The 72089-nt window shown below is 27.5% G+C and overlaps 3 protein-coding genes across 6 annotated transcripts; 2 read left to right on the forward strand and 1 right to left on the reverse strand.

Moving 5' to 3' along the window:
* Window positions 1-1464: 1464 nt before the first annotated feature.
* LOC101238131 (IQ motif and ubiquitin-like domain-containing protein) lies at window positions 1465-20310 on the forward strand. Of its 4 annotated transcripts, none has more exons than XM_065811400.1 (13): window positions 1465-1735; window positions 5869-6014; window positions 10237-10320; window positions 10406-10504; window positions 10929-11027; window positions 11782-11893; window positions 16309-16484; window positions 16810-16980; window positions 17065-17158; window positions 17442-17524; window positions 17949-18049; window positions 19700-20033; window positions 20110-20310. In XM_065811400.1, the coding sequence occupies exons 1-13, from the start codon at window positions 1675-1677 to the stop codon at window positions 20248-20250; spliced, it is 1701 nt and encodes a 566-aa protein (XP_065667472.1). In that variant the 5' UTR covers window positions 1465-1674; the 3' UTR covers window positions 20251-20310. The 4 variants fall into 4 exon arrangements, with proteins under 4 accessions (XP_065667472.1, XP_065667474.1, XP_065667475.1 ...); XM_065811403.1 differs by having other exon boundaries at window positions 1466-1735; window positions 5869-6025; XM_065811401.1 differs by having other exon boundaries at window positions 1525-1735; window positions 5872-6014.
* A 10679-nt stretch (window positions 20311-30989) lies between these two features.
* Window positions 30990-43928, reverse strand: LOC136087828 (uncharacterized). The gene is made up of 2 exons (XM_065811404.1): window positions 42268-43928; window positions 30990-31188 (listed from the first exon to the last, which is right to left on the reverse strand). Exons 1-2 carry the CDS (start codon window positions 42592-42594, stop codon window positions 31159-31161), a joined length of 357 nt encoding a protein of 118 aa, XP_065667476.1. The 5' UTR covers window positions 42595-43928; the 3' UTR covers window positions 30990-31158.
* Window positions 43929-58527: 14599 nt separating this feature from the next.
* On the forward strand, window positions 58528-64460 carry LOC136087921 (uncharacterized). Its single transcript, XM_065811549.1, has 6 exons — window positions 58528-58549; window positions 62533-62618; window positions 62714-62804; window positions 62856-63788; window positions 63933-64213; window positions 64356-64460. Exons 1-6 carry the CDS (start codon window positions 58528-58530, stop codon window positions 64458-64460), a joined length of 1518 nt encoding a protein of 505 aa, XP_065667621.1.
* The last annotated feature ends 7629 nt before the right edge of the window (window positions 64461-72089 follow it).

Genomic DNA, 72089 nt, shown 5'->3' on the forward strand with positions numbered 1-72089 from the left:
ATGTTTTGCTTAATTTATATTTTCATGGGTAATATTTTTTATAATCATTATATTTATATGTTTATAAAATAAAATTATTCAAAAATTCTGTAATTTATACAATATTTCTCCTGTTTTAGTATGTTATTTTAGAAAAAGGTTTTTCTTTTTCTAAAATTACATACTAAAACAATTTAGTATTTCAGAAGCGAAAAGCAGCGGCATAGCTACAAATATGTCCAGCTTCTTTTTGGTAAACTTTTATCAGGGCCACTAACATATTTGCTCCCGACAAAAAAAAATACTAAAACAAGTAAATCAAAAAAAATGTCTTTTTTAAAGCTATTTTGTAAAAAAGTCTTTCTTTCTAAAAAGTCATAAACCCTTACTTTAAAAATTATATATATACATATATGTTTGAGAAAAAAGTTAGGATGCGGCCCTCATTGCTCAGGCCTGGGCAAAGAGGCCCATATCCTAACTTATATAGGGTTTATAATTTTTTAGAAAGAAAGAAAAAAACTTTTTTTTTCAAATACTTTATTTTTTTTTTAAATAAGTTAACTTTTTTTAAAATAAGTTAAAAAAAAGTTTTTCCTGTCAAAGTTTCAACAAGTCTGAAAGTAAAGTAAAATTAAACAAAAAAAAAAAAGATTCAAAAAAGTGGAGTTTATCAAATTTACACAAATGCGAAAGTTGCAGAGCTCTAGCTAGTGTAGAAAGCAACAAAATACTTTAAATCACTATTTTAATTGAATAAGATTTTATTTTGTTACTCTTCATTTTGCGGGTTGGACGCCAACGCAAAGAAAAACAACAAAAGAAGGTTATTAGGATGTCCACAACTTATAGCCGCAGATTGACCGGCTTTTCTTACCATCTTTTTTCAAATAGATTAAAACGCAATAAAAAGTTATATCTGATAAACGCTTTTTTTATTATATAGATTATATCAGATAGTTTAAATGACTTATAATTTTATGAAAACTATTTTAGCAGTCGATGTCCTTGCGGATACCAAAAATGTAATATTACCATAACAAAATATTTAATTGAAAAGGCAAATACAAAGAAAAAAAGCTTTAGAAAAACTGACTTACAATATTAGTCAATATTTGCATGCATAGATAGCATCCAGTAGCGTAGTAAAAATTATGCGCCCTCCTCTCCCGCCAAAGTTTCATTTCTAACCTATTTCTGCTCAACAAAAAAATGAAATAAAAAAACAATTATTATTTAGGAACCCCTAATAGCACTATGAAATGCGGCAGGGAGCCCGTCTCTACTCTACTGGTATACTATATTTGCCCCAAATTATAATAGAATCACCCTTCATGATATACCGTAAACCGGGGTTTACGGTACATCATGTAAAGTCAAGCACCCATGTTTTGTTATTGTTAATACCTAGTAACAATTTGCTTCGTTTAACTATTAAAGTACCTAATTTAATCTTAAGATAGGCGCAACAGTCGAGACAACTTCATAGTATTAAGGTCCACTACTCAAAAAGTTGATTGGTTTAAGAAACAAATAAAATATTCCATGTACATATAAATTATAATATGAAATGAATAAAAACAACTTGTACAAGTTTTATACCTAGTAGCAATCATCAGCCATCAAATATACTGCTATTATTTGTAATATTGAGCAAAATCTCTTGAACGTACAAGAATATTTGTATTATTCGAAATGATCAGTGAAGGCGAAAATGAATTTATAAAAGATGATGAAAATGAAAAAACTCAGGAAGGTATACATAATAAATATTTAAACAGTAGTTTTTTAAAATTTAAAATGTGATAAAATCTAAACAACACGCATATAAAAAGTGTAATCAATTTCACTTCATAGAATATGAATGTGTTAAAACTGTTAAAGCCAAAAAATGATTAATAATAACAATTTGTATTTCTTAGATGCAAAATAATATTTGTGATTATTTTTTAGTGATTTTCTTTAAATAATTGATCACTTTAGTAATATGTGGTAAGTGATCATTTCAATTAAGTCCATGAATTATTGATTTATAGGCTAGTACTTGTTTCTTTTGCAACATTCTGGATAAATTTATAATTAAATAAAATAACTCTAATTAGGAAACTAATTTGGACCACATTTGTTATTAAGTGATAGCTTGCCCAATTTATGAAATAAATGTGGACCATGTGTGGTATTTATACCAATTAGATGGTAGGCAACCTATAATTGTTATACCACTTAAATGTTATAAATGCCATAACCATACAAGACCTGCATCTATGTCATCCCATAAATTATGAGTTGCTTTCACATGTGGTATCAACATATGTAAAGTTTATATTTAGGAACTGAAGAGCTGTATAGTAAAATATTTAAAGAAAATCTAGATTTGCTAAATCTATTGTTTGTTTAAATATTTTTAAAGAAACACTAGATTTAGCAAATAATAATATATAAGTCAAATAACTGATTTATAAATTTATTGAACCTAAATTAAATCTAGAAATAGAGAAAAAATTATTTTAATACTATTATATACAGAAATTAAAAAATAATACTTATAAAAAGTTTAAAAAAAAAAAAAATTCAAAAAAAAAATTACAAATATCATTTCCTGCAATTAAAATCTTATAGGTGTAAACTTCTAACTTGAGAATACTTTTGATATTATAGATTAGGCATTTACAAGAGATGAACTAAGAATATTTCCTTTCAATGAATTACATGTGGATGGATAGTTCGTATCATTTTTGTTCAATGCAAGAAAGTTGCTTTTTAAATTTATTTTTTACATCAACTGATGAATAGGTAAAACTAGGAGCAATTTTACAGGGTGTGTGTACATATAGTTAAGAATATATATATATTTTTTTATTAAAGAAAGCAGGCATCAGTTTTTAAGGATTCGTCTCCTTATTTTTATCCTAAAAGTACTCCTGTGTAAAAAACTTCTGGTGGTCTAAAAACTACTTACCAACTGGTAGTGTCAATAATAAACCTTGTATTTAGCATTATATATATATATATATATATATATATATATATATATATATATATATATATATATATATATATATATATATATAAACAACTTTAAAATGTATTCTACAAAATAGAGTGTTTAATGTTCTTAAAAGAACAGAGCAAATATATATATATATATATATATATATATATATATATATATATATATATATATATATATATATATATATATATATATATATATATATATATATATATATATATATAAATTAAATTGGTATCAACACTTATCTAATTTTTTTTGTTCAACAACTTAATTCTTCATCAGTAGGTTCATCAGAAAGAATGACTAAACATCAAAAAATTTAATTTATAGAAAAAGTATTTTATAGGAAGTTGGGAATTGTTATAATTAATTATATAATAACTGTAGTTAATTTACAACCAAGAAGTTGTATCAATTACATTAAAATTAAAAATTTGATTATGAAAAAATACTTTAGAATTAGGATAATTTTAGTTTTGGTCATTTGTTTTTATAATTTTTTAAAAGGTACTTATTTTCGTGTCTTTATTTAGAAACTAATTCAGATTTTTTGTTTAGTAATTTTTTTTTTTATCCAAATGAGTAATAATTTCATATTTTTCTTGTTAACATAGTATACATATTTTGGAAATGTTATTATAGGCAGGCGCAGTTTTTATAATTGACCTGTTTAGTTTAAAAGTAATGTTTTTTTCTTTTAGTTGCCAAATATTTTTTGACAGCATAGTCTCTTTTGAGTATTTTTTATGTTTAAAGGATTTATGTGGTTGACACTGTTTTTTTCCATTTGCCCTTGATTAAGCCAATATTTTGTTTATCATGGTTATTTTGTGTGGGAACAATGCATTTGTAAATAATATTTTTTGATAAGCTTTTGCCATTCATAGGGCAGTCGATTTTTTGTTTTCAATTACAAGTTCAATATTTTTTTCTTTCAGAAATCAATCAATACAAAATTGTGGCTTTTTTAATTCTTTTAATATTTTTTGTACAGCTATAGCTTACTTTAATAGCATTTCTGTAAAAGATTAACAAAAATGCTTTCATGTAACAATGGAAAGTTACAACAGAGCAGAAATTTGCAAATTTGTATGCTTATATATTTTTAATTCTCTAGCTAAAATAGTTCCTTTTAATCAGTTAGGCTTGTATTGTAATGATGGTTTAAAAATAATGTAAAAAAAAAAATCAGGCCTCAACTTGACAAAATCAGAAAAAATTTATATTGCTTTAGTACTTCGTTGGGAAGCCCTTAGCATTGATTACTGCTTGAGAGTGACAAGGCATTGAGTCCACCAGTTTCATAATCACAATAATTTTGATTTTTCTCCATTCTTGTTTCAGAGTATTCAATAAATCATGTTTGCTTGTTGGTTTTCGACCTGAAATTTATCGATCAATGAGCTTACATAGACATTCAATAAAATTAAGGTCAGGACTTTGCTGAGGCTATTCGATTAATCAAATTTCTTTGGTTTTGAAAAAGTTTTTCACAAGGGTTGAAGTGTGCTTTGGGTCATTGTCCTGCTGAAAAATCCATCCTCGAGCCCTGAAAAATGTTTTATGCAAAATGCTGTCTTGGTAAATGCTGAAATTAAAGAACTTTATAATGTAAAATGTAGTGTTGACACAATCAAACGTCTTTTGAGGTCTGCAAATCTATTTGGAAGACGTCCTACAATGAAATTTTTTATTTATATAAAGAATTGAAAAGCACGCTTAAGATTTGCTAATGAACATTTGAATTGGGCAAGAAAACAGTGAGTGAAAGTACTTTTTAGTAATGACTGGGCTAACTTGAATAGAGGTTGTATTGGTCCTATCCATTTGATTGATGGCAAAATGGACAAAAGTATGTACTTTGTACATATTTTTGTATACTTAAGAATGTTATGCTACCACATGTTAAAGACAAAATGCCTCAAGAAAGGATGTTTTAGCAGGACAATGACCCAAAGCACACTTCAACCCTTGTGAAAAACTTTTTCAATACCAAAGAAATTCAATTAATCGAATAGCCTCAGCAAAGTCCTGACCTTAATTCTATTGAATGTCTATGTAAGCTCATTGATCGATAAATTTCAGGTCGAAAACCAACAAGGAAACATGATTTATTGAATACTCTGAAACAATAATGGGGAAAAATCAAAATTATTGTGATTATGAAAGTGGTGGACTTAATGCCTTGTCACTCTCAAGCAGTAATCAATGCTAAGGGCTTCCTGACAAAGTACTAAAGCAATATACTTTAAAATAAAGCATTTTCAATTTTAAAAATGTTTAGAAAAAAATCTAATTCAAGTTTTTTTTTCTGTCCAAATACTTTTGCATGGGCATATTTTAGTTAAATGAACTTTTAAGATTAGATTGCTTAGATTTGGTAAAAATTCATTTGTTTTTAGATTTGCAATCAATTTTTTGACATTTCAGTGAAAATTTGTAAGAAATTGGACTTTTCATTCAAAAGTTATGCTCTTGTCCGGTTACTTTTGCACGCTACTGTATATATATATATATATATATATATATATATATATATATATATATATATATATATATATATATATATATATATATATATATATATATATGTTTATAATATATATATATTATATATATATATATATATATATATATATATATATATATATATATATATATATATATATATATATATATGTTTATAATATATATATATATATATATATATATATACATATGTGTATATATATATATATACATATGTGTATATATATATATATATATATATATATATATATAAATATATATATATACATAAAAATTTATTTTAATTTTTGTATTTTTTTGAAAATCATTTTATTCTGGTATTTCATAAAAATAAAATTGTTTAGAAGAAAGTTGTGACAATAATGAAAAAAGAATAGTTGCTAATTTGTATAAGAAACCATTCCTTGGTGGATTTCGACACAAAGTTACGGGTTTAATGTATCTAAATGCTTCTTCACAAACTAATACAAAGAAATATATTCATTACGGAGTAAGTAGGTGGTATGTTTTACTTCTACTATTTTTTTAAAATTGATTCAGATTGAACATTGACACATTAGAACATATTGCATGATATTTATTGTTTGTTGTATTTTAAATGAGTAGGCTCTTTGACGCAGTCTTCAGAAAAGAATTATATCACTACTCTGTTTTAGTGCCTCCTATGTTTTAAATAAAAATAGAGTTAAATGAATATTTGGAATAATAAAAATGAATATTTTAATTGCAAAATTAACCATTTCTTATATTTCATGCTTGTGTGGTATAGTCAGGTTTCTGTAATCCATTATGAAAGAGTTGAAATAATATTTTACAATGGGAGGTGTTTTGTAATATTAACCTGTTTTGCAGATCAGGGCTGAGTATTTTTATTGTGGTTCTACCACTTGAAAGGTTTATTCATGGTTTATGAGCTCCTCTTATCCTTAACCACAATTAAATTGGAGGTTTTGTATCAGAGTTTTCTTTTTACTAGGTAAGTTCAACACCACCCCAAACACTAGACAACCAAAAGCATAAATGCGCAAGTTGTACTTTTATGTTTTACTTTTGTTAAGATTTCGCATAATTTTAATCTAGTAATTAGTTAACCAAACAACCACTTTTTAAATGTGCTAAAGAATATAACATAATACATGTGTATGTAATCTTACAAACTGCATTAAAAAAGTAAAAATATTATATATGTAAAATAACCAGAGCTGGATTAAAAGAATGAAAAGGCTAGGGTAGAAAAATTGTGTAGGCTCCAAATAATTGCAATATGTAAACAAAAAAACAATGTTTTTATTACATATTCTGAACAACAAATTTCAATCGTATGCTGATCAAAATGCTGATCAATGAGCTGTTCCACACGCGATTTCCACTTTGGAAATTGCGTGTGGAACAGCTCATTGATCAGCATTTTGACAAATAATTCAATTCCCTCTGATAGTTCTTGAGTCAGTTTTTTTTGACATGTGGATTGAAGGTCAAATAAAAGAGCCATTACCCTGTTGATTGTTGGGTAATGGTCAGCAGACAAGGCCTCAGATACTTCTGCTACACGAACCATAACATTCAGAAACTCTTCAAAGAGCTCAAAATCTTCTGTTGGAACAACCTCTGCCAGATTTCCATCATCACGTCCTAGGTTGTCCCAGATATTGGAAAGTGTTCTGTGCATCTTGAGGACACTTTATATCATCATGGTCACAGAATTCCACCTAGTGGCAACTGGGGTAATGATTTTGGAGTAGTTTTCATCTTTATCTGAAAAGATTTATGATGACTATTAGTTACTTAATTTTTTTTCTCTTTTTTCCTTTGAAAATGTTGTTGACATTTAAAACTGCATTTAAAACTCTTACAAATTTTTCTAATTTAGAACATAATAGAGTTCAACCTTTTACTTGTGAGTATTTGAAAATTGTTAATACAATAAACATATTTAAGAATTTTTACCTGAATCAATATCAAATTCATCTTTGTCAATGGCTTTTTCTTTTTGAATCCATTGCTTTGCAAGAGTTGACTTGTGTGATTTAGTAGCAAGTGCAGTACAGCGTTTCACTGCTTCATTCATAGTTGGGCAAGCTGTCACAGCTCCAGAGAATGCCAGTTGGAGCAAATGGTTGGTGCAGGGAAGAGATTGGTTGATGATGCTACTTCGAAGTACTGCATTCTTCATGTTAGCAGCTGAATCATGGACTGCAACAACTTGGAGATTTTCAATGTGGGGGGTGTCCTTCAACATCAGCTCAATTTTTTTGGAGATGGCCTTACCAGTGTAACGACCTACAACAAATAAAACAAATTCAAGATTATATATCGAATTTAATGTGCATTGCTTTGAAATAGACCAAAAGAGATTTTGAGTATTGAATAAAAAAAATTTGCTTTAAAACATGAGATTCCTACAAATTCATTAAAAAACTACTAGTAAATTATGCTGCATTGAGCGTAAAATGTTGAAGCTTCCACAACTTATTGATGTAGGGAAGTGTCAAGGATTGATATGGATCATTTGCCCTTGATTTCCAAATATCTGTTGACATTGCAATGCCACTGCAGAGAGGTAGCTCTTCCATCAGGACTTTGTCAACTGCCACCTTCAAGTTCTCATACAACAAGGGCAGCTTGAATCTGCTGAATGTAGTAGCTGACTTAACAGTGAGCATGGGGTCAGCATGCTTGAAGAGATCCTTGGTGCCAGGTGTGCTTACAAAATTAAAAGGCAAGTTGTTTCTGGCAAGGAATTTTATAATTTCTAGATCCCATCTCAGTTGTTTGCTGTCATTGCTTCGCAAAATTACTGAAAAAGCATATAAAAAGAAACATAATAATAATTATTTACATCCACTCAATTAGAAAAATTAAAATTTTTACATGGCACAAAAATAACTCAAGGAATAATTTAATTTACCAAAGATTCTGTTGAGTTTTAAGTTGAGATGAAGAATCCAAGGACTTCTGATAAGTTTCCAAGCTGGTCTTCATCATCAATATCTGATCCTGCAAGGGCTTCAGCTACACTTCTCTTTAATGAAGCTTTTGACTTCTGCACTTCTCTGAAAATTTGAGGGTGTGTGAGCTTCAGATGCTTCAACATTCCAGACATATTCGAATTTTTGATGGAAAATGTTTTGAAACACTTCTTACACTTTCCAACAGCAGCTCCATCAGATCCTTCAATTTGTTCAAAGTGCTCCCACAAGACTCCACAGTTACGAGACATGATCACCAACTTATAATTTTAATCAAAATTCAGACAAACGTTAACAATGTTCATATTTTGCTTTGGTTGCTAGTAGACGGGAAATTAATAACTCAATCAGCTGAAAAAACTTTAGTTCAAGGTTAACTTTTTGAAGCAATCTTAGAAATTGTAGTCATGCTGAAATTATAATTCCGAAAATTTGATGAAATTTATATTTTTCTTAGATGAGTTAAAAAGAAGGCTTCCCCTTCTGCAGATGTAAGAAACGTTTATTTAACCAGATGAGTTTTGTATTTAAAAAGAGTTCAAAGGAAGATTACAATTTTACAGTTAATGAAATTTTTAATACCGATAATTCAGAAAGTTTATACTGTTTCTGCAGTGTTTTGTTTTTGTTGCAGTGAATAAATTAACTTGTGTAGTGCTGTTTCATGTTATACATACTTGTTCGAAGTTTTTGTACTTTTTTTCTTAATTGAAGTTATTTAAATTTGCGTCTGTATTCAACCGTATCAAACAATAGCATAGCAAAACCGCATCAAATCCCAAGGGATAAATTAAATAATGACAAATATTCGAAAAGGTCAACTAGAGGCGGTTAAAGCAGAACTTTTGGTGGAAATTGAAAATCTCAGAAATTTAATTAAAGCACAACAAAAAATATTGGAATTCAAGATTTAGAAATAAATAATTTAAAACTAAAAATTGAAGATCAACAAACTATATCTAAGGGTATTCCAGAAATTCATAACTGGGCATCAGTCGTGTCAAGAAATAAAGCACCAATAGAACAACTAATAGTTATAAATGCTACAATGAATGAACAGAAAGAGAGGGAAAGAGGTTTAAAAATATTGTTATATTTGGATTGCCGGAGTTTCAAAATTCAAACTTAAAAGAAAAATCTACAGAAGACAAAGATAAAGTAAACCAAGTTTTAGAAGATATTGGTTCTACAGTTAAGCCAGTTTTTATTAAAAGACTGAAGTCAAGTAATTCATTAAAACCAGGACCAATACTTATTGGTCTATAAGATGCATCGGAGCTGTCACAAAATCCTTGAAGGAGTTTAAAAAAATTTATGATGCAATACATAAGTGACAAATTACACATTTTTATGAAACTTTTATTAATATTTGATAAGGCTGTCAAAGTGTGCAATTCACACTTGCTGGTGATTCTACCAGCTACAGCATAAACTAGAAAAAAATAATAATAATTTCAATACTAGTATTTTAAAAAAAAATTATAGGATATTTTTTGTTTTAGTTGTCACTCTATAAAGTTGGTCTTGATTGATTTAACACATCTCATGACAAGACAAGTTCAGTCTTGTGCAAATTAGTCTTGTCTTGTCTTGCTAAAAAGTGAATAACAAGACTTTTTGTTTCAAGACGCAGATCCTTAGTATATTGTATTCAAGACACTGCTAAAAAATAACAAATAAAAAAATGTTTTTATGTATTATAAAATGGTATCATTTACATTAATGAGATTTGAAAATATTTAGCTGGAAAGATTTGATAGAGACACTCAAACTGTTCAGTCAAAGAATCAGATTCTGCAGACATACTGTGATACCTCAACACAGATGGTAAGACATAAAAATGAAATTAATATTTATATTTTAAAAATTTTTAGTTTAATGTAGTTACATAGTGTTGCTTTTAACTTCTTAGACAAAACCTGGTTGTTATATTGCTGAAGTAACTGATAAAATAATTATACCTGGGAAATATATTACCGCAGCTGAAAAAGAAAAAGACATGTTAGAAAAGGTATTTCAGCTATTAACAATAAAGGATATCATTATCAAACCACTAGTGAATGTTTTTAGACTTTCTTTTTCACAAAATAATCCAAATTAAAGTTATCAATTTTATAACATTTATGTATAGTTTACTAGATGTTTTTATTCTTTTGAAATAAATCTACTATCATTATATAATGTTTATTTTTTATAATTTTATTATTTTATATTTTTTCTAGTTCATCCTTTTTCTAATTTAAGCCTTCTATAGTTTACAATTTTTCTAAATTTATTTTTCTCCTGGTTCATGCTTTTTTTTTTTAATTTATTTTAGTTATAGACTTTTTAAAACCAAGTAAATCAAGTAAATTCCAAGAAACATAATTTAGTTGTTTTTCATGTTAAAATTGTGATAATTAATTTTCATTACTTCATTGTGTATTATTTGTTAGGTTATATTTTTGCAATCCTACTGGAGAAGGTGGCTTGCGAAACGGCTTGTTAATAATTTGCGATCTGATCAAGAACAAAGAATTAAATGGGAAAAAGAGGTTGCACTTTTTTTTTGTGAAAAAAAAATGATTTTTTTAAATTTGTTTCCTAAAAGTTTCTGAAGAGTACAAAAGGATGTGGTAGTGAACCATCTTTTATCAGTTCAAAAATCGTTTGTAATAGTTATCAAATATATGTTTGTAATAGTTAGGGGCTGTCCATAAAGTACGCACGCTTTTTTTTGTTGACCCCCCCTCCCCGCCTCTTCCCCCTGCATTTTGCAATACACTTTTTTGAGTACCCTCCACCTATTTTGAGTACCTACGCTTTTAACCTATTTATCTAACATTTTATGATGTTTCTTTTAATTTAGAGTCTCCTTTCATATATAATCAACCCACTGCCCTCCCATCTCATATATGCCATCTGCAGACCCCCTTTTCCCCTCTGAGTGTACGTACTTTATGGACGCTCCCTTATCAAATATATGTTTGTAATAGTTATCAAATGTTTCATAATGTCACTGGTGACAACAATTTAAACATAGGAAAAGTTTTTTTTGTTTGTGGTTAATTATGATTGGCAACATGGTTCTTTATTCTTGGCAACATGGTTCTCTATATTTTTACAAATGAAAATGTATTTAAAAAAAGAATTATATCATTAAAAAAAATAATAATAATAATTTTTTCATATTGTTTTTCAGAATAATTTTAAAATGATATTTCAGTATTATTTTTAAATGTTATTTTTTTTTTAGTTTTGAATGATTGATTTTTTTGAATGGAATTTTTTTTTTAATTTTGAGAAAAGGTGGAAGAAAAAAAAGTTGCTGATCGAGCTGACAGACTTCGCCAGGAATTTGAACGAAGAATGAACCCACAAACTAACAGAGATTTTGATCTATTATATGCGGCTTTAGAAAGTACAACATTTATTTTGTGTTTTATCTAGAGCTACAAACATTCTAGTGAATCATTTTATAAATTATGTTTCAGTAATTCTTTGCAGTATTAATTTTTAGTAATTTATTTTACTAATTCACTCCATTAATCTGTTCAAAGTTCTGATTATTGTTTTGCAACAATTAATTGCAATAAGTGTTACAGTAGCTCAAGATTTTTTTAGCTAATTTTTCTTCCATTGACTATTTTACTTTCTAAAAAATTCACTGTTGTTGTTCTGACCTTTGTGAGGCTAATATAAGGATAATATTTTTGGTTTTTTTGGATCTCAGTGTCATGGCTATTATTCTCTCATTAGGAAAAACTTGAATAAATATGTTCACTGCTTGGACATATACTTATATACACATATAAAGCATTTGTTTATATTAGTAATTTATCTATTTGTTGGAGAAATGCTTATTGATATTAGTTCACTTTATGTCTTTAAGCAATAAACTTTTGATATCTCACTTTGAATTAGTAATTAGTAAGTTGTAAGGCTATCACAATTGACATATCAAAAGTTTTTGACAATGTCTGACATGCTGGTTTTTTTGATAAGCTCTTTTCATATATATCATGGTGTATAAAGAAGAGTTTTAAAAATTGTACAATCTTTCCTCTCCTGTTGTAGTATTATGCTCACTTTTGAGAAAAAGAGGGAAATAAGGAATTTAATTAAAGATTCTTTTTTAAAAAAATTTATATTTTTAGTATATTAGCGCTTTGGAATTATTTCTGTTTGTATTTTTCCTTGATTTGTATAAATTCATCTATTACCTTCTTCTAGATTTTTATCAATCTTAAATTTCTCAGTAAATGCCTCAAATAATTTGCTGCCTGCAGCCTTGTTGGCAGCAAGTTGGTGTAAATTACAAATAGTAAAAAAAACTTTCTCTCCAAGGCCCAGAGGGTTATTATAGTTAAGGTGGGTACTCTTTTCTGAAACCAGAACCTTAGAAAACTAGGTCAATGCTCAAAGAAAAGGTGCGATACCAGGGTTCCAACCAGTCCTGGAAATTCCTGAAAAAAGTTCTGGAATTTGAAAGTGGTTCTGGAAAGTTCTGGAAAGTCCTGGATTTTTTTAATTATTCTGTGAAGTCCTGGAATCTTCCTTAAAAATGGGATAATATTTTATATTTTGTTGTTTGTTTTTAAGTAAAGAAAAACAATACAACTACAATACTAATTATAGTAAATTATAGTAATATAATTGCTCTAATGTATAATTTTTATGGAAAATCTGATTCTTATATTGTTTTCAAAATTTGTACTTTAAAGATTCTTAAAAATATTTACACATCCACAATAAGGCATAGTTAAGTTGTTTTAAAAATATTATAAGATATCATCATAGAGGTTTCCATAAATCATAAATATATAAACAGTGTATAAATATTTTTTTCAATTATTTAGTTATTGCATTGTTGTATAGTTTTGAGTAATTTTTAAAAGTATGAGGTATTAGAGATTCTAAATTCTTTTTGGCTCCTAAAATGTTTACGTTTTTTTGTTTTGTTTTCAGATAAAATAATTAGAAAATGCCTAAAAATAAATGTATTTTTCAAGTAAATTGGCTTGTTGAAGAAAAATTTAAACATTGGTTACATAAAAAAACAGAAACTATTGTGATTTGCAGTTATTGTGCTAAAGACATTAACATTTCTAACATGAGAGAAGCTACTTTAACTTCACACATGAAAAGTAAAAAGAGAGATCTCCTTCTGCTATCAATATCAAGCCATTAATGCCAACTGCTCCTAACACTGTTCAAGTTAATGAGTATATTTCAGAATGCTCAAATAAAGCAGAACACCAAAAAACAATTGATAAAATGCTAATAAATTTATCTACACTTGATGCTGAAGTTCGTTGGGTCCTTAATATTGTGTATTCTAAATTTTTAATGAATTCTTGAACTGATTCTGGTAAATTATTTAGTAAAATGTTTCCAGATAGTGATATATTTAAAGTTGTTAAGTTGCTAAGTTGTTTCAATGTGGACCCACCAAAGCCAGTTAAATTGCAACATTCAGATAAGATCCCTTTTTTAAAAATGAGTTGCTCACTTCCCTATCTAATGCACCTTATAACGCTGTTTCATTTGATGAACCCATTAATCAAGTTTTTCAGAAGGGTCAGAATCAAAAGATTTTAAAATCAAAGATTCTACTTTTGTAGAATCTTTAATTTATCTTTAAAAAAAAAAGATAAATCAAAGATTCTACTTTTGTAGAATCTTTAATTTATCTTAAAAAAAAAAGATAAATCAAAGATTCTACAAGTGTCATCAGATGGGCCAAATGTAAATTTGCTTTTTCTAGATAATACCTTGATCCTCTTATAGATATTGAAATCTGTGGTCTCCATATCATTCATGGCAGTTTTAAAGCAGGGGCAAAAGCAAGTGGCTGGGAGCTTAATAATCTGTTTAAAGCAATGTGGCAATTTCTTTATGACTCTCCAAGTAGAAGAGCAGCCTATGAAAACATTACTGGGACACTTGATTATCCAATACAGTTTTGTCGGCATGGTGGTATGAAATTTAAAAAATGTGCTCAAAAAGTTGAATCACTACTTGATGGATACAAAAAAATTTTCAGTAGTCTTAAGAAAAGCAAACAACCTGATTCAAAAAATAAAAGCTGGTGGAGACTGAAAGCCATGGTTCATGATCCTGTTTTGCCAGCTAAACTTAAATTTTTTGAGCTTTTTTGAGAGGTTTCTGTAAAGTTAAATAGTTTTTTAAGATGCATTCAAACAGACAAACCTATGGTTCCATTTATGGCTATTATACTTGGTGAAATAATTGACAATTTTCTCAGGAGAATCATACTAAAAGAGGTTTTAAATAAGTGTAGCAATCTATACTAGCAGCTTCAAATAAATTTAATGGATAAAAATATTAGAAAGCCTATTAATTAAATTGATATTGGTTTTGCTGCTCGGTTAAAAATTGATGAAGCTAATTTAAGTTACAGTGACCAAAGAGTGGTTATATTTAAAAAAGAGGCAGGCCAGTTTTTAGCTGCTCTGTTGACACATCTTCTTGAGAAGTCCCCTTATAAGTTTGTCATAGTACCCACTGCAGTATCTATTAGCCCAATTTTCATTTCAAATCCGAATAAAAGGAATACTTGTATCAATAATTTTTCAATTCTGTTGCAAAAGTTAGTTAAATATGGCCGTTTGTCACCAAAGTCTGTTGAGCTAGCGAAAAATCAATATTATAAGTTTTTAGAAGTATTAGAATCAAATCCAAAATCATTTCAAAGTTTCAATTTTAAAAACATTAGTCTTGATCATTTTTTCTCTGACTTTATTGGAGCAAATAAAGCTTATCAAGGTGTTTGGATTGTTTTTACAATAGTTTTTGTGCTTTCACATGGCCAATCTTCCGTTGAGCGTGGCTTTAGTATTAATAAACAACAATCAAAATTAATAAAGAAATGCTGCAAAATGTAAAACAAGCAAGTAGTCGATATAAAGAGTATTTGCAATCACAAAGAGAACAAAAAGAATGTAACAGTAGGAATTTAAAACAAAAAATTTTGGACGATGAGAAAAAGGTAGTTAGAGCTAAGTAAAAAATCGTGCAAAGTGAAAAAATTACTTTGATAGAACAGTCTAATATGTTAGCCATAAATGCAGAAAAACAAAGTAGTTTTGTTCTTTTGAAAGAATCCAATGAAAAAAAGAAACTCTGTCGAGTAAAACAAAAGGAAATCAAAGATTTGATTTCCCATTAAATATTCGAGGGTCTTGAGGGACCCCTTAAAATATTTTTTATTTAAAAAAATTTTCAATCTAGTGTTTTTGTATTAGATAGAACACATTAAGGGGGTCTCTGCATATATTTTTCAAAAATGTTGTTTTTTAGGACACCCTAATGTAGCTGTAGTGATGTAGCTATGTTTATGTAGCTGTTATGTATTTCTTTAATTTGCATTTGATTTCTATATTAATTTACATTTAGTAGCGTATTTTGTGTTATTTTGGGCTATCTATAAAAAAGACCTGGAAAGTCCTGGAGTTTATAACTTTTTTTTTGTAAGTCCTGGTATAGTCCTGGAAATAATAAAGCAAATGCCCTGGAAAAAAAAATTGTCCTGGATAGTCTTGGAATTTCAATTTTTTATCTGGTGGGGACCCTGGATACTTCCTGAAATGTTGTCTAACCTCCAAATCTCTTGCTTTTGAAGCAAGAATCAACGGTTTCTTTCAGCCCTATTTTCTTTCCATATTAATTATAATATATTTGCAAATAACTCATTAACTGAAGTTATTTAAACTCAAGTTAAAACTATGTATATAAAATCCATTTTGTTATTTGTTTATTGATTTAAAGTTAATTTTTAGAAGATTTAATGTTATTGTTTTTATTTCAAATTAGAATGGAGAAAAGAAGAAATATTGTCTATTGATTTGATGCATTCTGGTTCAGCACGAAAAGCAGCTTTGATTGGCCTTTTAGAGCAGGAGTCATATCTCATTCAGTCTATTGAAAGACATCGCATAAATGCTAATAGTGAGAACTTACAAGAACACATTCTTTTGTTTTTAAAAAAAGTATGAAGTTTTAGTGTTATCATAATTTTTTCTAATTTACAATTTTTTTAAATTATTGGTTATTAAAAGTAGGAAGAAAGAAAAAAAATGTGGAATTTTTTTTTATGGTTTAAATATGATAACTTAAATGTTTTTTTAATGTTGGAATGGAATACAAGACAAATGTTTTTGACTTGTATCCCATTCCAACATAAAAAAAACTTAATTAAGACTACATTAAATTTTCAGCCTACAGTAAAATAATTTAATGTCAGCTGAAAATTTAATGTAGTCTGGAAATTTAATGGAGGCTGCAAATTTAATGGAGGCTGCAAATTTAATGTAGGCTGCAAAGCCAAAGTTTTGGAGAGCATTTGATGGAGGTAAAACAGAAATGTATACAAAGAATACACTGCGCGCTGAAAAGCTGCGTGACTTGTATAACAGTTTGCAGATGACTTACTTAACACACGGTGAAAGAGAAGATGTGTTGTGTACTCTTAAGCAAACAGTTCAGGTTTTTGATTTTACTTTTTATTTTAAAAAAAATAAAAAAGATTTCTTTAATTCAAAAATGTTTATTTTTTAGTACAATTTATAGGAATACAAATGTAAATTAACCGAAGAAATTATTGAATTAGTTAACAGAGAAATCAATTTACTGACCAGAGGAGTAAAAGAAAAGAATTTAGAAGGTGAGACTTGAAAATATTTATCTTATTTTAAATCTTTTTTTATCATATCTCATACATACATACATACATACATACATACATACATACATACATACATACATACATACATACATACATACATACATACATACATACATACATACATACTTGCATACATACATACATGCATAATGTTAAACTAAATTATTTAAGGTTGCTAGTGTTATTTTGTTAGGAATGCCATCTCTTGCATTTTGTGAAAGTAAAAATAAAGCTGATACAAAACATTTTTATCTTGCTTTAGGGTTGCGATTAAGAATATCAACTTTATTTTTGCAGTTTTGTAAAAACCCACAATACAATCCAGAAGTAGCTCGTTTACTTAAGGTAAATTTTATTTTATTTAATATTTAATAAGTATGTAATCTGTTTTATACAATTTGGTGAAAATAATTTAGTAAAAAATATATTTGGAGATCGTTAAAAAGCACAAACAATAAACAAATTGGGCAGGACCCTAAATTAAGCTTTTATCAAGTATGTAAAAAAATAAGTTTTTTCTTTGTTTTTGTGTTCTCTTAATTGATCACCTAAGCAGTCTGACTTATATCGGTTTTCTTTATACATATTTTTTATGTTTATTCTTTTGTATTCTCAATACAATTTAGTCATACATATCTTGTTTTTAATCAATATTTGAACATGGCAAATGTTTCCTAAATTTTTCAAATAAATTTATTAATTTTAGTTAAAAAATAAGTAATTTTTTATACTTTTATAGATACCAAATAAATTTTTTATAATTTTATAGGTACCAAATAACCCATTAAAGTTGTTAAAGAATATTTTCTTTTGTCCAAGTTGTAATTCTTATCTTCCTTCTTCTGAATTTCCCTTAGCATCCAACTCCAAGTAAGTCTTTTTTAATTTGTATATTTATATACATATATAGTAATCATTATTAGTTACAGTCTTTTTGTATTTGTATTTTTAAAGTTTAATCTTGAGTTTTACTTTTAAAGTAAAAATTAGAAACATGTTTTGTCAGCTCTTTATTCGATGTTTTATCAACTTTTTTTATTTTTTTAATAAATTGTTTTTTTTCAATATTCTTATTGTAATTCCATATTTATTTTAATTATATATAATTCAAATATATTTTTTTAACATTTGCATTTGTTTAATTTTTCAAACTATTATAGAAAACTATTTTTGGATTCAATTTCCTAAAGTAAAAATAAAATTCTTGGTGATTTTTCACAAATATTTTCAGTAACTCTTTCAAAGAAAAAAAGATTCTAGTTTCTAGTGATAGTCTTGAAAAATTACTCGGTATAAAGACAACTAAATTTTAAAACCATAGATCATAGATAAAAATAATACTTTACAATAAAAATATAACCTCTTTGATCATCAAGCATGATTCTGTTGGAGCTATGAATAGTCAATGTTTTTGGATTTTCATCTTAATCAATCAATATGTTGAATGAGTGTCGTGCAAGATGAGATACAAGATACAAGTGAAATGAGATTATAACTTTATTGAACAAGATCATAGCTTGCTTGAGACCAAATAAGGTCGTATTTATAAAAAAGAGATGCAACTTTACAAGAATAGATACTGTAAACTATTTTATTAAAATTTTAAAGTTACAATGCTTAGTCAAAGTTACTGTTTCAATTGTCAAAGTTCATAGGAAGGTGTGCATAGTTTATAAAAATAATTTGTTGGCAGACCTTAATTAAGCAGGTTTTCTTTATTCTTTATAAAGACAGGAAAGTAAAAAAAATCTTTATAAAAGAGTCACATGGTTTAAGTCAAAGAGAATCTGAATCATTCATAAATAGAGAATGGCATCCCAAGCGATGGGCTATGCAGTTGTTTCAGTTCTGCTAATTAATCCAATGTCATATCTTAGGACTTCTTATGTGGCATCAACAATGTATACAAAAAGCCTAACAGGGACACTATTCATGCGCAAATGACACTGTTAATACTCTGATGTTTTACAGCAGCTGATGGAATCACCTTCACTGAGAGCTACCACAGAGTTCAGAAAACCTTACTACCAGCTGGCCTCAGAATTATTAAACTGAGTTTTAGAGCTGTACTCTTAGGAGATAACAGATAAAAAATAGTTTATAAAAAAAAAAGTAGAGTTGTTCAATTTTATAGTTTAAATAATTTTATTTTGACCCAACTGAAGATGACTAAAAACTAGTCAGAACATATTTTTATTTAAAAAGTTTAAAATATGTCTCATTTTTTAATTGTACATATATATATATAATATATATATATATATATATATATATATATATATATAATATATATATATATATATATATATATATATATATACACCCGAGTAGCATACGATGATCTGTCTACAACTGAATTAGATGGCGCACACTTTGTTTTTCACATGCGTCAGTCAGATCATTAACACCAATTTTTTTGGTGGTTTGAGTAGCATCAAAAAACGAAACTGATAACAATTCTATAATTTAAATAAATTCAATTTTTATGATTAGTTTGATATTTACGCATTTAATTTTTAGAATTGCAGGTCGATGCTCAAAATGTGTGAAACTTGACAATACTGCTCGTCTCAGAAATGATTTTTCTAAAATTCATTTTATGTTATTACAAATACGTTTAAGCGAAGAGTCCTTCGACGACGGTTCGCAAATTCCATACTTGATGCAAGATGCTGACTTGCAGTATCTTGTGGAGATTATTTGGAACTCACAAAGTGCTCTCAGTGGTGTAAGTGAAATAAGCGAATTAGTTCTAGTTCGTTGGAATAAGCATAAACACTGGTCACCATGGAACTGTATTTTGTTAAGCAAGGATGAGTCTATTGCTCATTTAAAGCTTGACAACACGCTCGAGGTATCTTTTTTTATTGTGAAATTTTTGTTGTCAAATTTTAATTCAAGTTCTAATTTGTAGAGGTTTTTGTTTTCAGGCATATGGAAGAATTTTTATTGGTAAAGTAAAGCAAAAACATCTTTTAGCAAAAAATTATTTTGCAAAGCTTTTTTCATTAACGAATAAAAACGGCTTGAAATTACAAAGTGAAGTCTCCGAAAATCGTGATAGCTTGTAAACACTTATATTATATTTATTATAAATTAATATATTTCATAAAATATTTAGACCTTTTCATTTAATGCTTTTTTATTTTTATTAGTTATGATAATTTCACCTGAACCTTGTTTTGCAGTAATGATTTTTGAAAGGTTACTAATAAATAATTTGTCATTTAAATTTTTTAGATGTAATATTATTACTTTTTAAAAAATTTTAGAATGACGTAATATTTAATTTTGATGATTCAAATGTTTAAAAATTAAATGTTGCCTTGCTCTTTTGGAAGGGTTTTATTTGTTCAACCATATTTGAAATATTTCTAAATAATGAAGCAAATATTTATATTTTTCTTCTGTTATGAAGTTTATCAACATAGCAAAAAAGTGTTTGCAACATATATAGTATGTTTGAAATCAACTTATTAAATAGAAATTAATAGACTTAAAAAAATAATAAAAAAATCAGGTATTGGCATCGATTGTAAAAAAAGCGTAATATCGTACTATGTTTCGTACTATGTTGGACCAACATTTGGCCAATGTAGTATCGGCTCAATATTTTGCTATAAATATCTGTTCTTACACGATCGTGTAAGAACAGATTTTTATAGCAAAATATATATACGTGCTAAAAATAAAATTAACCATCAGCGGTATATATATTTATTTTTATTGGTGTGTGTCGGGGGGGGGGGGCCAGAATACCCCTAAAATAGCATAAGTTATTGTGTTTTGCTAATATTGTTAATTATAAAAGACTTGTTTTTCAAATTTTGGTTAAATAAATGGATATTAAAGAAGATAATTTTCTTTTTTATATATATATATATATATATATATATATATATATATATATATATATATATATATATATATATCTTTATACTCCTACCACCTAACTTAAGGTGGTAGGAATATACCTACCACCTTGGTTTATAGTCTACCACCTAATTTAAGGTGGTAGACTACTAAAAAAATTCTGATTTTGGGGTAAAATGTCAAAGTTTAGATTTAGAGTTTTTTTCCAAACTTTATCCTTTTTCATCTGATATAACTATCTTGTATTGTTTAAGTACATAAAAATGCATTTTTCAAGATATATAAATAGTTGTTCATCTTAGCAACGCCTTAGCAACAGAACAAAATATCCTTATTTAAGACCTAAAATTTATGCTTAAACAAAAGAGTTCAGTGATAAACAAAAATCAAATGAAACTAATCAATGAATGAAATCAAACGAATTAATGTTTCTGGTGAACATTAAACAAGATTTTACTTAAAAAATCAAATAAAACTAATCAGTTTTTCTGGTGAACATTAAACAAGATTTTACTTAAAAAAATAATTTTTAATGTTTTTACAATTTTTGATTTTTTAATACTAGGGTAGAGGGTAGGGTAGACTAGGGTAATATGAGCACCTTGGTTATATGACCGTACTTAAGGATTTCTTAGATGTAAGCAGTGAAGTTGCTTTGTATTTTTTGAAAAGACTTTATGTTGTGATAACAGTTAGCGTAAATTTGTATTCAGTAATTAGCGGCTATCATCTAATTGAAACGCTGTTAAATTTTTTGCGTTGTTAAAAAAATTTCATCACGCATGAATAAATCTCTGGCGCGATAATTTGGTGCTAAAATAATGAAATTTTTTCATAAAGAAAAATATGTTAGCTAAAATTCCAATTCATTTTTGTTTAATAAAAATAATGCTTAGAAACATTTAGTTTTGACTTTATTTAAAGATGCCATTTTTGTGTAATATGAGCATGCTCAAATTACCTAGTGTTTTTCATTGAAAATACCTAGTTTGAAGACCTAAAATAGCAGTGGTTTTATTTGCTTTTTGAATAAAAACAAAACATAGTAAAAAATTTAATATTTTAACAATATTAAATATATTTTTGTAATTTAAATTCAAAAAATTTGAGTAAAAATTGAAAAAATAACGAACTTATTTTTCTTTCATTTTTTTTTTGTTTGTTTGTTGCGGAAAACAAGTAGTATTGTTTCAATGAAAAGTGGCTAAAATTTTGTTATGATTTGTAATGATAAGTTTTATTAATAACAAATCATTATATTCCAAAAATTAGTTCTAATTGTCAGGTTGGTATTTTTTTACTTAATTAATGTTTCTTTTTTGAGCTAATTTAAAGTGCTCATATTACCAAGTGGTCTCGGTTATATGAGCACTTTTGCTACTTTTTTAAAACCTCTGTGTTTTTAATAAAAATTTCGGATGCCCAAATATCTAAGTGGATCATGAGTAGGGATCAATTTATTCGCAAAGATTTTGGATCCAGCACAATTATTTTTTAAATTATTCCAATTTTCGCTTAAGCTCATATTACCCCCATGTACCCTAACTTTGAAACGTAATATCTTTGTATTTGCTTATGATTTTTGCCTGAAATTTTCAGGGTATACCCAGTATACTAAAAAGATTCGGTTAACAGATGGGATTTTAAAATTCCTGTTCAATATTTTTAAATAAAGAAATTAGTCCACATGTTAAGTCAAATTACTAAGTATTTCAGACATATTTTCAATAATTCGTAACAAAATTTAAAATAAGTCCTTAAATTAGAAATCCATCTGTCAACAAGAATAAAACATTATAATGCATCAATCTACAAAGAACCAAAAAAAAAGAACCAAAAACCAGAGAAAATTTGTATAGCGAAAGATATACGTCACAAAGTTATTCAATTTTAGGCATGTTTTAGGCAGTTTTTTTGCCATTATGGATGTAAAAAAAAGTCTTTAAAAAAAATTTATTTCAGAGATTTTTTTTTAAAATCTTCAGATAAAGTTTTTGGTTTTATTCCAGTTTTACATTTAAAAAAGTGCTAAAATATTTTTCTGCGTGATTTTTTAACCAAAGTTTTTTCGTCTGACATCCCAAAGTAGCCGTGGCGCAATGGTAGCTCACTTACCTCAGAATTAAAGGATCCGTGGTTCAAATCCCATCTCTAGGCAAGGTCGCGCCTCCTTCCAAATATCGGTTTGGAAAGAGGCGTGAACTTCCGATTAAATGCTCATCCGCGGTGCTCTGTGATAAGACCGTAAGAACTTTATAGGGGACCTATATAAAAAATTAAAAAACAAAAAAAGTTGCCTTTTTTATAGGGAGGCTGAATATGTTAGAATTTTAGAAGTGCGAACTGGCATAAGAGCAAAGCAGTTGCAAAGATTGACACAAGTGCAAATCCTATGCAAACATTGTCAAATACTTTTGGTGTACTTATGCCAGTTTACACAAAAATCAATTTATGCTTTCAACTTAAGACAGTTTGCACTTGCACCAGTTTATGTAACTGGTTCGCATTTATGCCAATTCGCATTTATGCCAATGTTTGCGTATTTTTTTTGTGCACTTATGGCAATTCGAACTTATGACAATTCGCCAGTGTTTGCAACTGCTTTGCACTTATGCCAGTTCACACTTAAGAAATTCGCAATTATTTAGTGGCCTCCTTTTTTTTACTAATGCACGTTCCAATATAAGTTTTAAAAGATAAGTTAAAATACAGCAAGCAAAACAAAAAAAAAATTTAATACTATAAGAAAGATCAGTTTAAAGTTAATTCTTCTTAGTTAAAAATTCAAACTCTTTTCAGGCTACTTGACATGAGTGAACCATCACCGGTGTCTAATAGCGCTGGTGTGTTCATATTGTGTCATTATATGTTACACATATGAAGATGTGGAAAAGAAAAGTCATGTTGCAAATAAAATTAGTTCTTAAATTAGACAGCAAAAATTAAATTAGTGTTAATTAGACAGCAAACTCTAATTAAATTAGCATATTTTTCAAGAAAGTTAAAAGAATTTAACAAAAACGTCGTATTTCGATCTTTATAAATTTAAGGGAACAAAAGAATAGAATTCATTTTCTATATAACATTTAAATATTCAAAGCATAAATCAAAATTTGATAAGATTAAAAATATTTTAAATATTATAAATAACATGTTTGACGTCTTTTTTTTTTAATTAAGGCTTGGGGCAAAAATACACTTGATTCCGATTCTAATTACAGGTTGCCTTATTATAATAGCTTAATATGGTTAGATAGCTTAATTGGTTAAGCTATCTTACCATAATAAGCTATTATAAGAGCATCAAACGAAATGTTGAAATCGGGACTGTTGCGCAAAACGAGTTCCGATTCGGCCACCAAGAATCTGAAAAAATTTCATAAGAAGAAAAAAAGTACATTTTCCAGAATAATCTGCAAAATGTATATATATATATATATATATATATATATATATATATATATATATATATATATATATATATATATATATATATATATATATATATATATATATATATATATACCGGTTTTTACATCCATTTAAAACAACCATGACATTCATTTAAAACATCGTCCCAATCAATTAAAACAATTGTGATTTTCAATTAAAACATTTGACGCATGCGCAATCTCAACATTCTCATGCGCAATTCTCAACAGGTTTTATTTATATATTTATTTATTTAAATTTATTTTTTATTAATATTATATTAGTTTATTTTAATTTCATGGAATTTATTTAAATTTAAATGAATGTCATGTTTGTTTTAAATGGATGCAAATCCATATTTTTTTACATATTTTTGTTCACATACTGTATTGGCAAAACAACCGTGAAACTTTAATTAATTAATTGAACGTCAGTTCAATTAAAGCATGCATGATGATAATTAAAACAACCGTGATATCCTATTAAAATATTTAGCGCATCTGGATATTAGATTTTCATTAAAACATGCAGCGAAATTCTGTTTGCCAAAATACGTGAAAATTTGCTTTGAGATTAGTCGTTGATCAAAGAAAAGTTCAATCTGAAACTTCATTGTCGCGAAAAACTCAATTTGAATCTTCATGTCGCGAAATTCCGTTTCCCAAAACATGCGAGATCTTGTTGTAAATCTAGTCGTTGATCAAGGAAAAACTCAATCTGAAGCTTCATCGTTAACAGGAGCTTAATCGAAACACAATACAATCAATTTTAAGAACATACGATCGAACGAATTCAACACGTCCTGGTTCTAGAGGTGGCGCTCGTCACGTTATTTATAATGAAGAGATTAGAAGAAGAATTGAAGAGCTTATAAACGATAACATGTGTAGTTGTTTATAAGCTCTTGTTTAATTTCAATTATAGTTGTCGTTGTACAACGACAGCTATAATTGAAATCAAACATGCTTTAAATGTAAATGTATCGATTAAAATTGTCTGGAGATTGGTGACCAATCTTGGATACACATATAAAATTACTCGACCAATTTAAGAAAGAAGAAACAATAATGATATGAAAAATCTTCGATTTGAATATGTTAGGTGGTATACTTCAGTCTCGCCTATTCATCGCTATCGAAATATTGTTTTTATTGATGAAAGTCCATTTAATTTACACATGTTTAATAAAAATATATATTAAAATAAAACCTTTTTTTTTGAATAATATAGAATGTTGAGATTGCGCATGCGTTTAATGTTTTAATTGAAAATCACGATTGTTTTAATTGATTGGCACGATCTTTAAATGAATGTCATGTTTGTTTTAAATGGATGTAAAAACCGGTATATATATTGTGACAGCGTTAATGCTGTCAGATTATTGATCCTAATATTCGTCATCCTTGCAGCAATAAAACAACTGTTCAAAGTCTATACGCCTTAATTAATTCAAAGAATCAAAATATTGCCAGCAGAGTTTGGTTTCTTGTACGCTAAAAATTGGATCTTTTTCATTCTGTTGTACGTACTACTCAACGCCGTTAATGCATGTACTGGAAAATACGCGAACTTTGCGTTTTTACAAAAAGGTTATGTTTCGCTGTATTTTTTTAGCCCGAATAATTATAAAAAAAAATTTTTTTTTTCTTCTAGCGCTTTAGTTTGTCTAAAATCAAACAAAGTTAAATTTTTTTTAAATTACTCAAGTTTAGATATAAAATTTTGTTTTATAGTTGATGAACCATATTTCGGTATAAAATAGTGCTGCTCTCAATGAAGATAAAACATTAAACTGAGAAAACAACTTTTTCAAACAAGTTTTAAGTTATATGTTTAATTTCTAACCAGTCATATGTCTGTAAACATATTGAAGGTCGAAAAAAATTAGTTATTTCAAGTTTAAATCTGTTTTTTCCATTTTATATGAAAGTTTTTATTAGTATGAGTGTGAAGAACACACAAATTGACATACTCAAGGCATACTTGTCAACTAATTCTGAAACTTGGAAATCTGATGATATGAGTTGTGAAGAAAAATGGGTCCTGATGATGAAACATTTTTGAGAAAAGAGCATTTCAGTAGCAAATTTTGCACTGGTGTTGGAATACATTTTCAGTCTTCCTGGAACTTCAGCTGCTGTGGAAAGGGTGTTTTCAATGATGAACAATATTTGGTCTCCTGAAAGAGGTTCTTTGCTAGTTTCTACTGTGAAAAATTTGCTTTTTTGTAAGTTAAATATTGATCTCAATTGCTCACAGTTCTATGAAAAGATAAAAAATGACCAGTTGTTCCTGAAAAAAGTACACTCTAGTGAAAAATATGACTGGTTTCAAAGCAAAGAAAAGAAATAATTCTTGTAGTCATTACAAAAATGTAAAATAAAGCTGGTTTTTAATGTTGTATTTTTTCTCATTTTCACTTTTAGTGTGACGAGCTTTTGTCCTGATTTAGACTTTCTGCTTATTTATATTTGTCCTGATTTGACAGGTTAAAAAAGACATGATGTCCTGATTTTTCCAAAATTTCATATGGTAGCCCAAGACATACGACTAGTTAGACTTTTAAAGTTAAACCTCTTAAGGTTTATTTAAAAGTCTAACCTCAAAATTCAAACATTACTGTGATGTGAGCCATCCCTATTTTAAAATGCCATAAAACTATTCAACTAAAATTCCGGCCTTTAAATTACCATAGATAAATATATATATTCTATTTAAATATATATATTTTTTATTTTTTTGTAGAAAATATATATACATAATTTCATACTCCATCGCAAAAGATATGTTAAGTTTTAAACAATATATATAGATATTGTTTAAACTTAACATATCTTTTAAAACTTAACATATCATAATGTTTATAAACAAATGGTGCAGACCGGAAAAAAAATATGTTTGTTATCACCGAGAACAAACAAGACAAAAAAAGTTTGAGAACTTGCATTAACGGCGTTGAGTAGTGTTATGGTAGATTAGGATAATATGAGCACCTTGGTAATATGAGCATATTTTAAGATTTCTTAGATGTTAGCAGTTAAGTTAAAGTTGCTTTGTATTTTTTGAATCGACTTTATGTGGTGATAACAGAAATCAGTACAATTAGCGTAAATTTATTTGCAGTAATCAGCGGCCATCATTTAATTAAAACGCTGTTAAATTTTTTGCGTCGTTTAAATATCATTACGCATGAATAAATCTCTGGCGCGAAATTTTAGTGCTAAAATAATGAAATAAATTTTTTCATAAAGAAAAATATGTTAGCTAAAAATCCAATCCATTATTGTTTGAAAAACAATGCATAAAAACATTTAGTTTTGACTTTATTAAAAGATGCTATTTTTGTGTACTATGCTCAAACTACCCAGTGTTTTTCATTAAAATTACCTAGTTTAAAGTCCTAAAATAGCAATGGCTTTAATTGTACTTTGAATAAAAACAAAATATAGTAAAAAATGTTAACATTTTAACAATACTTAATATTTTTCTGTGATTTAAATTCAAAATTTCTGAGTTTTTATCGCTCAATGGTTTGAATTAATAAAATTGAATAAATAACTAATTTTTTAATTTTGTTTTTGCGGAAAACATAGTAGTATTATTTCAACAAAAAGTAGTTCAAAATTTGATCTTTTAATGATAAGTTTTGTTAATAATGAATCATTATGTTCCGAAAATTAGTTCTAATTGTCAGGTTGGTATTTTTTTACTTAATTAGTGTTATTTTTTTGAGCTAAGTTAAAGTGCTTATATTACCAAGAGGTCTTGGTAATATGAGCACTTTTACTACTTTTTTAAAACCTCTGTGTTTTTAAGAAAAAATGTCGGGTGCCCAAATATTTATGTGGATCATGAGTAGGGATCCCTAAAAATTGTTTTTTTGCAAAAATTTCGGATCCAGCATAATTATATTTGAAAATATTCCAATTTTCGCTAAGGTGCTCATATTACCCTAATCTACCTTAATAGAGGACTTGGATCTCTAAAGATTGTTATAAATAAGTTTGACCTATTAGCATTAAATTCAAAACTAAGAAACCAGAAGTACACCGGATTCAACAAAGTGATCATACTTTGTTAAAAATGTAGAAGAGAATCATCACAATCTGTGATTTTCCAAGTTTATTTTGACCTCTGACTTCAAACTCATCAACATTATCCTTGGATTATCCATAAGTACCTAATTTCCTTATCTTGAACTTGATTTGCAATGTAAACTTTATATATGCAATACCTATGAGTTTTATTTATTATTAACTTAGGTTCACGGTGGAAAATACTCGTATCGCTATTGTGATGTATGAGAAGGAGTTCAAAAGACTTTCAGATCACAAGCAGATAAATTTGGAAAATACCAATTTGATAACAAACCTCGTATACAGATGCAATATAACAAAAATATTACTAATCTATGCCTACTAAATATGAGTTTGGCTGATGATATTATCAACATAGTTCCACCACCTGAATACCATATTTATGTATTTTTAATACTATGTTAGTAAAACTAATAAAAATTTGAATGAATTTCTTGTAAAGAAAACTGTTACCAGGCATTAGGTTTCAGCAATTTTTGGTTAGGGTTCCCATATCCCCGTATTATCCCGGAGAGCTTCGGATTTTAAGGTAAGAAATAAGACTCCGGGGGATTTCAGAATAAGCATGAAATCTTCTTGAAAGATCTCTTTCTTATGTTAATCTTATTTATCTTATGCATCTGACAAAGATAAATAGATCAAAGGTTACGCAAGTTACGAACCTTTGACCTATTAGTAGTCCGAATACCAAGAGTTAAAAGCTTTCAGTTAGATAAAACTAAACAGTATTTAGGACCAGGATAAAGACTCAACTTTATTTGTAAATGAAATATTTTAAGTTAATGAATCATGGTGTTATGACTAACTTTTAACTGTGAAGAAAAACATAAAAAAAGAAATAAATTAACAGCAGAGCCTGTTAAAAGTATTTTATGTATAGATTATAATTTCAAATCATAATCCTGTCATGAGTTCCATATGTATCAAACAAAGACTTTTTGAAAAAGATAAACTTCAACAAAAAGTAAAGTGGGTATCATTCATCTTCCCCTGTTGCTCTTGCTCTGTTCCCACAAATGATTGGTCAATGACAGTGATACTGATAATTGGTACAAATGATTAGTAAGATACAAGTAAATAATTAGGACTAATTATTTAATGGACAATTAATGTATGGATTGCAATCATACAGATTTTATATTTTGTAAGTCTTTTAAAACGGAATACTTAGATATAAAACAACTTATTCTGTATTTAAAATATACCATTTTAAAATATTTAATTCATCAAAACTCAATAGTTCATAAAATTCTTTTTCAATAAGAATATGCGGACTAAACAAGTAATGGGGACTCTCTTTGCATTTACCTTGATTTGTAAAATCTCCTCTTTTCCATTGAATATCATATAGCAACCCTATTTTTGGTATTAAGTTGCTTCAAGCTGGAGTAGATAGTTTGTTAAAAATAAGAGTTAACTCAAAAATAAAAAAATAAAAAAGTTACTAGTTGCTATCTTATTTGAAAAATAAGTTTGAAAAATCAACATAAAATAAAACGCTTTAAAGACGCCATTTTTTTAAAGACGCCATTTTTTTAAAGACGCCATTTTTTTAAAGACGCCATTTTTTTAAAGACGCCATTTTTTTTGTAGAATTACATAGAAAAGCGTCATTAAAAAGAAGTAAACGTAACAAAACCAAAACTTTCCAGCGGTTTATTTATTTTTTTCTGCATTAATTTTTAAAGCTAAAAAAGTTAAATTTTTTATCTTAACTTAAACACCAAAATACCTGAAAATTTTTTTTGATAACTGTCTATCTAAACCTAAGCAAATTGCAACCATGTTTTTTTAAAATTTTTTATCTATATAGTTTCATCTAATTATATGGCTTTTATGTAAAACTACCCATTTTTACAGGACCCAAACATTATGTAACAGGACAAACATTATCTAACAGGACACAAACATTATATAACAAATTACAATAAAACAAAATTATGGTCTAATTAAGGTATTCTCGCTTGAGGCAATTAATTTTTCTAAAAAAAAGTTGAAAATCGCTGGAGCCAACCAGGTATGGCCATAATGTTGGTGGTTTTGATGGGCCTAACTGTGTCAAAGTTTTAAGATATTTGGACGAGAAGATTCTTCTATTGAAATTGAATCCCTAAGAATTGTTTTTTAAAATTTTAATATTTTTTTGTAAGAAAATTATAATATTTAAAGCGCTTGTTATTTTTTAATAATAGATGTTATATTTATATTTTTTTACCAATTTTACGTTTGTTTATTTTATATTGTTAAAGGAAGTGCTTATTTTTAAATAAAACTTTATATTTACGGAATTTATCAAGGGGCTTGGTGATAAGACATATTTGTCTTCTTCTCGCCCCGTGAAATTGCTCTAAAAATGCTTTAATATTGTTATTCACATTTTTTTCGATTTAAACTACTTTTCAATAAAATAATAAAAAAATATCAAACTTTATTTATTGAAGCTTACAAAAACTAAAAGAGCGTTATTGGTTGAACTAAAACTGGATTCAAAGTCGGTTAAACTAGTTTTAATTTAAACTAATTTTGGTTTTTAGAAAATACAAAACTCGTCTGCTGTGACTTTAAAAATGTTCGAAACTAGTAGTGCAGGTGAGAACTATCTTCGTTCTAAAAGAAAAATAGTAAAACAGCAGTTATTGTTGTTAATTAGAAAATTTATCACTGAAGACAATACAAGTTATGTCTTAAAATAAAGGTACAAATATATTTTATTTTTTTCTTAGTAACACGAAAAACCGTTTTATATATACAGAATTGATAATTTAAAGTTGTAGATAAAATTGCGTTAAAAAGCTATAAAGTGTTCAAATTAAAAAATTTTGTTTCATATATTTAGTACGCTCTACATAGCAACTGGATACATACAGGATGTACACAGGAGAGTTACGAAAAGCTAAACAAAATCCTCCACATTTATAATACAGCTGGTCTATGCAATTTTAGTATTGTACACTTAAAACAATGTTTTTTTATGAATATATTTCAAAATAAGTTTCTTATCATATTCTTCAACTATCAGTTATATTTTTTGTATTGCAATTACTTGCTGTACTGTAAGACTTTTCAAGGAGTTCTATATAGATGCATATCTACATATGAAAACAGCAAAGTGCTATAAATTAGTTATTGAAAAAAAACAGTTTGTTGAGAGAAAAAACACTTCTATTTTAATTTCTTTAAAATACGATAAAACAATAACATTTTGACAAAATTCATAAAAATACACTTCACATAGTCCAGAATAAAAAAACTCGTCACATGGTCCGTAAAAGATTTGATTTGTTTATAGATAAAATTTTGAAATTAAAAAATAATCCCAAAATCCATTTTTAAAAAGGCAGGTTCTAGCGAGCGATTTTTTGAATCTCTCAATCGTTTAAACCCTTATAAATAATATCATATACCAACTTCCAGACACTTTACAAACTTCAAACATTTATATGTTTGTACTTATCTCAAATATGTATGCTTTGCAAAATATTGCGAAGATTAGAGCCTGGGAACAAAAAAGCCCTAAGGTTTTAGCCACAACTGCCCTAAACGTAAGAGCAACAGGTTGATAAAGTATTTTTATTCATATTAATATATTTATCAATTAATTTTATATATCATACAATAAAATTTTAACATTGAAAAACTATAACTATATAAAGTTTGAACCCTCCTCCATTTTTGAGGGGGTTCAAACTTTTTTTTTCCTCCATTTTTGAGGGGGTTAAAAATCTTATAAAATTTTTAAATTTTGAACGATAAGAAATTATTGTATGAAATTTAAAACTTATCAATGAATATAAACTTTGTTGAAAACAATAAAAAAATTTATATTTTGTCAACTTGTTGCTCTCACGTTTGGGGCACTTGCGGTCAAGTTTTTGGATTTTGTTTGTTCCCAGGTGCAATTTTTTGCAAAATATCCTTATTTGGTACAAGTAGGGTAGAGCGGGGCTAGTTGAGCATTGGGGCAAGTTTGGCAATTAAAATATCTTAAAAACTACGCATCACATGACAAAACATCTAATAGATGAAAGTTAGGGAATTAGAATGTTAGCACAATGCGCAAAAAAATATTGTTGGAGAGCAGTTGAGTAAGATACACGGGCACTTTTTCTATTTTTGACTTAAAAAATAAAAAAGTTATTTTTGTTTAGAAGCTTATAAATCATCACGTGATGTAAATTTTGAAATGATTTAAGTGTTGATATTTTAAATTATATTTTTAAAGTTAATAATTTTTAAATTGGGCTTCAAAGTTCAATATGATTGTATAAAATAATATTTTTATAATTTATGACGCTTTTGTATTATTTAATTTTTTTCTTCTCATATTTACGTCATTAAAGTGTATAAAATAAAAAGTTTATAAATTATGCACACGCTTATTGTTGATGAAAGTTTTATTGATGATTCATCCAAGTTTCGTACCATGCATATTCATTCATTTGTTGATTGCTCAACTTCCCCTACACTATTGCTAAATTTACCCCGCTAAGCAGCTCCGCAATCTTTAGACAATACCTTTTTAAAAAAGCTAATAAGTATACTTTTTTCTTAACAAATTTTTAGCAGGTTAAATTATCTTTCAAATAGAGAAAAAATTATGTAAATTCGACGCACCTGATTATGAGATCTTTTAGATTCGGTAAAAGTTGCTCAACTAGCCTTGCTCTACACTACATAGATATAAATGTTTGGAGTTTGTTCCATATCTGGAAGTTCTCAAACATCAAGAAGTGCTGTATCCTCCTCTGAAGAGTATCAACAATCTTTATATAATGCCACCTTGCTATGAATATCCCTTTGACAACAAAATGCCCTTCAAATTTTCAAAGAAGAAAAAAATTGGTATAGGAAAACCTGTGTTTTCAATATTTGTAGAAATTAATTTCCTTTATTTTTATTGCAAGCCTTGTCTTTTTTTAAATATTTATAAGTTTTTGTTGTCATATTTACAATAATTATGTTTGCATATTTTCATACAATACTAATGCACGATACGTTTTTTAAATACAATGTTTTAAATACAATGTTTATATTTGTGTTAATGTTAATTTTTTATGTCATTTTTACAATATTTACATTTGTGCGTTGTTTTTACATTTTAAACTAATGTATGCTAATGTATAACTAATGTATGCTGATGTGTAACTAATGTATAACTTTAGATAAAGTTTTCAATAATGAACTTTGCAATTTTTATGAGAACTTTGACAATATAAAAACTTATATTTCCTGTGTGTAGGATTGTCTAAAAAGATATTCAATTAATCAATTTGAAATATTGTATCAAAATTTATATGGAAGTTTTTCGAGCAACTGTTACTACAATTAATTCTAATTCAGTTTCAGATAATTTACATTCAACAACTTCCCATTCTACAACTCTACATTCAGGACTTATACAATTCTATTCTCTACAGTTCTATACTCTAAATTTCTACAAATCTACATTCTACATTTTTACATGCCACCATTCCACATTACAACGTTGTAAATTCTATATCTCTACATTTTACATTTATATTTAATTGCACACCATTCCTCAGCTTAAGATTCAATAATACAGTTATTCTATAGCTCTATACTCTACAATTCTGCAGAATAAACTCTTCGGCTAACTATTCATTTAATCATTCACTTATCAATTACGTAATCATTTACCGTTTACTTTGTCACTTATCACTGGTCATAAATGAAAAATATTAACTTAATCGTATGAAAATGTTTAACAGGATTTTTATAGTCTAAGTTTAATTTTAATTGTAACAGTCCTATAGCTATATTGTGATAAAATATAGATCTCATAAGTAAATGCCAGGACCGACGACAAGGTTTTCGAAGTGGAGTGGCACAATCGTCAACTTAAAAAAAAAAATTTTGTAACTATTTTATTCTAAAGGAAAGGACCACGATAAGAAACACAAAATTGGTCATTTTCAGTTTGGCAAAATGGCTCTTGGATGTTTTTACCAACACAAAGATCATGTTTGTTTTTGAGTTTCAAATTATATAGATTTATAAACACGTTAGATGATATACTTTCTTTACATTTAAACATAAAACATAAAATATTCAAAACATTTAGTTCTCTGATATTCAAAACTTTTCATTTCTTTAAGAAGACGTTGAGCTTAAGAAACGATTTGTAAAATTAATTCTGCGAGTGAGTGTTTCTGATGTCAATAGAGAGATTTAAGTTTGGCTTCGTGAGCGCTTCCCCATATTATATTTGCATAATTTATATGGCATTGAATAAATGAATGATATAGTTGTGAATTGGTATTTATTTAATAAATGTCTAACTTTATATAGATTTCAAATGCAATTTTCATAAAAATATTATAATTTGTTGTTTCCAAAATAAGCTTTTATGTAACATGATACCTAAAACTTTTTTTCTGTAAGGATTGCATTGTCAAATAATAATAGGCCTGGCAAGATATTTTGAATTTTTTTTTCAAATTTTATTGTTACCTTTCTGCGCATGTTTAATTTGTGGTCAGCTTATGCAGGAAAAAAAGAAGAGGAAATGATCTTAAAAATCCGTTTTTACGGTCGTTTTTACTATGCCAATATTAATTGGACAAAAGTATTAACATCTAAAATATTTGACAGATTACTCCTATAATTACCACACTGATTACTTTTTGTACTGCAAATGTAGTGGCACTATGGATTTTTTATTTGGTTGATAGTGTCACCTGAAATGCCTGGCAACTGTTCATTTTGCATAGTACTTGCTTAAGTGACTTTCTTAAAACACCAAAGTTATTTGACTTCTAGACTTACTTGACTGGTATGAATGTTCTGATTGAAAATTATTTTAAGCGTTTAAAAATTAAACGCATAACCACTTACTATTTCTAAAATTATAATTGCTAAAAAAACCACAACGGAAACATTCGGAAAACGCGGAATACCACTTAAGTTAAGGTTTTCAAGAAATTGCCATCAGTCAGTTATTAGTTTAATCAATCAAGATATTTCCGTAAAAATTGTGGTCTGCAAGACAGGGGTGTGGAGTCGTAAAAAAAAAGTACCGACTCCGACTCCAATTGTTGAACTTTTCGGAGTACGACTCCGACTCCAAAGCAAAATTTTTGAAAATTTCTTTGAATTCTTTCAAAAATATTACACGATAATTTAAGAAATTTTTTTTTGCCAAGTAAATGAAAAATTTTTGAAGATTAAATATTTGGTACATGCACGTGCAATACCAAGAATTTTTACTATTGGAGTCGGAGTCGTGATTTTGTTTAGCGACTCCAACTCCACTAAAAAAAGGCCGCGACTCCGACTCCACGACTCTGACTCCGACTCCACCACCCTACTGCAAGATAAGCGATTAGATTGTTTAAACGATAAACATCAAAGATCTTACTGTGGGTTAAAAGCAATCTTTTAAAATTAGTTTAAAACGTAATATACTTATCAAAATTTAATATATTATAATTTAATATAATATAATTTCGGTATCTTATGGAATCTTAACTTTAACTTTATTTACCAGACCTCCAAAATGTTCTGAAACACTATTTTTAAGTGAGGGCTTAGCTCAGTGCTGCAATCATTTAACTATTGCAAAGACATTTAAGCAACAGAATATTCCTCAAAGAAATAGAATAGCATATAGTTTTTTTGTTTACTTTTATTTATTAAATTAAGAACACATTATAACTTTGAGTAAAAAAATCATGTTTTATAGGAAATTTATTCGTTTAAACATTTTATAAAAGTTGTTTTGATTTATAATCATGTTTTTTTTTCTGAAAAAAAAAATACAGATCCAAATCGTGTCAGTTGAATTGAATGTAATTGAATCTGTTTTTGATATTATCGAATTTTCATTATTTCATATTTTTATCTTTCATTGAAATCAAGTCATAATCCATTTTAATTAAAAATTGCTAAAAATATATCTATTTTTAAATCTAGTGATGAGACAAATATTTAAAATTACCTATTTCAGTCTTGACCTGCTTTTTAAAATTAAGTGAAAGCATTTGTGTACGTGTTGTGTAGCAAAGCATGTACATGAAGTAGCAAAGCATGTACATATTGTTGCTTTTATTGATTTTTCCAAAACTCAGTAAACCGTGAAGTACTAAAAAACTAAAACATGATAAAGTTTAAAACCAAAACTTACTGTTAATTAAAGGATACTTGACTAACACAAACCAATTTATGATTAAAGAATCAAAAGATTCAAACAGAAACTTTTGACCCTAAAATTCAATTTTAAGATCATGGTTGTTTTTAATTTTATATAAACGACTTATATTTAGCATTATAAATATTAAATACTTTCTTATTAACTGATGAATATGGGGTCATCCTTAAATTACGTCACGCTAATTTTTGCTTTTTAATAGAAGTAGAAGGTTGTTGGCTCTTTTGCACGGAGATTTTTATAGTAATATTGCGCTTTATGTTGAATGAAAACTCCGTGCAAGAAAGAAAATAAGTTGAATGAAATCTCCTAATATTATTAAAAAGTTAGATTTAGCGTGACGTACTTTAATTAATACTGGTATTTTGGTATTATAAAACTATTGTATCGGAATATCGGTTCTTAAAAATAAAATTAATTATATAAAAAAAAAAAAAAAGTAAATAAATTTACAAATCACAAACGATTATTAATTTCTCAGAACTTACTCATTCACCGATCAACTTCACTAAACTTAAAGTGAAAAATTTTGTTGGCTCGTTCCTTAACAACAGCGCTTTGAATACAAAGTTTTTTCCGATTTATTATACCCAACAATGAATTGAGAGTAATCGCATTAGATACGCGTAAAAAATTAAATCTCACGGTCTCACGGACGTCCAGACCCCCCCCCCCCCCTAAACGACGCATGCCCACATGGTATGATTCGTTCTTTTAACGCACTAATAAGATTTTTGCTCAGCGACTTAATTTCACTCAGCTTGTTAAAAATGAATTTACTTATTGTATCCGCAGAAATTAAGTTAGCATCTTTGTAAAAAAATTAGTCAACGGCTATTTTTTTTTTCTACGGCATTTTATACGACAAAAGTGCTGGATAGTAACAAAACCTGTTTTAAAATCGATATCTGCAAAATAGATACTTTAAACCACTATATGATTTTTAAATGCATGATTTTAATTTGTGAAAATGTTCAAGCATTCAATTCTTTACCAAATTTGAGATTTACATAATTCTGCAGTACCTTATTTTTACAGAATAAAAGAACGTTCAAGTTACTGCTTTAAAATATTAGCACATTTTAAAGATATTTCATCTGGAAATTCTTTTTTCAATTGGAATCGCTTTATTATAAATTTTATAGAATTAGTTCAGGAATAAATTATAAGCAATATTTATTTCGTGTAATTGAAATATAAGATTTGTAATCAACGATATCATTTAATAAAACTTGCAATTGGCAAATGGAGCTTTTATTAATTTGTCCATATTATTATCAATATTATTAAGAGTTACGCTATCAGTAGTTAAGGATATTGGGAAGCAATCAGTTGAGTTTCGATTCCAATTTAAAAGAATTACAGAGAGTAGTAACAGCTATTATAAAGCATATAATAGCTATTATAAAACAATTAAATGTGGTTTCTTTACACACCCTACAAAAATACGCTACGGAGCAAGCCCAGATACTCTTGCTGCTGGTGGCTTCCTTTTAGAGGTTAAAACAAGGGCAGAGAACTGTGATGGACCCCATCAATCACTAGTTCAATTTCCACATTGTTATATACAATGCCAATTGTAAATGCTTTGCGCTGATGCTGAATTTTGTATTTTATTATCTTATCATCCAGACTCTGAGAGTGGGATATTTTTTTTAATTAAAATAAATAATCTACTAATTAATATATTATTAGACATTTGTGACAATATTTTATCAGATTCAAAATGTTTAGAATGGAGCTATTATGAAAACAAAGAATTTTGCTTGCTCGGAGAAAAATTGCTCGCCAAAGAACTAAACTTTAAAAACCTGAAACCGGTTCGAAATATTGTCAAGAAATACACAAAATCAATTGTTTTATTAAACTTTGAAGAAGATATTGACTTTACAATTCAAACATAATATATTTTTACTTATAACTATATTTCTTTTTTTTGAAATATTTTTTATCAATTATATAATTTATTCTTTGGTCCTATAGGAGTTAATGTTATATTTGTAATATGGCACAACATTTGTCAAGTTGATCCTAGTAAATCAATTTGATTTAAAGGCCAGTTGTTTAAGATTTTCCAATTACGTACTCTCCCAATATAACGTTCAACATGAATACAGGTGGAAGCAATATTTAAGTTTTTTTGTATTTCACATTTTGAAAATTGGTGCCCTTTTTTTTGTTTTGGTCGATTTACATATATACCTTTGGAAGAGCTTAGTTTTGTTATTGCAAATCCTTTACCGGACATCACTTTATGATCTTCTCATATAAGTGATGTCCGGTAAAGGATATATATACAGAGAAGTCAGATATATAGTATAAGATATACTATATATCTGACTTCTCTGTAATTTCAGAGTCTGAAATAGAGCCTGGATAAATGTCACTGAAAAAATGGCCCATTCCATGAGGGGCTAATCCAATAAGGGCTTTCCCTGTATGAGTGTTTTTGTAGTGAGAAAACATTAAACTACTCAAATCAAGATTAGAAGCATGTTGAAATTTGAATTCAGTGGCATCTATAACAATATCAGTTAATCCATTGCCAGTTTTTATAAATATATCTGGCATTTTCTTTAGAAGAAAACTACCATCAACTTTTAAATCTATTTCGTTAAATATTACCCAACCAGGGAAAATTCTATGTACAGTTGTATAAGACTTTTCAAGCAAAAATGACATAAATTTTAAATCTAGTCCATGACGACACACAGTCAGAACACTAAAGAACTGTGTTTCATTATTAACAGTTTTTTCACCGGTATTTGGACAATCTGGGTATGGTTTAAGATGTAAATAAGGTTGAACTCATTCAAAAAAATTTTCCTTTGATACCCCATATAAATATTGAAATGTTCGTTCCTTAGATTTAACATTTTCATAGGTGAATTGTTTTGTTTTGCGATTAACTATGCTACCAGAGAGATGCATAACTTCAACTTCTAACTCTGGAATTTTTACACTTTGCTCAAGTATTTTATTTTCAAATTTGGTTTTTGAAATTATCTTTTTGTTTGATAAGAGTTTGCAATAATTCGATTGTTTTTAAGGATTTTTCAAGTTGTTTTTTCAACTCAGTTTTTGAACATTCTCTAGTTTTTTAATAGTTTGTTTAGTACGAACTACCATGGTTCGTCTATTTTCAAAACTGTTTATATTTTGGAATATTGATAAAGCAGCTTTATATCTTCTTGCAGCATTTTTAAATACTAACAATTTGTTTGCTTTATTTGTTGTCGAAGTTGCGTTAATATTTTTTTTGAATTTATAACTCTATTTTTAAGCTTTTCCAACTAATCTTGAGAAACAATAATATCTGGTAAATGGTCGGTGTTATCTCTAGTGTTCCTACTCCAATGGGGAGAACATATATGTCCTTTTTATATGATTTCCCTCATTATTTTTAGATCTAAAGTTGTTGAAACACAAGTACGAGCTGCAATACCACTTCATAATTTAGAAAATAATAAGGCTAAAAAAAACAACGATTTCAATACATAAACAAATATTGCGCTTTAAAAAAATGTCAAATCAAGTTAATATTAGTTACCAGATCTGACGCGGTTTGAAAAAGGTTCATGTGCATATGAACCAAATGAAATAGCAAAAGAATTTAATAAATACTTTACTGATATCGGAAGTAGGCTGGCTGATAGGATTCCTTCTACAAATATTTCCTTTAATGATTTTTTGACAACTTCAAATAATTTACTCTCTCCATGACTTATTACTACATTTATCAATTGAAGAGTTTGAAAGAGCCTTCAAATCTCTAAAAAGAAACAAAGCGATCGGTGCGGATGGAATAAACGGGAACATAATTATAGATTGCTATAAAAGTTTGAAATATATTCTATTTGAAGTTTTCAAAACAACTATACAACAAGGGGTTTTCCCTGATCTATTAAAAATTGCCAAAGTTATTCCGATTTATAAAGACGGAGAAAAATCAAACATTAATAATTATCGCCCTATTTCTATCCTTCCTATGTTTTCAAAAATATTAGAAAAAATCATCCTCGAAAAGACATACAACTACCTGATTTCAAATAATTTACTATATAAAAATCAAGTTGGCTTTAGAAAGAATAGTTCAACTGAACAAGCTATTATTCAGTTTACACGCGAAGTCTCAAATTTGTTTGCTGAACCACAATATACACTTGGTGTTTTTGTCGATTTATCAAAGGCTTTTGATATAGTCAATCGTGATATCTTACTTAAAAAACTTGAGTTCTACGGAATAACTGGTGAATTGATCAAATGATATGAAAGCTACTTGTCAAATAGAAAGCAGTTCGTCTACCACGGAGAAGAATTGCTTCCTATTGATCTTCAAAATAAAACATTAATTGAAATAACATGCGAAGTTCCACAGGGTTCTACCCTTGGTCCACTTCTCTTTTTAGTATACATCAACAATCTAAGTAAGGCCTCGAACCTTATGAGCATCATGTTTGCAGTCGATACCAATTTATTTTTTATCAAACAAAGACATTAACAAACTTTTTTTTAAGTATGAATAAAGAACTTATAAAAATTTCTACTTGGTTTAAATCCAAAAAACTAACCTTAAATATTGACAAAACAAAGGGGATCCTTTTCCACTCCTCATCAAAAAAACGTTTTTTGCCTAATAATTTACCTAAACTTTATATTGATGAAGTAGAAATAAAAAAAGATTCCGCTTTAAAATTCCAAGGTATTTACTTGACGAAAATATGACATGGAAAACTCATATTGATTATATACCAAAAAAAGTTGCAAAAAGTATTGGAATCCTCTATAAGGCCAGAAATTATTCAAATAAAAATAATTTAAAACAACTATACTAATCATTTATTCATAGCTATATTAACTATGCAAATATTGCCTGGGGAAGTACAGGTAAAAGTAAGTTGCCATTCTTTACCGCCATCAGTAACATGCAATGCGAGTAATATATTTTTTAAATCGTTTTTCATGCACAAAAACTTTATTCAATTTTTTATGAATGTTTTTAACGTTTATGAACTTAACTTGTATAATATTTTATGTTTTACGTTTTGTGGTATAAACAACCCTTTATTAAATGTTTTTAAAGATCTATTTACCTTTAAAGTAAAGAATAAATATAGTTTGTGAAATAATAACTATTTAAAAGAACCCTTTTGTCAAACAAAGTTTAATCAATTTTGTATAGGTTATCGAGCACCTTATCTCTGGAATTAAATTGTCCAGCCTAATTTAGATTCATCTATCTCTTTTTCTGTTTTTAAAAACATGTTAAAGAGTATTATTTTTTCAACGGATAATATATTGAAATAATTTTGAGACATTATTTTAACTATTTATTATTTCAAATGTTTTGGATTTTTATTTTGTTATAAACTGTATTATTTTATATTATATTTATATTGTAATTTTTTTATGGTTCTGGCGACAAGATCGATATTATCTACTTCCAGATTCCAAGTTTATATGTTTATATTACAAGTAAATCACGACATGTAAAAAAAAAAATATAAACAATTATTTACCGGTTGATCTGGCATTATAACAGCGCCGGTTGGATTTCTTATCTTTTTTCTTTTGTTACGGTTAATTGATGAAGCAGCACCTTTTTTTGAATTTTTTAATGACGTAGATGATGTTTCTTCTACATGTCCTTCATTTTTATTTAAATCTTTGCTGGTTCTATCTTTTATAGTTGGTTCATTTTGTGTATGATAACTTGGTGAAATTGCTGCTGATGTATTTTGGTTTACACTTGCACTATTTGAAGAAGTTCTTCGAGTAGTAGGGCTTGCTGTTGAGACATCTTTCTTAAACTTTGAATTAAACCGATCAGACTCTTTACTAGCCATGTGTTTAATGTTTAAAGTTTTGTACGCAAATAATAATGGTTATTTTCTGAAGAACAGCACAGCCAAAAATGCGGACTTAAAAACAATTTTGATAAAATGGCCCAAAAAATCTAACAAAAACTAATGGCTGAATCTTTTTTCACTATTTTTAACTACAGCAATAAATAGTAGAATATTTATACGTTATGAGTAATATACTTTTATAACAGAAAAAAAAAATTTAATTTAAATATTCTTTTACTTTTTACACAAAACCTAAAAACAAACACAAAAAAACAAAAATCAAAAAATAAAATTTCGAAGATCGTGCGTCTTTGATCGACATTTATATGTATCCATTTGAGTGACATTTATGTTTCCGTTTGTGAGTGACTTTTGTGTCTGCCTGTGAGTAACATTTATGTGCGCATGTCTGTGAGTAAAATCTATGTGTGTCTGTCTGTGAGTGATATTTATGTGTGTATGTCTAGGAGTGATATTAATGTGTATCTCTCTGTAAGTGTCTAAACTTACATATGACTTTGGCTGTGAGTGTTTGAGCAATGAATTTGTCTTTGCCTTTAGATTATTCGATTTGTTTATTAAAAACATCAGCAACACGATTATATGTTAAGATCATATGTAAAAAAATATTATATATACAAAGTTTCAGATTATATAAACATTACTAAAACTTTAATATATACGTATATAATCACTTAAAATCGTATAAAAAGATATTCAAAATAATTATTGTATAATTTATTTAGATATATTATACTTTATCCGATTTGATTTTAAAGAGCATATTTGAAAACAAAAAACAGTCATAGTAATGAAAACAATTTATTCACTTTGAATAATAACATAGATCATATTTCAGACGTATAATTCCCTCACTTATAAAAAATTTAGTAATGACAGTTAATTGATAAGTAATGTCTTAATTAGTTTTTTGCATATTGCTGCAAACGAACGCATTTGCAGCGATTCGTTTGCATTTTAATGTAGGCATGTTTTAATATATGCAAATCGTTAAAATTAAAAAATTTCAAATAGTTAAGATTAAATTGTCCCTTAAGGTAAATGTTGAAATACATAATTCTGAATTTTAAGAGGGTACAGAAAAAAACATGCGAATCTTAAGTTTTTGTCGACATTTTCGATATAAGTTTTTTTTTCTCTTTCTATCTATTTAGTATAAGTTTTTATTCTATTTACTATGTATAGTAAACCTTATACCTTTTTTGCTCTCACTGAAAAAAACACTGAACGAAAAAAACGACTAAAAATCTTTTAAAAATATAATAAAAAACTAAAATAAAAAACCTCTAATCTGTATGAGTTTACAAACACAAACTGAAATTAAGCTGCTTAACTTGAAAATTACGTTTAAAAAAATTTCTCTGGGCTTATGATATGTTTTATTTGCATCATAATTTAATTTCACGCTAATTTAATAACGAATTAATCTATTTCATAGCCAATATATACCAGGATTAATGCGCACGTATTATAGGCTTCAACCTACACAACAAAGAATTTAACGGTACCGACAAGAATATATATATATATTCTTGTTTATATGTTTCATTTTTGTGAATTTGTTGTATATTTAATATGTTTGTTAATTGTGTCGTTTTACACGTGATAATAACGTGATAATATTTTTTGTGGTTATTGATTAAAAAATTAAAAGTTTCTGCACAATATTAATACAAATATAAATTAAATACTAACGAAATATTTTTTTGTTAAGAAAAGTAAATACTTTTGGCTCTACTTTAAGTGATTTTAGAATACGAATATAAGTAGCGAGTGGGTTGATTGCTTAACAACATATATTAAGCAAATATTGTGAAGCATGTCTTTTTATTAGTTTTTTTAAAATGGTTTACTAAACAAAATGTACTTTAAAAATAACTTTTGTTAAAGACTAAAAGCTAATTTAAATACATTTCTCATAATGTGCATTTTTTTGCTCGTTACCTTATTGTTTTTTCATTCCATAAGTTTGTGGTCAAAAGGATTCTAATTTAGGCCATTTTGGTTCTAAAATATATGCCTCTGAAGAAAACTATTATAACTTTTTATTAAATACTAGTTATTAAAAGTTATATTAGATATTTTAATGATTCTAAATATTTGCTATTAAAAGCAACTTTAGCAGATGTTCGAATTGTACTTCGGTATTCTATTAATTTAATCAGTGAAAACTGAAATTGAAATATTTAAAACCAGAAAACACTTTCTAATTAATTTTTTATTGATAGCTAAGGTATCTTACTCTATTGGTGTCATAACTTGATTCCGTGCATTATGTCTTGTTATCATAGATCTAATACCCAACAGCATACCAAGTGTGGAGTTAAACATATGAATGTATTTACATTTACATTTGTATGTGCTTGTGTATTTTTGTTATTTTTCCATTTTTTTTCATTAAGAAGTTTAGGAATTTTTAAAACTATTTTCACCTAGACCCATTTTCTAACTTTAATTGTTCTTTTCTAACTTTTTTTTTATACTATTACTTTTTTTGTACTTTTTATACTTTATGCTTTTTTTAATACTAATTTTTAATCTCTACAATAAAAAGTGAAACATGTTTTTGACGGTGAAAAATAGTTTTGCAACTTGCTAATTTCTAAAAAGAAACGAGCATTCAAAGTTTCTACTGTTCATTCATTCATTCATTCTAGAAATTCATATCTTTTTAATCACTTGCGTGGATTAATGTTTGATAGATGATATACTAAATATAATTAGTGAAAATATATGATATAGTAAATATAAGGCTTCCATGTAATATGTTTATAAATGTAAATATCGAGAAACTTTTTTGACAGACTCATAATGTTTATAAATGTCGCTGACAGAAATAAGTAACATCGGTATCATCAAAAGTATCATCCGCTTACTTAGTACTCATAAGATTTAAAGCGCCAAAAAATTAGAAGCTATAAACATTTATTTAAATTAATTAAAAAACGAAAATGCCCCTAAAATATGTAAATGTATGCTTCAGTATATTTACTTTGTAAAACACCATACTTTGTTTCAATTAACTTTCATTTTTCAAACTTTTGTAATAAATAAATTGCTTTTTACTATCTTTTGAACCATTTTATCATTTTACTTCTAATATCGTAATTTTTGAGTTTTTGGTTTTTATGTAATATATACTACGTAATAGTAGATATTGCATAAAATTGTACATATTGCGTATATATATATAAATTAGTACATATTGCAATATATACTTGTATATATTGCAAATAACTCAATTTTTGAGTTTTTACTCAGTTGCTAGTTAGTCTTATTGACCGATCCTTCGATTGAATTTTATTGACCAATCCTTTGATTTGAAAATTACCCAATATATTTTGCAATCTACTAAAAAAATTAAGATTTTAGAAATGAATATTGACAATAATTTTTTATTAGCTAAATAATTAGCTATTAAATAATTTTAAATAAAGTAAAAATTAATGGTTTTGTTATTATTAAATTTAAGTGACATGGAACAAAACCATAAACTCATCATAACAAGCAAGCTGAAGAAATAAAAAAAAAATATGAAAAAAGCCACAGAAAATATTGAACTGTGTAAAATATTATTGTCAGTATTATAGACATTGACAACCTTTTCAGACAGAGAGTTTAAATTATTTGTTACCCGATTGTGAGAGTACCAGGTTGTTATACCATATTAAAGATGGGGACGAACAAAATTTGCGCCGAGGTTTTTCCAGATTTTCATTTCTCTGCTAAAAAGGTTTTGAAATACCTAAAATTTTATTAGCCTCTTCATTAGAAAATTGAACACCAATGTAATACCAAATAAATACCAATTTATTTTTGATGTTTATTATTGCTGGATTTGTTTGTTTAGAAATTTTAGGAGTGGTTTTAAACAAAAAACAAATACTTATGATTTGTACACAAAAAGTACAATATTTTTTTACTAAACACAATATGGTAATTGATTTTAAGAAAGAAGTTTTTTTCAGGGTTAAGGAATCTTTTTGAGATTATTAATATTAAGGCTTAATTAAGGTTTTTGTTTTATAAACAAACTACTTCGAGACTGTACTATAATGCTTTACATTTACACCTTGGTTTAAGTAGTTACGTATATATATATATTTTTTTTTGCAAGACTATTTTTTATTTGAGAGTGTTCACAGAGAGTTCTGATTTTGGTTTAATTAAGGTTAGTTTAATGGATGCTAGAATTTTTATCTCACGCCATTGCGCCCTGCGTATGGTTTATCTAATTTTAACATTTATTACTGCAATACAAAAACTTTTTATTTTTCTCATATTAAAAGAAACAAAAAACTATATTTTAAAGAAATGTTTGTCATTTTCAATATATATTTGTAACATAAAAGATGATAAAATTACTTTCAAGAAAGTATGCAATGGTCGCATTTCTCTTGATTTCCATTCTGCTCTGGTTTTTAACTAGGGTGCAGTTATGCCTCTTCACCCTTCCATAAACTTTTTTGAAGGCTTCAGATGAAAGTTTTACAGTTCTTTCCAACGATTTTGAGTTGTTCAGCAGATCAATGAGAGAAATTTTTCTAGCAGTTTGAATAGATTGTTTTAAAATACATGAGGTAATAAAAATAAAGTAGGACGCTCAAATTGTAATAAAGCAACATTAAAATAAAGCAACATTAACATCAACAAACTCCAAACTTCAACTTTGAAGTTCAAGGGTATAACTGCCTTAGTTTTGGTTTTTTCCGGATTGATTTCCCTAAAATAGTTGCTCCAAACTTCAGCTTTGAAGTTCAAGAGTATAGCTTTAATTTTTCGTTTTTAAATCACGAATGATTTTCTTGAATAGCATAGTTTGAAGAATTTGATCGAGAGCACGGGTTCTTTCAACTTTCTCATTGTCTTGCAGCATAGAATCTAGAAATTTTTCTTGAAGAAAGAAGCATTAGTGACCCTGAAAATTTGATGAAGAGCAGCCGTGAAGAAAGAAGCATTAGTGAAGCATTGAAGAAAGAAGCATTAGTGACCCTGAAGATTTGATGAAGAGCAGCCGTGGCGCAGTGGTTAGAGTTCTGGTTCAGAACCCAGAGGTCCTGGGTTCGACGCCAACTCTAGCTTAACAAGCGACATTGGTACGGAAGGAGGTGTGAACTTCCTGTTAAATGTTCTCCCGTGGTGCTCTGTGATAAGACCGTAAGGACTTCTGGGAGCACCTAAAATAACTACAAAAAAAAAAAAAAAAGACTTTTAAACACAATTTTTGAATTAATAAAAGGTTGTTCATACATGAAAATTTCAACTATATGTTTGCCTGCAGGGCCTTTATAGTTTTTAGGATCATTAATTTTTCTATTTCCGATATAACATGACAAAGAGGTAACTCACCATGGTGAAGTAAGTAACCCACTATATGAATGCTGCGTTTAAAAATCTTTTCTAATCGGACAACTAAACCATTGTTAACGCCAGTGTTGAAACATTTTTAACACCAGTGTTATTATCAAGAGCAATTGCTTATAAACATTCAGTAGTATCATATTCAGTAAGAACATTCAGTGTTGCTGAAGCCATACTGTTTAATGTACCATTTTCTACTTCAACATGTGTCAGATATTTTCAAAAAAGAAGTTTACTTTAATAAGTAAAATTAATGTGATATTTATCATGAGTTGTTCTATACAATACCTATTGCATTTCATCGCACAGACTAACGAATTTTTGTCATTCTTGCCGTACACAAAAATTAATTTTAGCTATGGACAATCCTTAGTTTCAAATGAATTCGCTACTAAACTTTTAACAAAACACCTTATGTTCTGTTATTATCTGAGATTTTTTATTCTTAGTTACTACTCCATTGTCAATAAATGTAGCTGTTGCTATTGCAGCTGTAGTAGCATCATTATTCCTAAACCTTATTGCAGCTTTAGCTAAATTAGTAATCATTCTCATCATCGTCATCGTCATCATTCTCATCATCATCATCATCATCTCATCATCATCATCATCATCATCATCATAAAGTAACACCGCATATCCATCTAATCATCATTTTTTCTGTTTTTCCAAAAGCTGGACATCATCAACCTTTATTGCCCATGTTTCACTGTCATACATCATAACACTCTGGACATATGTGCTGTAAAACTTTCTTTTAATTATTAATGAAGCACCTCTAGCTGTTAAAATTGGAGATAATTCTCGGAACTTGGCCCAAGTAGACCTTACTCATGATTTAGGTGCTTCTTCTGATCCACCAGCTGATCCAATTGTATCTCCAAAATAACAAAATTTTTTATTTCAATCTCTTTTTTAACTCTCTATACTTACCAAAAGTACATTTTCTACACTTAAAACCAATAATCTTTAGAGAACATCTCTTCAACATCTACATCTCTTATGAAAACATTGCATACAAACTGTACAAATTTTAGAGTTAGCTCCAACTCTCTTCCAACACACTCCACATGACCACTTCCCAGTATTTCCTGCTTGTTTATTCTTGACTTTGCAATGCATAACTTTTGTCTTATTCATGTTTATCTTAATCCCTTTTGCTTCAATTCTATCTTTCCAAGTCTCAAACCTTTATACTAACTCTTCTTCTGTTTCAGTAATCTCTAATTGCTCTGGGTAATTGCTTTCGCTAACTATTTGCTCCTCAAACTCCTCACTTAATTTAAAAATGTAAATGACTATTTATTTGGTTTAACTTTTTAAAAAAAATTTTATTTCTATGGTATATTATAGACCTTCAGACTCTTAGGCCTACGGCCTTAAACACTAAGGGCCTCCACTTGTCATTCGCCACTGATTGCATAAATAAGATAACTAAATGTAATTAATAATATTATGTATCCAATTAAAAACTTGAGTATGTAGTTTAATACAAAACAGCTGTACAGTAAAAAAAAATTTTTATCAAGATAACTAGTAAGCTAATTCATTTTTAAATTGATATTTTATACGAATCCAAACAAAAACTAATTAATTAACATTTTAACTTAGCAAATAGTTATTTATTAACCGCAGACCTTTGTAGTTTTTTTTTTGTAAATTGTTTTATTTATAACTGTTTACCGTCTGAAAAATGTTTTGTTCTCAAATGTTAAAAGAATTTACTCTTAAATTTATCCGTTTTTCTTTTATGATTCCCAAAAAGAATACAGTTTTTTTTGTGGCAAATAATTTCTATATACATAAAGTCCCTATTTGGACTTTAGGAGTAATAAATAAATTCAAGTTAAATAAAACTGTTAAAAGTACAATGTAAAACTTTAATATAATACAAAAGATAGAAAGCTTCATAAATATGTACATTAATATTATTATTACATATTATAAAATATTATAACATGTACATTATTATAATTAAAATTAATTTTTAAAAATAGTAAGATTTATATATAGAGGCTGGATAGCTCAAATGGTTAGAGCGTCAAACGAAATCTTAAAACCTGGACTGCAGCGTAATACGAGTTCAAATCCAGCCACCGCATGAGAAAGTACTTCGGTACGCAAAAATGTTGGTCAATTATGGACGCTATTAAGGATTAGTCTATTAGACTATTTGTGGCTTTTCCTATGCTAACCCAACAATATCTTCGGATAAAAAAAGATTGCAATAGCAAAATATAGTAGGAAATTTAAATAAATAATAATAATAAATAATATAAATTTATATTATTATAAAAATTTATTATTCAAATATATTGACAACCTCCATGTAACCATCATCATTTAGATATATAGCAACCCTCGTGTAACTATTATCGTTCAAATATATTGACAACCTCCTGTAAAGAATAAGAGATAATAAAAAACTAATATATGGAGTTGAATGTTTATTTAGAAATAATTATTATCTAGTTTAAAAAATCCATTTTTTATTACAAACTTTAAAGGTTTTAACAATTTTACTAATAGGTGTATGCATATGAAACCGCTGTTTTTTCTTTGAATTAGAACGTTTGTTTTGGAGATGTTTTATTTATATTTCTTTGAATGTAATTTCCATTATTTTCTACTACTTTTTGCCAATTTTTTGGTAACTTATGAATTCCATCCCAATAGAATTTCTCAGGTTTAGAAGCTATCCAATCATCGAGCCATTTTTTGACCTCTTCATAATTCGAGAAGTGCTGATCTGCCAAGCCATGTGACATTGATCGGAATAAATAGTAATCTGATGGAGCAAGGTCTGGTGAATACGGCGGGTGGCATAAGACTTCCCATCCGATAGTTTTCAACGCTGTTTGAACAACTTTACAAACATGAGGACGAGCATTGTCATGTTGAAGAATTATTTTATCGTGTCTCTCAGCATATTCGGGTCGTTTTTCTTCTAATGCTTTTCTTAAACGGAATAATTGGAGTCTGTAAAGTGGCCCATCAATTGTTTCTTTAGGTTTTAGCAACTCATAGTATACCACACCAATCTGATCCCACCAAATAGACAGCAAAGCCTTATTTCCACGAATATTCCTCTTTGGTGTTGATTTTACAGGTGCGCCTGGGTCAACATAATGTGTTGTGCGGACTGGATTGTCAAAATAAATCCATTTTTCATCTCCAGTCACTATTCGATGCAAAAAAGACTTTCTTTCAAAACGATTCAATAACATTTCGCATGTCACTAAACGCCTTTCAATATCACGTTCTTTCAATTCATGTGGAACCCATTTTCCTTCCTTTCTTATTTTACCGAGAGCTTGTAAACGTCTTGAAATTGTTGCCTGATCAACATTCAACTCTTCTGCTAATTGTTCTTGGGATTGAGCATCGTCTTCGTCCAATAAACTTTGCAATTCTGAATCTTCAAATTTTTTTGGAGGTTTACCACGTTCCTTGTTGTCAAGATCGAAATCGCCACTTTTAAATCTTCTAAACCAATCTCTGCAAGTTGTTTCAGATAAAGCATGGTCAGAATAAGCTTCTACAAGCAAACGATGACTTTCTGCAGCAGTTTTCTTTAAAATAAAATAGTGAAGTAATACTTCCCGCAAATGCATATTTGAAGGCACAAAGTTGTTCATTTTGAAAGATGTATAAAATTATCTAGATATGAATAAAATCAAATTAAAAACTATGATATTTAAAGCAAATTGAACGTAGTTTCACACACATAATCATCCATACATTAATTTTGTCTTAAAAAGAAAATTAACTTGTCCTATTTTAAACAGCGGTTTCATATGCATACACCTATTATATATAAATTTTCGTAATTTTTGTAATTTCTGTTTGCCTTCGGAATGCCACTTAATATTCAAAATAATTGCTTATAATTTTCGTTCACATTTTGTTCACATTTTTATTAAACTTAATATTAAAGTTTTCCGGAATATTATTCTATTATTGGATTTATAAATAAAAATTAAACGTTAATAAATATTGATTTCATATTTATCCATGAATCACAAGTCTTTCTATAATAATTTTGCATTTTCATTTGTATTTTTATGAATGTTTTTGTAGAAAAAATATTAATAATAGTTTTTTTGTTTGAGTACTAACGCATTTAATATTGGAATAGTAAATGAAACAATTATTAAGCCGAAATATATTAATTTCAGACTTTCTAAAGTTACATATAAACAAATTCGGTAAATCAAACCGATTGTATTACTAATTTTTTATTGAAAATGATTTATTTCGGGGGGAAAAGATAAACTTTCATCATTCAAAACGAGATCAAGTAATTTTAAAGAGAGATTTCCTTCTTGTGATTTATATGGACTAAGTAAAATTTGATTTACCTTCATTGAGCAAGGCATTTTATTAGCCTTAAACCGTGATTTCTTAGTTCAAAATTTATTTCAGAACAAAGTTGCCTGATGTGATTGTTTGAAAGGAAAATATTTGTGTCATCAGCAAACTTTATCTAGTTTAGCCTTGTTGATGCATTGCTGTTGCATTGCTGAGCAGGAGGGGACCAAGAATTAATCTTTGCAGAATTCTACATAAATTTTTTAGTTCTCCAAATTCCTTATTAACATTATATTGTTTTCTTCTGTTAAGTAGCTTTTTATCCAATTATAAGTTGCATTTATAACTTCGCAGTGTTTTATTTTTTAAAGAAGAATGCGACCGCATCAAAAGATAGATCGATAAATAATCCTTTATTAAAGGAATTTTTTTTTTAAAGCTTTAGTATTTTAGTCTACTATTTTAATTAATGCATGTTTAGTTGAAAGGTTCTTTTCAAAAACCAAACTTTTTTGTGTAAAAAAAAATTATAATTCGTAAATTAGTTCCGAAGTAATTTTATTATGTACTACACGTTATAAATTAAAAGTTACATGTTATAAACTATAAATTACACGTTACAAATTATATATTACACGTTATAAGTTATAAATTACACGTCATAAATTTGAAGTACACGTTATAAATTATAATTTACACGTTATAAATTATAAATTACACGTTTTAAATTATAAATTACACGTTATAAACTACAGAATGGTAATGGTAAATGATAATGGTCTATAGTCGGAGTATTTAACTGGTCATTGTTATTATAAATTGGGCAACCTGTGGCATCTTTAGCAGAAAATTCAACTGATCGTGGAAATCCCTTTGTTTATTAAAAGTTTTATAAAGGACCAAAAATTACTTTTGCTTGAAGTAACTATTTTATTAGAAACGTCATTGAAGCAAGATGGTTTATTCCTTTTTTATAAATGAAAAAAGCTTTCTAAAAATCTCCAACTTTTTAGAAGTAAAGTCAATGAAAGTTACATTTAAGAATATTTACTATGCGTTATTCTTATGTCATCCTAGTTATTGTTGTCAAGTTTGGAGTCAAATTGGAAACTATTACATCAACAAATTGCTACCGTCTCAGCGTCAGTCTATTAGAATAATGGCCTCCAGCCATTTAATCATGAGATGTGATTAAAATGGCTGGAAACCATTATTCTAATGATCCCTTATAGCAAATGGATTAAAATAGAAATATCTTTATCAATCAAGGGATAAAGAAAACAACTGACTTACTGAGTTTAATAAAAAGTAATGCTGTGGCTAATCTTTTTCTGACTTCCCGCCAAATTAAAGATAATTTAAATTTAACAGTTTTTCCAAAAAGTACGTAGGCGATTATTAAGCAAATTATTCGCCAGTCTAAGGAAAGTTTTCTTTTTTAAAAAAGGCACGATGTAGCAAAAATGCAAATTGAAAATGTACATAAAGATTGGCCTGCTTCAAAACGGTGAACATTTTGTGGCCTGATTGAAAAAGATTTGTTAAAATTTTAAATGAAAGCAGATTTGTTAATAAAGCAAAAATTTTTTTACTTGAGCCAAGAGGGTACAGCGTATACTCAAAAACGTTGCCTAACTCTCTACAAACAATACATTATAAAAACTGTTGAATATGAATTAAAAATAATTATTCGAGTTTGTTTTCCTATTATGGTCAAGAATTGTTTATAAGGTTGAAAATGTACATAAAGATTGGCCTGCTTCAAAACGGTGAACATTTTGTGGCCTGATTGAAAAAGATTTGTTAAAATTTTAAATGAAAGCAGATTTGTTAATAAAGCAAAAATTTTTTTACTTGAGCCAAGAGGGTACAGCGTATACTCAAAAACGTTGCCTAACTCTCTACAAACAATACATTATAAAAACTGTTAAATATGAATTAAAAATAATTATTCGAGTTTGTTTTCCTATTATGGTCAAGAATTGTTTATAAGGTTGATGGAACTATGGACCAAAATAATATGAATCAAAAGACCTTTTTTCTCAAAACCCAAATAATAAATATATACTTAGAAATAAAAATTTTGTATATGAACCTATTTGCAAAACAAAGTTTAACAAATTTCACTATACCTTTAGAATAAAATTGTTATACCTAATTTTTATACTTGACTATTCTTTTTTTATTATTATCTTCAAAAATAAACAATTTTATTCTAACTATGGAAGATATGTTTAAATTTTTATACCACGTCTTTGTCTTTTTAATTGTATTGTTCTGTTGTATTTTCTTTTGCCTATTATAAAGAGGTGTCTTTTTCTTTGTGTATATATTTATATATATGGTATATATATATATATATATATATATATATATATATATATATATATATATATATATATATATATATATATGTATATATATATATGTATATATATATATATATATACATATATATATATATATATATATATATATATATATATATATATATATATATATATATATATATATATATATATATATATATATATATTTGTGCTTTTATAAGTTCTGGCGATAAGAGCAAACTTTTTTATTATATAATAAAAAAGTTTACTAAATCAGTCCACTAATTTATATAATAATATACATATATATATATATGTATATTATTATATACATTTGTGGATTGATTTATATTTTCAATTTATAATACGATGTATTGTAACTTTTTATTCTTTTTTATGTATTGATGTAAAAAAGTTTTAAACTTTTAATAGGTTCTGATGTTAAGATCACTATGATCTTCTTTTAGAAGCTTTGTTTTTGTGATGACAAACGACGACGACGACGACAAACGACGACGGCAAATGTAAATAAGCAGAAAAAGCAAAGAATATAAAGATAATATTAATTGGATAACATAAATATACGAAGTTTAAAAAAAAATTTAAAAAGATAATATTAATTGGATAACATAAATAGGAAAGACCGCATAAACATAATTAAAAATAAAATTTCTAAAAATATCGGATTAATCTATAAAGCAAAACCAAACTTAGATCAATCATGTTTGAAACACATATATTACACATTTATTCATTTCTATCTTAATTATGTAAACATTGCTTCGTGCAGCACCAATAAAACAAAGACAAAAAAGCTGTTTAGCAAACACGAACATGCAATTAGACTATTATTAAATGCACAACGCTTCTCACATTCAAGACCATTGTTTAGCAATCTAGAAATATTACATTTGTACCATTTAAATATATGTCTTCTTTTATTTTTTTATGTATAAAACTAATAAAAAATCAATAAAAAAATGTTTTCAAACCATTATTTAATAAAATTTAACATAAATACATGACTAAATATTCAAGTAACAACTTTGTTTATTCCAAAACAGTATATATGAGTCAACTAAGTTCCTCAATAACTATTAGAGGACCTAATGTATGGAATAAGATAATTAGTAATTACATTAAAACACTTACAATTCTTGAACAGTTTAAACAAAAACTAAAACTATTACTTTGAAATAATGAACAAACAGAGAATTATTTTTAAAACTATCTTTAAAAATATTTTATTTGAAAATTAGCTATTAGTGCATACTTTATTTGTCTGGAAAGGTCTAAAGTCTTTAATTGTATACATTATAGTCAATTATATTGTAAAAAAGTAATTATATAGATTATATGTAAATTATGTTAGTGTATTTTACAAATAGAGTGCTCAATGTTCTTAAAGAGCAGAGCAATAATAAATTAGTAAAAAACACACACACATGTATATATATGTATATATACATATATATACATGTGTGTGTGTTTTTTACTAATTTATTATTGTTCAAAAGTACATTTAGTACCGCTGTAATATTATAATTAACAAAAATTTCCAGTCATAAAATTGTTTATTTAAAATAAGAGGTACAAGTAAAGTAAACAATTCAGGGATGTCTCAGCACCTATCGCTATTCTTTCTTTTCATGTTTTTCCAATGCACACTTGAATTTCAAAAAACTATTTAAAAGTAGGAGAGACCTAAATGGAACACTAAGTGAATAAACAGCACTTTACAGCAGATAAAAAGTATATGGTACTTTATTTTTTAATAACTACAGACATTCAACCATAATAATTAGTAGGATTAGTTACTCTACTAATCGTTAAAATCAATCACAAATACTCTGCTAACTAGTAAAAACCTTGTGCAATCAATAGTCTTTACAAAAATTAGAGTCTTTACATTAAATTATTGCAATAGTCTTTACAAAAATTAGATTACCTAAATAACCTTTACAAAATTCACAGAATTTTTTTCGTTTTGTCCCATAACTTAGAAAAAATAAAAAGCAAAATGATTCACTCGTTGAATGCAAAATATAAGTAGTTGACATTTTATTTTATAAAATAAAATCAGACTATGCAATTAAGGATCTGCTCCAACTAATGCAACTCTACCCTGCTTATAAAATTGAAATGGTATTTGATAGATATGAACTTAATTTATTCTAATAAATTAAGTTCATATAAACAATAAAATGAAAGTGATTAACTTATTTTATACAATAAAATGAAAGTGATTAACTTATTTTATACAATAAAATGAAAGTGATTAACTTATTTTATACAATAAAATGAAAGTGATTAACTTATTTTATACAATAAAATGAAAGTGATTAACTTATTTTATACAATAAAATGAAAGTGATTAACTTATTTTTTACAATAAAATGAAAGTGATTAACTTATTTTATACAATAAAATGAAAGTGATTAACTTATTTTATACAATAAAATGAAAGTGATTAACTTATTTTATACAATAAAATGAAAGTGATTAACTTATTTTATACAATAAAATGAAAGTGATTAACTTATTTTATACAATAAAATGAAAGTGATTAACTTATTTTATACAATAAAATGAAAGTGATTAACTTATTTTATACAATAAAATGAAAGTGATTAACTTATTTTATACAATAAAATGAAAGTGATTAACTTATTTTATACAATAAAATGAAAGTGATTAACTTATTTTATGAAACTTTAGTTTACCATGTACAATCATCATAAACAATAACTGATGAAATTACTAAACTGTCAAAAGTATGTAGAAGCATACTTTGCTTGCATACCCTACATATATATATTACAAAATTTAAAAAAGTTTTTATGTACAACAAATATTCTCAATCAATTTTTTAGCAATAATCCTTGAAAAAATATATATATATAAATAAAAATAATTTTTATGTGTTAAACTATTTTTAAAATTTTATTGATTTGCGAACAATGTAGTTAGTTTAGCATATCAAAGACGAGTTATCTAAGGCAAAGAAAAATGTATCCAGGACAAAAAATGTAAATACTTACTAAATTGAAACAAATGTATGTAGGGCTCATAAATCTTTAATGGTAATCTTTGTACTCAAGTAGAATGCATCATTTACTTATGATGTCTTTGTATTTTCTCTTGGTCACAAAGCTTAAATCATAGCACAAAGACAGAGCAAGATGAGGTAGTTTTGTCATGGAAGATAGTTCGCTTCATAATCGAAAGCCACTAGTAACGTTCTTTCATCTTTTGGTAAATCCAGCCTGTATGGCTGTAAAATACATAATAGTTCATTGACGGAGGAACGTGCCAATTGTTATGGATGGCACAAGCAGCTAATTGTGTTGACAAAGATGAGAGATCTTTTGTAAAATACGCATCAACAGGAAGAATTAAAGAACTATAAACCAATAGTTCCTCATCCTCACTTGAGTCACACAAATCTAAACAAAAAAGTTATTTAAAATTTACTCGACTCCAAAGCTGAATTGTTTCAATCCTAATCCAATAGCTATTGAGTAGCAATGGTCTACAGACTAGTGATTTTTATCCTACTAACTTTCTTAATATTCATTTTATGATAATAACTTTCTCAATACTCATGACTTTGAATAGTCAACAGCTACTGGATCAGACTCTAAACTATCCAGAGACTAAGTTAGTACCAAGTTAATTTAACTCAAAGAACTTAATAGACATTGAAATAAAGTTCTCAGAGCATGAAAAATAAATATTTGAAAACACATTTTAATAAATTTATTATCAATTTATTATTTTTTTTACTTTTACATCACTAAAAAGTATGTTGTACACTTATTCTTAATTTCTTATTATTTATTAGTTAAGACGTTGTCATTGTGTTTTTAATACATTTTTTTAATACATTTTTTGTTAAAAGTAAATAATGGATGGTTTAAATATACAGGGTATATTTAAACTAGAGGATAACCGAATCTTGATCTGGAAATCAGTACTGGCTGGATTTTGCTAAAAACCGACTAATCGGTATCAGTACCAAAACGGCAGACCAATCCAAATAGTGAAAATAAACAAAATTAATGACCAAAACAAAATACCATAAGACAAAATAACCAGAAGAAAATGTTTTTTGCAAAATAAAGCAGAAAAACTCAAAAAGTATTTATAGAAAAATACCACTCTGCATAAATTACTCATTTCTGTAGTTTTGTCGATTTAACAAACACACATTTAATAAGCATGACATCAAATATCAATACTCAATATTATTCATGATTCAAAATTTTTGTTTTGTATTATAAAATATAAATCATTAAAATCAAAACAAATAATTTTAAATTATTTTGAATATTGAATAAGTTTAAAACTATAAGTATTTAGTAATTTTTATCATAAATAAAAAGAATAAGTTTGGAACAGCTAAAGTTTAAAGCAGCTAAACACCATGTCCCGAAATAAGATATGGCAATATTTCAAAATAAACGCTGTTGACAAGTCAAGAGCGATGTGTCTTGTATGCAAGGACAATTTGAAAACAGGAGGGAATGACCCACACACATATGGATCAGTCTTTAACCAACGTCTATTCTGGAATCTGTGAAGTAGAAAAGAAGAGAAAAGCTGAAAAAGATAATGTCTTCCAAGAAGCCAAAAGTGCAGACACTTGAAGCTCTCTTGATGCCAACAGCCCGTGTCAATTACAGATCACAAAGTTGATAGCTGAAATGATTGCATCGGATGTCTCGCCCTTTAATTTTGTAATTCATACTGGTTCCTTTGATGCATGAGTTAGAGCCTAATTACACTATACCAGAATAAATGACTTCTTCCAGAACTTTAATTCTGCAAATATTTGCTGCAGCAAGAAACAAAGTTCAAATTTTGGTTGATAGGGCAGACTCAATCCACGTTCCAAGTGTCTGAAAGAGCAACAATAATCTCAATGCGTTTCTATCCTTAACTGCCAATTGGATTAACCAAGAGTTGAACCGGATGTTTGTTTTGCTATCATTGAGAAATCTTGAGGACCGCCACACTGGAAAACTGATTGTTACCAGTCTCATTGACATCTTGAATGGATGGTCAATCCCAATCCGAAAACATGGTGTCCTAGTTAGAGATAATGGACCGATAAACAAAGACAAGACAACATCTACAATTAATATTTAATTAAATATTTCAAATGTAATTGTGTAACCTAACTATCTGTATAGTATCCGGAATCGACAAATACCAAATCAAAAATTCCGGAATCAGCATAAAAAATGCTTATCGGTTAAGCCCTTATTTAAACCATCCAACCATCAAAAATATGGGTACAATTCCAGAATTTCAAATTTTGCAGGAGTAATAAAAAACCTGTTTTTAAAATTTTAATTTTATATTATTATTTTTATTTTATATTATTATTTCAAAATGCTTATTATCTGCACAGATACATCATTTAATAAGTACTCTATTTTAATTTAATGATTGTAAGTAAATTGCAATAAATTAAAATCTCCAAAATATGAAAATGTTGCTTTTTCCGAATAACCTATTCAAATATTATATTGAATAGTAAAAAACCTCTCTGTATAATAAAAAATTAGAGCAAATGCTTATGAATTTATACTTATGAATTTAAATCATTACTTTTTTTATTATCCCAGCATTTATTGTAAAATAATAAGTAAAAATAACACTTGATTCAACTAATTGATAAAAGATCACTCATTGACTTTTGTTTACTTTTCCATAATAACACGAAATTAGAAAAAATGAGGTCAGCAATAAATTGCCAACCTCATTTTTTCTAATTTCGAGGGTTGATATATATATATATATATATATATATATATATATATATATATATATATATATATATATATATATATATATATATATATATATATATATAAATGTATAATATAATAAATTAATATATAAATGTATGTATATATATATATATATATATATATATATCAGTCATTTTTAAGTTAGGCTGCGTGATTTAAAAAGTTCCTTTTTTCTTCTATTTAAGTTAAAATAAAAACAGCAAAAAGATTGTTTGAATAAATACTATTTTAAATAAAAATATTTTTTAAACTACATGGTATTCAATCTATATGGTGAAAGATAAATTTAAGAAGTAGTGAAATTTTTAAAGCATTATTTTACGCTTTTGAGATTTTGTACTTAGAAGTGTATTAAGTACGTTCGAAGTATTCAAGAACATAATCAATCAATATACTTTCACTTTAATAACTGCATATATATACAGTAGTGAAAAATTGGTATGATCAGTTAAACAAATTCATAATTTAAAATATCTAAAGTTTGACTGTTATTATTTTGCAGTAGTAAATTTATTGTTTTGTTTTTTCAATAATTTTTGCAATATGATTGACCGTTTCATTAAAACAGTGTTCACAGTTTTTTATAAACTGAGAATTTAAGGACCAAAAATATTTCCAGATATCATAATTTGTGATCACTTAATTTGATCTTTGATACATATATATTATATGTAATGCGGTAGTGGTGTAGTGGTAGAGCGCTCACCTCATAAGCGAGAAGTTCCAAGTTCAATCCCCACCTCGTCCCTGGTAGTACTGCACTCAACTTGTTTTTATGAGTCTAAAGAAAACAATAAAATTTATGAGTCTAAAGAAAACAATAAAAACCAAGCATATTATTATCAAATCAGCCAATAATATACTTAGGATATGTTTAATGTTAAAGTTTAGCAGTATTGTAGAAAAATCTGATTATTAAAAATGACACAACTGTAAATAAAGTGAAGTAAATTGTACTTTAATAATGCATTCCCATAAACAATAAAAAAAGTCTTAAATAATTTTAGGTTTAGATATGTAAAAAATTTCAAATGCGATTTAAATCTATATTTTCTGCTGCTACATCACTAACTTTGTGGCTAACTAACTACCATCTTTTTAAATAAGCATTAGCCATCTATTTAAAAAGTATTTATAAAAAATTTTTGACTAATTTTTAATTCCATTGCATAAATATAGTAAGAATAAAATTATAGAATAATGATTATAAAGTAATTTTAATATTTAAGAGATTTGAATATATATATATATATATATATATATATATATATATATATATATATATATATATATATATATATATATATATATATATATATATATATATATATATATATATATATATATATATATATATATATATATATATATATATAAACTTGAAATATGATATTTAACCAAATAAATTCAAAAATTGTCAGAACAGTAAAACAAATAGAAAATCCAGTAAATCTTTATTCTCAAAATGTTTTTGTTAAAAACAATATACGATTATAATAACAATATACGAAAAACAATATACGTACGATTGGGTGGCTTTGGCCCTACGGGATGACTTTAGCCAAGCAAAATTTTTGTTTAAAAATGGTTTAAAATCGATACCTCAAGGTATGCCAGTTAATGTTTAGTAGCAAATTGTGGGATATTTATTATTTATTTAGTCTAACTTAGTTTACTTAACTCGAGTCTTTGTGATATTATTGTAAGTTGCACTGTAAGAAGCACCTAAAATCCAAACTTTTTTAGGTGTGTAAACTATTATATTGATAGCAGTACCTGGAGAAGGTTTTTTATTGGAATATACACTGAATTAAATTTAAACCAATAGTGTTTGATTCTATCTTGGTTCGAAAGCTAAACAGTTTATTACTTTTTTGCAATTGAGATTAAAAAAAAATAGGTTGTCTTTGGCCCACTACATAGGGTGACATTGGCCCGGGGTAAAGTCACCCCATGTATTAGAGTAAACCTTTTTTAGTGATCATTTATAGATATTATGGTAGTTACTATGTTGGAATGAAAAATTGTGTAGTAGTAATGCAATAGAAAATCAGTATAACAGTTTGTATTAATAAATAGCGATATTTGTTTAGTTCTTAGTTTAAATATGCCACAAAATTACAAGCCAAATCGTGGAAAAAGAAAATATGTTACTTATACTTTAGAACAGTTAGACAATGTATTAAAAGATTTAAAGAATGGATTAATTACTCAACGACAAGCAGCTTTGATATACGATATACCAAGATCAACATTAAAAATAAAATAAAACAGACATATCCTAATAAGTATGGTGGTCAGCAAATATTTACATCAAAAGAAGAAGACATGTTTAAGACATATGCAATAAAATCATCTGAGTTTGGTTTTCCTGTTGATAAATATGATTTAAGATGCATAGTGTAAGGGTATTTAGAGAAAAAAGGCGTCGTTATACCTCAGTTCAAAAATAATTTTCCAGGTGGCGATTGGATTAGATCTTTTTTAAAAAGAAATCCAGAACTCACAGTAAGATTTGCAAGCAACATAAAGCGAAAGAGAGCAGAAATAGGAACGACTGTGATTGATAACTACTTTACAAATTTATCAAATGAAATAAGTAATATATCACCTGATAATATAAGGAACTATGATGAAACCAATCTCAGTGATGATCCAGGTAAAAAAAAAATATTAACAAAGCGTGGATGTAAGTATCCTGAACGCATAATTAATTCTACAAAGACCTCGTTTTCTGTAATGTTTTGTGGCAATGCTAATGGTGAATTGCTACCACCTTATGTTGTTTACAAAGCTGAGTCGTTATGGAATACATGGATGGAACATGGGCCACCAAAAGCACGTTATAACAGATCAAAAAGTGGTTGGTTTGACTCAACATGTTTTGAGGACTGGTTTTTCTCTTTACTTCTTCCAAGACTTAAGAAGGCTCAAGGAAGAAGTGTCATTATAGGTGATAACGTATCTTCACATTTGAGCATTGCAGTACTGGATGCATGTCAAAGCAATAACATAGGATTTGTGGCATTACCAGCAAACTCTACACATCTCACGCAGCCATTAGATGTTGTCTACTTTAGACCTATGAAGATTAACTGGTGCAAAATATTATGTGAATGGAAGGAGGAAGGAAAAGGAAGGAGAGTTGCTTCTCTTCCTAAAGATGAATTTCCTAGACTTTTAATTACCAACTTAAATGAACATGGGAATGATAACCTTAGAGCTGGTTTTCGCAAAACTGGAATTTTTCCATTAGACAAGTCTCAAGTGCTTTCACAACTACCATGTTGTAATGTAGGTTTAGACTCAACTACTGATTTAGTAAGCCAATCATTTTTAGATCATTTATGTAAGTCACTGGATGATCCCTCAGATGGTTCTAAAAAACCAAAGTGACGTAAAGTATGTGCTGTCCCAGGTAAAAGCTTATGTTCAACAGATATATCATCTTGTGTTATAAATGAAAATAATAGATTAAATTCAAATAATGTAGATACACCTATCAGTATTATAAATACAATTGAGACCAACAACATTGACTTTGCTGGCCCAAGTACAAATACTGGAACTACTGAGACTTCTAATCTAATTTTTGCGGGTGTAAGTTTAGTCGTAGAAAGTCATACAGAATCTTTAGATCATTCAGCATTAGGCAAAAAGAACTTTCAAAATATTGATAAAACAAAAAATGTTTATAAAAAGGAGAAATTGTTAAATCTTGTAGAGAATTGTTATGTAATTGTTAAATGCAATGGAGAGTTAAATCCTGGACAGGTTTGTTTATTTATTTTGAATTATTTATATTTAGCTAATCAATTAGTAAACTTTATAACTAATTATTTTAATAACTAATATTATTTAATGTAATAACTATTGAATAATTTTAAAGTAACTTTCGAGATTTTTTTTTCTGCAGTTGAAAGAATTAAGAAAAAATGGAGCAGAAATTACTATTATGAAAAAAAATGGACTTAACTGGAAATGGTCACTACCAGCAGTGGAACTTTTTTTCCCAGTCTGAAATAGTCGATTTTATTGAGGAACCAAAGAAAATTTCGAAAAGAGGAATTTATTTAGTTCCAGAACTTTTTCTCTAAATTTTTTAAAACATTTATTTAGTCATTTTTGTTTACTTTATACCTATACTGTTTTGTTTACTTGGTACCTATATTTGTTTAGTTTGTACCTATATTTTATTTACTGTATACAAGAACTTTGTTACTAAATCTTTTTTTGTCACTTTATTTTTGTAAATTTATTTTCTTTGCCTAAATATTGTTGTTTTTATTGTTGTTTTGCTTCCTTTAGTCCCTTTTTACAGGGTTGGGCCAAAGTCAACCTAACACACAGTGCGACTTTGGCCCAACATTTAAACCACCCAAAAGATTCTTCAGGTAAATAATTTTCAAATGGGAGACAGATAGTTCTAACTGTCCTTTCTATGTACTTCTAATAGTACTTAGTGTTTGAGGAAATAACTTTTGTGGCTTTCATGCAATAGACATTAAGGTGCAAAATGGGTCAAAGCCACCCAATCTTACGGTACCAAAATAAAATTAATAATACAAAATATTTTTTTCATATATTAAAACTATTAGCACTAGAGGCTTTTTAAATAATCATCAGTGGTGCTGTTTTTGGTATTATTGCAAGATATTTGTATTAAAAACAAAAATAATTTAATTTTCATATTTTTGCTATGGGTAACTATTGATTGTGAAGGATTGAATTGTAATTATAGACAGGAAATATCAATTAAATGTATCATGTTTTTGTTTGTGCAAATGCTTTTCATATGATAACAAACTCTCATTGTTAAACTGAAGAAAGATGAAAAGTTGGAAAAAAAGGTTCAATTACACTTTTGCTGGCATGTTGGCAAGTATAAATGTGGTTGTTGTATCGATTAGTTGATTAGCCAGTTCTGCAACTGGAAATATGTATGTTTATACTTAATCTTAAATTATTACAGGGTTCCCACTCCTCCTTAAAAACCTTAAATATCCTTAAAAAAACATATTCTCCTTAAAAGTCCTTAAATAACCTTAAAAAAAGATAAAACTTGACTGCTCTCCTTAATTTCTCCTTATTTTTTTTTATTTTTTAATCATCTAGGAAATTTTATTAAAATGAAGGATTATACTTGTTAACAAAGTAAAAAATATATAGTTCTTTGATAGTTTGCAAACCTATATTTCTATTATATATATATTTACATATATGTAAAGTAATATACTAATTTATAATAACTTTTCTGTTTATATTTAAAATTTATTGAAAAAAATAAGATTCTGTTTGTAATGTTTTCTCCTTAATTCTCCTTACTTTTTCTTTAAAAAAAGTGTCGGTTGTGACCAAATCTCCTTAAATATTAGGAAAATATCTCCTTAAATCTCCTTAAAATCCTTACTTTTAGTCTCAGTTTTAATAGTGGGAACCCTGTATTAGTTTACCAGTATATGCTTGTTTTTTGCATGTTAAACATTTTAGGTAATAAATTACATTTTTGCTGTTGCATGTGATGTGACTTTTCACTTTCCAAATAGTACCAGTAGATATTTTAAACTCATCTACTTCTTGAAGGTATAGTTTGCAAATTTTGCACCGAATATCTTTGATTTGAATATGCCAATCTTCTTACTAGTTACTTCAATATTTGAAGAAGTAAGTCTTCTTAGTAAGTTAGGAGGTTGTTTAAAAGCTAATACCGGGTGAATATTAGAAAAAACATTTTTAATTCTTTCATTATAAGATACTTTGAGCAAAAGGTTAGCTTCTGTTATTAAAGGTTGACAATTGAGATTACTATAGAATGTTGTTGAATAAAAGTTAATTACACAGTAGGTGCTATCATATTTTATAAATTCCTTGCCAAAATCTATTGTAAACCCAATAGAGTCATTTAATTCAGTTGAAGAAATTTCAAATTTTCTGATGTCTAGATGTTTTGGCCAAATTATAAAACCGTCATCAATATATCTAAAATAAAATTTATTTATATCATCTACTTCATGGTTAGAAAAATACTGAGGTAGGATTATTGGAAAAAGCTTAGTCTCTTCTAGGAACCCGATAGTAAGACATACATAATCTGGTGCAAAATTTGTACCCATGGCTGTACCAGTTATTTGGTGAAATAATTGTTTGTCGAATATGAAATTATTGTTATATAGAATAAAAGATGCAGACTCACTTATGAATTCAGGTGTAAATCTTTTATCTATCAAGTCTTTATATTTATTTATCCAAAATTTTAAGGCTTCTAATCCAAAATAATGTGGAATGCTTGTATAGAGGTTAACAATGTCACATGTTATTATACGACTTTCTGATTCAAGCTCTCTTAGAATTTTTCTGAGGAAATCCTCAGAAAAATTCCAAGAGAAATAAAAGATACTTGTTTCTTTACAATAGGAGACACAATTATATGGAGAAACTGGCTCAAATGAGATGTAGGTGAATTTATTCCAGCAATAATTGGTCTACCTTTGAGATTTTATGGTGGTTTCATTTCAACAAATAAAGAGTCTGACTCTTTTACCTTGTCAATAATTTCTTGACATTTGTGAATTTTAGAAATTATATAGAAATTACTTGACTTCCATTTCAAGTTTGTGATATATTTTATCTAAATTGTTGTAAGGCATTTATATTTATTTATCAAATTAAATAGATTTCTAAAAACTATTTTATCAGATTCTGAACTTATTTTTTCATATGTAGTAAGAGATAAAAGATGGTCTTGATGAACAAGTTTGTTAATATAATATGTTGAATCCATTATAACTAAAGTATTGCCTTTGTCAGCTTTTTTAATAACTATGTCTTTCATTAGTTGCAGTTCTTTAACTGCTTTTCTTTCTTATTTTGTAATGTTGAACTTTAATATGTTTGATTGATTCAATTTGTGAAACAATTTCGTTTAATTCTGGCAGAGTGGTTTTGGTACTATAATTGGATTTATTTTTAATTATACTAATGTCATTACTTGTGGTACCAAAAAATTTTTCTTTTAGTATAAGTTTCTGTGTAAAATTTTTAATATCTGAACCAATATATAAGAAATTACCATTTGTGGCTGGGCAAAACTTTGGACTTTTGTGAGAAGAGATATTTGAAAAGATGTCAAGTGTTTGGTAGATAGGTTGATGACCTTAGGTTGTATCTTTTTGTATTTGGGCTTATCCAGTTTTTTGATGGGGTTGATTGTGTTTTTTGGTCATGGTCTGTAACATTATTTAAAATAATGGAACTTGCATAAATATTATCACTATTTATGTAATGTGATGGTTGTTTACTAGAATTTTATTTTTTTCTAAAGCAAGTTTAGTAGAGCTTACTTTTTTGGACCATTTTTTTTTGATGCGTTCAATATCTTCATCTTTGCATTCTTGATATCGATGTCTTAACTTTTTGTGAAGTTCAAAACTAGAGTCGTGATTTATAATAAAATTGGACACTTCATCATCTATGTTTTTCAATGATGTAAGAAAATTGTCTTTTCTTATAGTAAGAACTTCACATTCAGACTTGAGACGTTATAAATCAAACTTTTTAATTGTATTTTCTTTCTCGTTAGACATGAAATGGTAGCTATCACTTCTAAACTTTCTTGGGATAAATAATGGTTCTTGCTGTAAACAATCGTTGTAGATACTAAGGAGGTTGGTACACCTACTATGTTTGTAATACAGATACTCAGGTTTGTCAAGTGATTTTACAAAATATCTTTGATGCTGATCTTTGAATTTTAAATATTCCTTTTCCATATTTTGTTTTGAACTGTTGTTTTGGTTAAAGTTTTTTTGGAAACATTCTTTCAGAGTTGACTATTTCTTTTATTAAAGGTTTTAAATCAGTTATAAGCAAAGGTAAATTATCTTTTAACTTCTTAAAAATTACTTCATATAAATCATCTGCATAATCTGAAAACTTGTTTTCTGTTGACATTGTAACAATATAAACTTGAAATATGATATTTAACTAAATAAATTCAAAAATAGTCAGAACAGTGAAACAAATAGAAAATCCAGTAAATCTTTATTCTCAAAATGTTTTTATTAAAAACAATATAATTACCAAAAAAATAGTGAAAGACCTCTAATGCTACTTATCAATTATTTAATTATATTTCACATTTTCAAAGAAATAAAACTTTTTTATTTCTTTAAAAATATCATATACAATTAAATAATGTTTTTTGCTTAGCTTTTTTTTTTATATTGTTCAACATTAAACTACTAGTTTGCCAACCTCGTAGTTAAACAAAGTTAAAATTTGTAGAACAATTACATCCATCTTGAAAAGAATTTTTTATTTTGTATATGTTATATATTATATGCTGTATATACAATATATATTATATCACAATATATGCTATAATATATATAAGTATAATATAAGTATAAGTATAATATATATAAGTCTATAAGTAGCTCATTTGAAAATGTTTAGTCTAAAGATTTAAAAAAATTGAAGTACTCTAGTTTCTAAAGAACAATACTAGGTAAGATGTATTATTTTTTAAAAAGATAAACTTTGTAGAACGATTACATCCATTTTGAACAGAATTGTTTTTTGATATATTGTTACCATGTTGTAATATACAATGTAAAAATACATTGACTACACATTTTCAAATGAGCTACTTATAGACTAAGTCACAAACTAATTAAAAAATAAGTCAGTAAATCAGTTGAAAAATAAGTTTGTTTGAAAATGGTCTAAGTCTAAGAAATTTTGATTTTATTTCTATGCCCACTATATCCACAAATGCTCAATAAATTAAAATAATAATAAACATTTTAATGATATTATTTTCAGTTTTATAAAATTAAAGGACCATTTGATATGCCATATGGTAATAATTAATTCCTTGTGGTATTTATTCTTTGGCTAAGATTAAAAATACAAATTGCATCGCGCATCATTTTTACTACATGTGGCTATGTCTTAACAACCAGCTGTGCATGCTGCTAAGACTTAGCCACATGTTATGAAAATATAATTAATAAATTTATAAATAAAATATAATGATCGTTTCTCACAACGATTCCTAACATAATTCCATATTCTTATAATTTCTAATATGTTATACAATGTCTAACTTATTATATTTAATAAACATTTTAACCCTTTCAGGCTCAAGGTATGACAATTACTTTCATTTTAAAAATCTTCTTAAGATTTTATACACTAATGGCACTGTTAGCATAAAATCATAAATTTTTCCTTGGCCCTCGTTTTAGTTGCCATGGAAACTATAACAGGACATATATTTCTAGACAGGCTAAATGGAAGTAAAATATGTAATATATATCTATATATATATATATATATATATATATATATATATATATATATATATATATATATATATACATATTACATTTACACAAGCTGCATTTAGGTAGACTGTCTGGGTATGTGGATAGTAGAGCTGGGTGGCTAAGTAGGATTAGGTGATTGGTGGTATTGGGTGTAAGGGTGGTTTTGAGTGTAAGGGTAATATTAAATGGGTGCTTTTTTGGTGAAAACCATTTTAGGGGAATGTAGAAATTTCTTAGCCCGGTAAAATAATTTTAAAAGAAATGTGTCTACATAAAACAAATAACTTTGTGTATTATATAAAACATAAATTCTTTATTAGGAATTTTTTTTAGGAAATGGGGTACAAAATTTTGCAAAAAACAAAACCATTTTAAATGTAATAATGTCTATAATTTTCTGAGCTTTTTTGAGTTAATTAATAAGTACTTTTCAGTCTGTTTAATGCTTTTTTTTTACCCTAATAGTTCCGTGTAAAATTGTATAAATTAACATCGCTATCCTAAACGTGAAACCAATTTTAAAAACCTGTTCTTTCAGTATATAATACATACAAAATATTATATATATATAATATATAATACATAATAATACATTATAATATGTTTTACATGCAAAAATACTTATTTATAAATATAATTTTCTGAGTTCGTGCAAGTTGTTTGTGGCCAAGTGGAATCCGCTTCAGGCTTGTAAGATGAGAGTTCCAGGTTTACCTTTGGGTATTACTTTTTTTATATTAGTGAAGAAATGTTGTTTTTTTGATGCTGCACGCTTTTGTGCACTAAATAATTAAAATGCTTACCATATAAAGACAAAGCGCAGAACACTGCACATAGACTATTACAGCCGTAACAGTCCGTTAACAGGCTGTTAACATCAACTGAGGGTTTTGGTTTGGTCAGATACTTTTTTAATTAAAAGAAAGTCTTCTCTAGATTTACATTAAAAAAAAAAAAAATGTTGCGTCACAAAATCGAGCCCCGCCTTTCCCTCGTAACAAATTGTCACATAATGGCCTCCCCCTCCCCTAAACTGTGACGTAATTTATGGACGACCCCTTACTAAATCTAAGCAACATATTTTGATTATCACTGTTTTACAAATTTTTAAGCGGATATAAACATAAGCTAAACCTTAATCTGGTTTTAAATGGACCGGGACATATATGTCCCGTCGGGCAGGAAAGGGGTAATGGAGCCGAAAACATTGGTATCAAAAAAGAAAGTGTAGCAGTTACACTGAAGTAAAAAATAAATAAGAATTACTCTTGTATTTTATTTTAGTCTAAACGGGCGGATAAACACAATTGATACGTTTAAAAAACGTCTTTATGGTACGTTCAAAAAAACGTCTTCTTTGAGCCCTGTTCGTCCAAATTTATTTCAAAATAATTTAATACAAATAGGACGCAAAAACGACGTTTTTTGAACGTTTTCCCGGGACTAAAAAAAAAACTTGAGCCTCATACATTAAAGACCTAAAAAAGACGTCTTTGGAACGTTTGAGGTCGGACAATGTCGGCTGGGTATGTATGGGTATGTTTGTATATACGTATATATGTACATGTGTATGTGTGTGTGTATGTATGTGTGTATGTATATGAGTATGTGAAAAAAAATTTTCAATTTTAATTACAACGTATTTATATAAATGTCTAGAAAAAACAAGGAGCTTGGTGATAAGGCAAACCTGTCTTCTTCTCTTCCTTGCCATCTTTAATAACATTGAAAAAACTTTTTAATATAACTTGCTAAACAGAAACATGATGCAGTTCGGATGACGTAAATTCCTTTATCAATTTTAAACTGCCGGGCTTTAATTTAATTTTATTTTTTTTCTAGGGGCTCCAAAAAGTTCGGCGATCTTATCACGGAACATGCTGAATAGCATTTAATCAGAAAGTTCACGCCACCTTTCTTACCACTGATACATATATGAAAGCAGACGGCTTTGAATCACGGACCTCCAGAAGCGAAACTCTAAACACTACTCACGGTTCCATTAATTTTATTTTGTTAACACAAAAAACAAGCGTGGCGGAGGCGTTCATATTTTTTTAAAAATAGCTTGCAATATTTTACCAGGCATGACTTAAGAATATCTGATGTCTATAAAAGGGTTTTAACAATTAAAACCAATAAAACTGAAAATATTATTTCAAGATATTATCGACCTTTAGGTAAATGTAAAAAATTTAATTCATTTTTATGTCATGACGTTATTAAAAAAAAAAGTCACAAAAATGAATTTATCTATTTATTATTATTATTTATTACTTATTATTACTTTGATTAGTAAACCAACAAGAATTACTCGATCA

The sequence above is a fragment of the Hydra vulgaris genome, chromosome 12 (genome assembly GCF_038396675.1).
Source record: "Hydra vulgaris chromosome 12, alternate assembly HydraT2T_AEP".
NCBI lineage: Eukaryota > Metazoa > Cnidaria > Hydrozoa > Anthoathecata > Hydridae > Hydra > Hydra vulgaris.

What these genes read in the sequence shown, in the direction of transcription:
- LOC101238131 (XM_065811400.1), top strand. Translation starts at nt 1,675, where the DNA reads ATGATCAGTGAAGGCGAAAATGAATTTATAAAAGATGATGAAAATGAA. An exon ending in AAGTAGCTCGTTTACTTAAG is followed by an intron (nt 17,525 to 17,948) that starts GTAAATTTTATT and finishes ATAATTTTATAG; the next exon opens with GTACCAAATAACCCATTAAA. An exon ending in AGCTTGACAACACGCTCGAG is followed by an intron (nt 20,034 to 20,109) that starts GTATCTTTTTTT and finishes TTTTGTTTTCAG; the next exon opens with GCATATGGAAGAATTTTTAT.
- LOC136087828 (XM_065811404.1), bottom strand. Translation starts at nt 42,594, where the DNA reads ATGGCTAGTAAAGAGTCTGATCGGTTTAATTCAAAGTTTAAGAAAGAT. An exon ending in TTATAATGCCAGATCAACCG is followed by an intron (nt 31,189 to 42,267) that starts GTAAATAATTGT and finishes TTTTTCTTTTAG; the next exon opens with AACGAAGATAGTTCTCACCT.
- LOC136087921 (XM_065811549.1), top strand. Translation starts at nt 58,528, where the DNA reads ATGGATGGTTTAAATATACAGG. An exon ending in AATAAAATCATCTGAGTTTG is followed by an intron (nt 62,805 to 62,855) that starts GTTTTCCTGTTG and finishes AAGGGTATTTAG; the next exon opens with AGAAAAAAGGCGTCGTTATA. An exon ending in ATCATTTTTAGATCATTTAT is followed by an intron (nt 63,789 to 63,932) that starts GTAAGTCACTGG and finishes CAAATAATGTAG; the next exon opens with ATACACCTATCAGTATTATA.